The following is a 72089-nucleotide window of genomic DNA, read 5'->3' on the forward strand; positions in this document are numbered from 1 at the left end:
ACATTTACAATAAAGTTCCTTGGGCTCGTTGTCTAAGCCTTTTTAATTTCACAAGCTCCATAGATTTCATATTTCAAACTACTGAGAAAATACATGACCTCCTACTGAAAGAACAATAACATATATTTCAACAGAGAAGAAACACAGTGAATCATGTCGATTCTATTAAATTTAAAAGGAGTATTTATAGAGATAATAGTGGCTTGCTACTCGAGATCCTGAACTCTATCTCTCTCAAAATATTCTCTTCTCGATCTCTTTTGTATCCCTTCTAAGTATTTACACAAAACATACTATCTCCTAATAGATCAAGATAGAATGGACACCTCTCCACCTCTCCTAAAACTAAATCCGACCTTATCTAAACACATGTTATTACTACATTTCCCTATTGGGAAGAATAGTAACTTGCCTAAAATAACCTAACAACGTAATTATCAAGGTCCTTCCTATAATTAGGGGACATGGAATTAAAACAAAATACGAATTGTAATTTCATACAAATTTACAAATCGAGGGAATTTCCTTTCCCTTGGAAAATTTACATGACCTCTTTGGGTCTTGTCAGAATAAGCTACCTTGAGATGGATTCTCTTACATCAAACTGTCAAAGTTAAAAATTTCCATGACCTCCTAGTTATGAGCATTCAAAATTTTCACCCCTCCTAGGTCCCATACAAAATGTTGTTGTTTCCAATGTATTGAGATGTGATAGTACTCCATTCTTGGACCTAACTTTCTAGGATCATAAACTTCATGTTGCAGTTCACTACATGCATTACTGAGATAATATTGTACAATTGGTTGTACATTTCTTCTAGTCATCATATTATTTTGTTTGTACCTTCCGATGGAAACCCTTTGCATCAAAATCCACATCTTGATTTCACCTCCTAGCCTTGCTTTGGATTAAAAACAATTATCATCTTCTTCCATCTCTATTGAAATGGTGAATTTTCATCATCTTCCTTACTAATCTCTCCTCCAAGGATTTTTATTCTAGTAACAATTTTAATGTGTGATAACATTTTAGGAGATATTCAATTAAGAGTTTCTCTTCATCTCCATTATTCTTCCGAGGACTACCTCTATAGGTTAATTTTTCCTTGCTTACTTGCACAACAAGTTCTTTAGAATTTCATTCCTTAGTTGTGCATGATCTTCAATTTGGTTTCCTAAGTAATACAAACTCATTTCCTTGCTCCTCATAATGTTGTTTTAATTATGTTACTCCATTCCCATGAAAGATATCACAATATGTCCTACTTCGATGCCTTGAAAATACATTCCTTTACTATCCTTTGTACTTGTAACAATTTCAAATGGATTTTCAATACATAAAAGACTTGCAATTATGCACAAATTATCAGTCTCAAAATCACAAGGTCTTATTGCCTTATTTGATGCCTCAACCATATAATTTCTATTTCTATCCTCAAAGCAATCCAAGAGACACTTAATAAGCTTATTTTAAATAGGCTTTGAGTGAAAATACTCAATCAACTCAATTTATACATTATATTCCATGAGCATTTAACTTTAATTTCACACAATGCCCATCTCATCTATTTGTATAGATTCTACCTTTGAAGCACTGTTATTTCCTTTTTCCCCAATAAAAAACTTTGAAAAAATTTTCCACATGAAAGTCTGTAATAAGTGTCCTTTCTTCTCAACTACACATTCTTCTTGAATATTTTCTATACACGCTTTGTTTCACAACTGAGAATTATCACAAAAATATTCACCAGTGCCCTCTATGTGGTCTTCACATATCATTCCTTTGTCTATTTCATGGTTGTTTACACAAGTTATCTTGGTTTTGGTTGTTGCAACAACATATTTCTCTATATATTCAGAGAATTTTTCATTCTTGATTTGACCTTGTTGATCTACTCCCTTCACTAGGGAAACTTCATCTTCATATTGTTGTTGATGTATATGGTCCTCCCTCTTGTTTCCCTAACAAGACCATGTTGCTTCCTCTTCTTCTTCTATGATAGATTGCAATGTCTTCCTGTCTTTAACACTTTGAAGAGATACCATCTCATCCCCCTTTGTTATTATGATAATTTCTCATGGTTTTCCATCCATATTACTCTCATAAATTGCAAGTTTTAATATGAAAACTATAAGGCTCTCTAGCCTCATTGAAGATATTTTCACTCCAATCTCCAAATTAATCTAAATCCCCTTATAAATTCAATATCTTCTCATGGTATTCTCTTTGGTCAAGAGTTGCAAAATTCTTATGTAAGCCTGTTCACTCATATGATTCTCTTTCATATTTCTTCTTACATTTTTTAGCCACACCCTCTTCCAACTCCAATTTAATGTGTTGAATCTGCACCTTCCAACTCAGAACTCTTCCTTATATGGGACTTAATTATCCATACGTATAAGTAAAATCAAATGGATATAGAGTTGCAAATCCCATGTAAGTTTCACTCCTTGCCAACCACTCTACTTCACCTTCATTGAGTGGCAGCTGAAATTCTTCCAGCAACTCAGTTTCTTCATTTCACTTTATGAGCATTATATTTGGACAATATTCCATGCCTACCTCGTTCTCTATCATAGATTATCATCTGGACCTATGCAGTTGTCTGTATCCATTAGAGACAATTTTACATTTTCATCTTTCTTTGTGACAACTTGAGTTGTTTGTCTTCCTTCATGGCCTTCATGACCTACATACGAACATAGTTGGGTAGGTTTAAAAATGTGAAGCATTCTCTCCTCTACTGATGGTTCTAACATCATTTATTTTTGTAGACTCTTCTCATAGTCCATGATACTTTTAGCTGGTCTCCTCTCCTCTCTTCCATCATATTTACCAAGTTCAAAACCATGAACTATTGCAGCACTAGACTTAACAACTCTCAGCTCTATTAATAAACTTCTAAGAAAGTACTTCATCCCCTTCACCATTTATTTGGGGGGATTATTCTTAAAGATCTTCCCTCTAATACGAAATTTATACCTTTTTTTCTTCCTTTACTCTCCCTTGTGGCATCTTGCTTGCTATAATGAGCCATTCTTTTAACTTATCCATCTCCCTACAAAACTCTTCTTAACTCGTTTTCCTCTTCATGCAATTTCCTTTGGCATATTTATTTATTATACTATTACATTCAATTAATCCTTAATCATGACCATCAAGAGTCATTTCTTCCACCTTCCTCATGATCTTCTCCTTGTTCCTCATGAGATCCAACATATCACTACAACAAGTCCTACCTCACATGTTGCATGAACACCTCACCTCAACCTAGTTATTAGTGTTGCCCTAGTTCCCTACTCTTCACCCTCTTAAGCAATCATTTCTCCTTTTGGGTTTTTGCATGATACTCACTCCTTGAGAAATATTCTGGTTGTCTTCTCCTTGAGTACTTCCTTTGCCCCCTTCCTCTTTCCAACCTTTGTTGTAATTATTCATATGCAACCTATCTACTGCAAGGGTTCCTTTATACCATAGCTTGGAGGACATGTAAGGATATATTTTTTTCAAAATTGTCACAACTTCTCCGAGGGTGAGGGTTACTCTGCTATCGACTTCTCCCTCCAATCTAAGAGATACACACTCTTCTCCCTCTGGCATGGCTTCTCTTGTTGTATTAGCTGCTACATGCACTTATAAAATATAGAAAAATGAAAAATGAGATTACCAAATAGGGTTATTCTACCTATAAGACATTTATATCTGAAGTCTCCTCTCATTCTATTTAGAGCCTTACTCACTTTTACTTGGTTCCATTATATAAAGTCCCTCCAATTTTCTGACAACAATCTCCTTTCTATCAACCAAGCTTTCTTGAACATCCACTAATTATAAAATTCCCTTCAACACAAAAATTTCTCAATTCATCCTGAAAGAGTGTTATTGGTGCTCTGATACCACTTGATGAGGAAAAAATGAAGTAGCAGATTCCTTTTGGTTGATACTAAATTCCTCGAATAATGAACCCTAAAATCAAACGTAAAATTCAAACCTCACATAAAGAAGCTCTTTGTAATATTTATACCAAATATTTAAATATAATCAATCTAATTAAACCTGATGAGGGTTATAAATTTAAACTTGTGGCTCTTGATGCACTAGGTTGGAGGTTAGTGGTAACACAATTGTTAGAGGTTAGGGTTTTTCTATATCTATCAAAATACCCAAGGCCAGACTCCTTCATGACTGACTATTGGTGAGGCCATACCAAGCTCGTTTGTTGTGGTTGGGGGTTTGTCAGGGCTATCACTAGGTTGGGTGTCAACCCTATCTCACCTCTAGCCAAGTTTCTTCATGGCCCAAATGGCCTTATATAAACTTAGCTCAATGTAGTGATTACCTTGTTATGGATTAATCTCTCATGATTTCCAACTTTACTATTATTATTCGGTACAAAGATCCATGCTTGTTCCATTGAATAGTTCCATTGTTTCTGCTTAATGTTATGATCAATTCCAAGTTCCATTTCCATGGCTCAACCCAATTTCAATCCTCTCAGTCACAATATTTGACCTTGTTCATCCTTGCCTAAATCTCCCTATATGTCCCTCCCCGTCTCAATATATGACTTGTAACTTTGTTAGAGGACTAGTTCTCAATCACTATTCAAAATGCACAAACTTGACTCTTCAACCCTTGATTACAAGCTTTGTCTCGACTCAACTCCACTAGTTCTCAGCCCTGATTGTCAAACCCTTACTCTACAACTCATAGACTCAATTATAGTGAGATACTGGCATAGATATTAATGTTATAATTCCTCATCCTCAACTCACTACACCAGGGATTGGACCTGTACTACTATCACAAGGTTTACCAATAAGCCACACATTAAACTAAAACACACACATAGGATTAATTACATTTGACACAAAGATGATTTCCCATTCATATTTATAAAAAAATGTGTACAGAGAAGGCTTTATAAACTAAGCCTTGATTATTTGTTTAGAACAAAATATTTACATCTAGGTTCCTTGGGTTCTGTTAGGTTCCTATACCAATAGGGATCATAATTTTGATTGACTAAGTTTAAGCCTTGTAATATTGTACATACATTTGCTTTCTGCAAATGTTTTCCATATTAAAAAATTAAAAAATGTAAAGAGGGTATGTCCTAAAAGAATAATCAAAGGGCAAAAAGAATGGAAACGGTCAAAAAAAAATTTGAAATATATGAACCCCAAAAGACAAAAAGATACCATGAAAGTGTGAAAGTCAAAATGCCACTACTATTTACTTTTTATGCATAGTAAATGATTGTGTGCAGCTTGTTGCTTATGCCACAATCCATGATAGTCAAAAAATTTTAACTTGGCTATTTCATGTTTTGAATTTTATGTTTATAGGTAGTGAATAAATCCGACCAAACAGTGTAATGTGTTGGAAATAATACTGAGAAGGGGGGTGAATCAATATTATCAGGTCAATTATTTTTCATTTCACAATAAGATTTGTATACGCTACTTTAGTTAGTGAAAACTACATATGTACGCAACTACAGTTAAGGAAACCAGCGTATAACCAACAAACTTGTAATTTAAATTATTCTTCAAATGTTGATCATTAATCTGTGCATCAAACCATATAAATAGTTACCAAGAATAGTAAAACAGAACAGGCAGTCACACATACGGACACAAGATATATGGTGGAAACCCAATGTGGGTGAAAACCACCTGCTGCAATTCGTCTCTATCTTCTTTTAATTAGAAACTTCTTTTTACAATGATTTTGTACTGGTGCAGTCTTATACCAGTATGCAGGCTGCTACCTGCAGAAGGCTACAACATTCTCTCGTTCTCCAACTTCTTCTAGAAGGGAGCTACAACCCCCTAAGCTCTTGTACTAGCTAAAGTATTAGTACGTAGGTGCTGACCTACAGAAGGCTACAACCTTCTCTTTTCTTTCAGGGACCACGTTTCATAAATTTTCAGACTTGATCCATGGATAACATCAATCAAATATCAAGTATACCTACATCAACCAATCTCCTTTCCACAAAACTGAATCAAATAGTCACTTCTCTAAATGTTGTACCCAGAAAACAGTAACAGTAACCAGACACCAATTTTTAACCTAGAAAACTACAGCAATAACCAGAAGTAGCTAAAACATATTTCAACAGACATATGCTAATTCAACATGTACAACATGCGTGCATACGCTTCTGAACTAAGGCCAACCTGCGTATATGCTATTTTTATTTACATAACCATTGTGTATATGCACCTTTGCTTCATTGAACCTGTGTATAGATCTATAAAAGATAATTTATCCTTTTCACTTATTCATACATCAGTTGTACCCAGGTTATCAGATTTATAGATCAAGTCATGCGCCGAAAATGACAAATCAAAATCACACAAAGATACTACTATTCAAGCCTTAAGATCTTGATCCATCAATAGTACTTATCGTTCTTCTTGCACTCAGTGTAGGTTTTAATCCTGTACAGAAATTACCTGCATACGAATTCTTAAACAAAGAAAATAAACAATGCGAGAGCATAACCCATAAAACACATATGCACAGAGATTTTTCCCTGGATCCCAAAACCGGGACTACCAGCTTGATTTTTCATTATGTTCCTTTCAATGTTACAATACATATTTATACATGCCGAAGCATCCAATACCATGGACCGAATCCATCGCGTCCAATACCATGGACCGAAAACCATCGCGTCCAAAAAACATGTGCGAAAATCATGCACAAAACCATAGGTGGGTCCGCCCAACCTAACATATGGTCCAAAACCAAAATTTTCCGGGGCGCTGCCCCGGACCCCATAAAGTGGGGTTACGAGTGCCCTTCAAACCCCCTATTAACTACGTGGAAAGAATATAACACAACCCAACAATCTCCCACTTGTTTTCTTTCCACAGGGGGCCACATGAGGGCTTAGTGATTTTTTTTCAGCCCTGAGATTCCCATTTCTTCTCTACACCAAGAGAACTTCTCAGAGCTCACAGATTTTGTCAATGCATCTGCAGTATTCTTCAAAGTGTCCACCTTTACCAGCAACACTTTTCTGTCTTCTATCATATCCCTCACAAAGTGATATTGAACATCAATGTGCTTTGTCTTTGAATGATAAGCATGGTTCTTTGCCAAGAAAATTGCACTTTGGCTGTCACAGTCTATTCTTATAGCTCCCTGTACTAACCCCATACTTGAACACAATCTCTGCAACCAAACTGCTTCCTTTCTTGCATGAGTGGCTGCCATGTATTCTGCCTCTGTAGTTGATAGTGCCACTACAGATTGTTTCTTACTCATCCAACTGACTGCGCCTCCAAATAGGTTAAACACATACCCACTTGTAGATCTTCTCTGATCCATATCTTCAGCCCAGTCTGCATCAACAAAGCCATGAATATCTAACACTCTGTCCAATCCTGGTCTTCCTTGGTAGCACAAACCATAATCACTAGTGCCACGCAAATACCTGAAAACCTGCTTCACTGTTGTCCAGTGCTCCTTCCCAGGTTTTGACATAAACCTGCTCAATACTCCCACTGCATGTGCAATGTCTGGTCTAGTACAGACCATTGCATACATCAGGCTACCCACTGCACTTGCATATGGAAAACGAGACATGTCCTCTTCCTCTTCTTGTGTCTTGGGACACTGTTCAGCAGATAACCTCACACCTACAGGAATAGGAACCTTCACCGGTTTACTATCCTGCATATTAAACCTCTGCAGTATTGTCTCGACATACTTCCTCTGGTTTAACCAGAGCTTCCTCTTTGACCGATCTCTTTTAATTTCCATGCCCAAAATATAGTTTGCAGCACCAAGATCTTTCATGTCGAATTTGGAGGACAATTGGGTCTTCAAATCCTGGATAATTTCTTTGTCATTTCCAACTAGCAACATATCATCCACATATAAGACCAGATAAATAACACGGTCACCAATTAATTTAAAATACACACAATGATCTGCTTTGCTTCTGGTGAAGCCAAGTCCCCGTATAAATGTATCAAATTTCTAATACCACATCGTTGGTGACTGTTTTAACCCATACAGAGACTTCTTTAACTTGCATACCAGTTCTTTCTTACCCTTCACCGCAAAGCCTTCAGGTTGCTTCATGTAGATTTCCTCTTCCAAATCCCCGTGAAGAAATGCTATCTTCACATCCATCTGTTCTATCTCAAAATCAAAAGCAGCAGCAACAGATAAAAGTAATCTAATAGAAGTTACCTTGGCAACAGGAGAAAAAATATCACCAAAATCAATTCCCGACACCTAGGAATAACCTTTTTCTACCAACCGAGCTTTGTATTTCTCCACCTTTCCTTCCACATTTGTCTTCTTCTTGAACACCCATTTGCTGCCAATGGGTTTCCTTCCAGCCAGCAACTCCACCAGATCCCAAGCCTCATTTTTGTGCAAAGATGCCATTTCATCAACCATGGCCTCTTTCCAGACTTTTCCATCCTCTGAATCCACAGCTTCCTTCACAGTTCTGGGATCATCATCAGTAACAGACAAAGCAAAAGCAGATGGACTATACCTTTCTGGTTTCCTTCTTTCTCGAACTGATCTTCTCACAGCCATAGTTTGTGGCTCTTCATCTTCTGATTCCTCCTCTGCTTTAGAGTCTGATTCTTCCTCCTTTGGCTCAAACTCTATCTTCTCAGGTTCCTTTGGTTGGACTTCATGTTGAATAACATCTTTTACCTCTCTAAACACCACATGTCAGCTGTACACAACCTTCCGTGTGACTGGGTTCCAAAGCTTATAACCCTTTAAACCATCCTTATACCCAATAAAGGTGCACTTTTCAGATTTACTATCCAACTTGGTTCATTTCTCCTTTGGAACATGTACATATGCATCACATCCAAATACCCTCAGATGTGAAAGAGAGGGTTTCTTACCAGTCCATACTTCTTGTGGAGTCTTATCCTCCAACGCTGATGAAGGTGACCTATTGACCAGGTAACATACAGTATCCACCGCCTCTGCCCAGAATTCTTGTCCTAACCCAGCACCACTGAGCATGCTTCTTGCCCTTTCCATCAATGTCTTGTTCATTCTTTTTGTGACTCCATTTTGCTGAGGTGTATATGGAGTAGTCTTCTGTCGTGCTATACCACACTTCTTACAGAATTCTTCAAATTCCTTGCTGCAAAATTCTCCACCATTATCTGTCCTCAACACCTTTATCTTCTTCTCTGTCTGATTTTCCACCAGAGCCTTAAATTCTTTAAACCTGTCAAAGACTTCAGATTTCTTCTTAAGGAAATATATCCATGTATTCCTTGAGAAGTCATCTATAAATGATACATAGTACACAGACTTACCCAGTGATGGAACCTTCACAGGTCCAAACACATCACTGTGCACAAGCTCTAATATCTGTTTCGTCCTCTTACCACCAGAGGGGAAACTCACCCGATTTTGCTTCCCATACACACAATTTTCACAGAAATCAAAATCCAGAGAGCTATCATTCATACCTTCTACCATACCTTTACCATGAAGTATTCGAAGGCCCTTCTCTCCAATATGTCCAAGCCTTTGATGCCACAACATGGTCTTCTCTCCAGAGACCACTAGATTTTCTACTCCATTTTCAGGAACCATAGAACTATTGCACCCATCAACAACAGTGCTACCTTGCAGCTTGTACAGAGTTCCAATTCGAACTCCCCGCATCAATATCAGTGCTCCTCGAATCATCTTGCAGGTATCTTTCTCGAACACCGTCTTTACAACTGCATCATCCAACTTGCTTACAGAAATCAGATTTCTGGCCAATGCAGGAATATGTAGAACACCCAGAAGTGTTCTAACCCTTCCACCTTGCAACTTCAACTTTACTTTTCCCCGACCAATGATTCTAGCCTTCCTATCATCTCCTAAGAAGACATCACCACCATTGTATTTCTCATACTCGCAGAACCACTCTCTATGGGGAGTGAAGTGAAAGGATGCACCTGAGTCAATCAACCATGCCTCATGATCTACATGTGTACTTGAAGAAGCCATGTACACATCCCCACCTTCATCTGAGGTGGTTTTCGCCTCTGCAGAAGGAGCATCATCAGATCCCTTTCCTTTATCAGGAACTTTAGATTTACAATCCCTTCTGAAGTGCCCTTCCTTTCCGCATTTCCAGCACACCACCTTTGTAGGTTTTCCTAGAGATTTAGATCTTCCTCTAGATTTAGATCTCCCACTCGATGACTTATTTTTGTTTCTGTTCTGGGACCGTCCTCGTACAGACAAGGCATCACCATTCTGGTTGTCCATATTTTTCCGTCTCATCTCCTGCGTCAGCAAGGCTGAGACTATTTCATCAAACTGCAAAGAAGTTGCATTGCTACCTATTGCAATAACCAGACTATCCCACAAATCTGGTAGAGAACACAACAGACTGATGCACTTATCTTCATCTGAAATTTTAATATCAACAGATAATAACTGACTTACCACAGTATTAAACGCATTCAGATGCTCTGTCACCGAGTCTCCATCATTCATCCTCAAGTTATACAGCTTTTTCCGCAGGAACAGTTTATTCACCAGAGACTTAGATTGGTACAAAGTCCCTAACTTGACCCACAAAGCCTTTGCCGTAGCTTCCCCTGATACATTCAGCAATACTGAATCTAAGACACACAATCGTATTGTGCTCTTTGCCTTCTGATCCAACTTCTTCCATTCTTCATCGGTCACTCCCGATGGTTTAGTACCCGGATCTACCGCGATCCACTAATCTTTATCCACCAAAAGATCCTCCATCTTGAGTTTCCACAACTCAAAATTCTGACCATTGAACTTCTCAATCTCTATCTTTCCACTGCTCACCATCTTCTTTCACCACCAGAATCGATCTCGCAAATCTCCCACTGAACAGGGTCTACCACAGGCCCGAGCGAAACCCCTCAGCAACAAAGGCATCCCCTTGAAGCCAAAACAGCTCTGATACCAAATGTAGGTTTTAACCCTGTACAGAAATTACCTGCATACGAATTCTTAAACAAAGAAAATAAACAATGCGAGAGCATAACCCATAAAACACATATGCACAGAGATTTTTCCCTGGATCCCAAAACCAGGACTACCAGCTTGATTTTTCATTATGTTCCTTTCAACGTTACAATACATATTTATACATGCTGAAGCATCCAATACCATGGACCGAATCCATCGCGTCCAATAACATGGACCGAAAACCATTGCGTCCAAAAAACATGTGCGAAAATCATGCACAAAACCATAGGTGGGTCCGCCCAACCTAACATATGGTCCAAAACCAAAATTTTCTGGGGCGCTGCCCCGGACCCCATAAAGTGGGGTTATGAGTGCCCTTCAAACCCCTTATTAACTACGTGGAAAGAATATAACACAACCCAACACTCAGGTACCTCAGATCCAGCTATGCACCATAACCTAATGACCAATATTCCAGATCTAGCTCTTCATAAGATATTCAATGCTTGAGTCATTGCTTTTGACCATGGACCAAAAATAAATTTTCCCACATGTACGCGCTTTTTCGTCCATGAAAGTGCGTGCATACGCGTACGCGACTTCGTCAAAGGGAACCTATGTATACCACTTTTTCTTTCATTCTGAGAGCCGGAACAGTGATCTACCATCTGGGTGAGTTGCCATCAAGGACAACACCTGTGTCATAATGCCAAAAATATGCCCCTTTGGACTTGATGGCAACCCCAAGTCACTCAATGTCATTCTCCCACTTTGACATCAAGGGCAAAGGGTTATGCTCCCCATGAGTTCATGCTGAAAACTCTACTCTGCTGTGCTATCCATGTTCCCCCTGACTGCAGGCAAGGTCTGCAAGAATATGTTCTACAAGAAGATACATAACTTTATACATCATAAATGACCTTCCTACCACCAAAGACTCATGCATACATCCATCTCCCAACCAAGTGGGGATTGACTTATCCACCAAACCAAGTGGGGATACACCAAAAGTTTACACAAGATAAAACAAGAACATTACACTATCCATCCCAGCCATAGTCGGGAAATCAAAGAAGGTTGTTACATGACCTTGATAAGAAAAGAAATACATGACATAGAGACGAAATATCTACAACTAGACTATGATAGTTATCAACAACTATCATCAGTAGCATCTATCAATCATCATTTAGACCAGCAACCATGTTCTCCTTCTGCACCTGTTCCCCCTGAAATCAAAACACTGTGAACTTGAACCAAGATCTTCTAGGATAATGCCAACAATACACTATTAGAAGAATATGTATGCTCCCCCTGAACCTGTGCTAGATGGTCTTAGTCAGACCCATATCAGCCTCCTTTCACCCTGAGCCTGGTCCACTGTTTGTCTTCAAACCAACATATACACGACTGTATCCACATAAACCGGCGTATGTACACAGATTCTCCTCATTAAACTTGCGTACAACCACTTTTCTTTGAAACAAACAAGTTTCAACAGCAAGATGATGCATCAACTGCTCCTAGCTTCTGTCTGAGGTATTCAAATGTCTCCCTAGGCAGTGGTTTGGTGAGTATATCAGCAACATGTTTCTTAGAGGGAACATACTCCAATTTGACCTTTTCTTCAAGCACTTGTTCTCGGAGAAAATGATATTTGATAGGTATGTGCTTGGTCCTTGAATGCATGACTGGATTTTTTGAAATATTGATTGCACTTGTATTATCACATAAAATGGAGATAGGTGGAGTACAAGTGATTTGAAAATCTTGAAAAATTATCATCATCCAAAGGAGTTGTGTGCAGCAAGATGCAGCAGCCACAAATTCTGCTTCAGCTGTAGATAAAACAATTGAACTTTGTTTCTTGCTGAACCAAGATACTAATCTAGAACCCATAAAGAATGCACCACCACTAGTGCTTTTTCTGTCATCCACGCTTCCTACCCAATCTACATCTGTATATGCATGAAGTGTGAGATCTGTATCTTTAGGATACCATAATCCATAGTTTTGTGTCCCTTGAAGATATTTGAAAATTCTTTTAACCACCTGAAGGTGTGCTTCTTTCGGATTTGCCTGGAATCTTCCAACTATTCCTACTACATGCATGATGTCTAGTCAAGTACCTGTTAGATAGAGCAGACTACCAATCATGGATCTATAGGTTGGTTGATGAAATGCTGCTGAATCATCATTTGCCCTGAGGCTACATCCTATTACCATAGGGGTACATACTGGTTTCAAGTCTTCCATGCCATATTTCTTCAAGATCTCCTTGACGTACTTGGTTTGTGACAAAAAGATATCGTCTTTATTTTGTTGGACTTGTAAAACAAGAAAATATGTCAGTTCACCAAGTAAGGACATTTCAAATTCTTTCTGCATCACCAAAGAAAAATTTTGACTCATGGCTTCTTCGTTGCTACCAAAGATGATATCATCAACATATACAACAAGTATTAGCAATTTATCGTTATCAATTTTTACATATAGATTGTTATCTGTTGATCCTTTTGAAAAACCTTATTGATGGAGATATTTGTCTGGACGATAATACCAAGCCCTTGGAGCCTATTTAAGACCATAGAGTGCCTTCTTAAGTATGCATACAAGTTTTGGATCATTTCCAAGAATGAATCCATCTGGTTGCTCAATATACACTTCTTCTTCCAAGTCTCCATTTAAAAAGGCAAATTTCACATTCATTTGAAAAACTTTGAACTTTTGAAAGCTAGAAAGAGCAAGGAACATTCTTATGGCTTCAAGTCTAGCAATAGGTCCAAAAGTTTCTTCAAAGCCTATACCCTCTTGTTGAGCATACCCTTTACAAACAAGTCTGACCTTGTTCCTAATAACAGCTCCATTTTTATTTAGCTTGTTTTTGAATATCCATTTCGTACCTATGACATTCTTATCATTTGGTCTAGGAACCAAATCCCAAGTGTTATTCTTTTCAATCTGCTCAAGTTCTTCATTCATGGCCTTGATCCAGCATTCATCTTTACATGCTTCAGTTACATTTTGTGGTTCAGTGGAGGAGAGCAATGCTAGATAGCTTGAAGCTTCTGAAATAGTTCTTCTTGTTTGTACACATGCCTCTTTCTGCCCCAAAATTTGAGTTTCTGGATGATTCTTCTAAACGTACCTGCATGGAGTCTTTTCTTCTATATCCTTATCTGGTCTTCTGGTGCCTCATGGGTTTCTTCTTCATCATAAGTCTGATTTGATGTTGAAGGATAGTCCTCATCATGTTCGAAATCTTGGGATTTTACCTGCCTAGGAATGTTTCCTTCTTCGTCAATCACTGCATCAATACTTTCAACAATTTTTCCAAGTCTTTTATTGTAACACTTATATCCTTTGTTGTGGGGAGAGTAACCAAGGAGAATGCCTTCATCTTCTCTAGGTTCAAATTTGCAAAGGTTTTCATCAGTCCTTTTGATATAACATTTGATTCCACAAATTTTGAAGTATTTAACCGTGGGAGTCTTACCATACCAAAGTTCATGAGGAGTTTGAGTGTTGTTCACCCGAATGTTTGTCTTGTTGAGAATAGTAACCACAGAAAATGTAGCTTCACCCCATAATGTTGTGGGTGTTCCAGACTCATCAAGCATAGCCCAAGCCATTTGTTGAGCCATTTTATTCATCCTTTCCACTACTCCATTTTGCTGAGGAGTCCTTGCAGTAGAGAATTCCCTTCTTATTCCATGTTCTTCACAAAAATCAAAAAATTCATCCGAGTAAATTCCCCTCCTCTATCAGACCTGAGGCATTTCATTCTGCGATCTTATTATTTTTCAACCAAAGCTTTGAATGCTTTGAACTTTTTGAAAGCTTCATCATTATGCTTCAGAAGTCCTATCCAACACATCCTTGAAAAGTTGTCAATGAACAATATGAAGTATTCTTCTCCTCGAGGTGACCTCTTCCTAGTTGGACCACATACATCAGTATGGACAAGTTCAAGTGGCCTACTAGATAATCCTTCCTTCTCAGGGAAATTAGTTCTGGTTTGCTTACCACACTGACACGATTTACATATTGTATTGTCAAGAATTCTGATGTTAGGGAGATCACGAACCGCCTGATATTCGCATGCTTTCCTTATCTGAGAGAAGCTTAGATGCCCCAATCTTTTGTGCCACATTCTTTCTTAGATAACATCATTGTTGTCCTCCTTTGAATATGTATAAATTATTTGGAGTTCTTATGCCTTTGATCACTGTTTCTCCTGTATCAAGCTCACGAACAATACATCCATTTGATCGAAATATTACCTCATTTCCTTGATCACACATTTGACTGACACTCAATAGATTATGTTTTAAGCCATCAACATACATAACATTTCCAGCTTTGACTTTTTCTCTCAAAATAATAGAACGTTTACCTTTTATGAATGCAGGGGTGTCATTTCCAAATGGGACCTTCTTTTCCTTTTGAAAGGCACTATATGACTTAAGTTTTTCTTTATCACCTATCATATGTTTTGAGCAACCACTGTTGATGTACCAATGATTTTCTTTTCCTTCCACATATAAGTCTATGCCACATCTTTCTGGCTGCGGTTCTTTCTTCCTCCATGTTTTGGGACTCAATGAATCTTTCTCCTTCTGAGTTGCTTGCCGAAACCTACTCCTGCATTCAGAATCTTCATGACCGAAGTTGTTACAAATAGAACATTCTATTTCCTTTCCAAGAGCAAAAAAGTTATTGTAGGTTCTTTTCATGATTCCAATCACACTCCTTTGATTTCATGCTTCTCTGGTCATGATGGTCTTGTAGGAAACACATTGAGCTACATTGTGTACAAAGTTATGACAAGACAAACATTGCCCTTTGAAGAAATTTCTGCGATTATCAAACCTTCCATCCAGGTGATTGTAGTTTCCATAGCCATTCGTTCTTGAGGCAAATTGAGAATGATTTACCTGCAGTTGGTTGTAGCTTCTGTTCATCCTTGAAGTAGATTGCCCTCGATTTACTTGGTGATCTTTGTTCATTCTTGAAGTAAATTGTCCTTGATTTACCTGAAGATCTGCATTGTGCCCCTTATTATCAACCTGTTCACTCCTCCTGGCTACTTCAAGATAAATTTTGGAAGTAGATGACTTCTATTCTTGAGATGCTTCTTCAGTATACCCATGACCTTTCTTGATTAGAGGAGAACGCTGCACTTTGATAATCTCATCTAATGTTTCAGATCCTTTAGCAAATCTAAGATTAAGAGCTTTTGATTTATCAATATCTTTTCTAAGTCCCACAATTTCACATTCTAACTTTCCATTGTGTTTTTCCCTTTAGCAAGTTGGAATGTCAGAGTATCTATAATCATATTCTTTTCTTCTAAACAAATTTTAAGTTTAGAAATTTCTTCATAAAGACCTTCTTCATCTATAGCATCCAAGAAATCATCATCTTCAAAAGCCATCAAAAGTCTATAATCATTACCTTGTTTATCTTCATCACTATTTGAAAATCCATCACTGTCTTCATGTGTATAATAACTCTTCTTACTTACATTCTATTTTCTATTCCATCTAATTGGTTCCTTACCTTTGTCAAGCTTATCTTTATGAGGACACTTGGCTACATAGTGATCGACTCTTCCGCAAGAAAAGAATTTAAAAGGTATCTTACCTTTGAATCTTCCAAAACCCCGTTGAAGGTTCTTGACAAAGCTTGATTCTTCCTCTCCTTCTGACATATGTCCTGACTCATTGTATTCTCCTTTTCCTAAGGCTTTGAATGTATATTCTCTCATGTTTGATGGTCCCCCTTTTCTCATTTTGAAAGCAGTCAGGATTTCGTGCAGCGGTGACATGGTAATGCTTTGAAGATTCTGCTTTTCCTCTATGGCTGAAACTTTTGATTCAAACTTATAAGACAAAGATCTTAGAACCTTCTCAACCAGAGTAACTTCCTTTTTCTCTTCACCCAAGTTTTTCATACAATTAACAATCTCATCTATACATAAGAAATAATTAACCACACTTTCATCATTGTGCATTCTGAGATTTTCATATTGAATTCTGAGAGTTTGTAGTTTTGCATGTTTTACCTGATCATCTCCTTCATAGCTCAAAATGATCTTGTCCCATATTTCTTTTGTGGTTTTGAGTTGCATAACCTTGACAAATTATAATTGAGATAAACTCCCTAATAGATTATTGACAACCTTTGCATTTGATTTGTATTGATTCTTACCAGCCATATCTGTAGGAGTTGAAGACGGAAATGTGTATCCTATTTCCATGATATCCCAAACTTCTGTACCAAGAGATTGAAGATAGGCTATGATTCTTACCTTCCAATAGACGAAGTTGCTTCCATCAAAAATTGGTGTCCTGATAGATGCCTCCTTTTCGTAGTTGCTCATGATGATAGATCTTCCTTCAAGCGATCAAGCTTCTTCTAAAGGACCTACTCCGATACCAATTGTTGGAAGTAATACTAAGAGGAGGGGTGAATTAGTATTATCAGGTCAATTATTTTTCATTTCACAATCATATTTGTATATGCCACTTCAATTAGTGAAAACTACTTATGTACGCAACTACAGTTAAGGAAACTAGCATATAACCAACAGAATTGTAATTTAAATTATTCTTTAGATGTTGATCATAAATCTATGCATCAAACCCTATAAACAGTAACCAAGAACAGTAAAAAAAAACAGGCAGTCACACATAAGGACACAAGATATAAGGTGGAAACCCAATATAGGTGAAAACCACCTGCTGCAATTAGTCTCTATCTTCTTTTAATTAGAAACTTATTTTTACAATGATTCTGTACTGGTGCAGTCTTATACCAGTATGCAGGCTACAACCTTCTCTCGTTCTCCAGCTTCTTCTAGAAGGGAGCTACAACCCCCTTAGCTCTTGTACTAGCTGAGGTACTAGTACATAGGTGCTGACCTACAGAAGGCTACAACCTTCTCTTTTCTTTCAAGGACCATTTTCATAAATTTTCAGACTGGATCCATGGATAACATCAATCAAATATCAAGTATACCTGCATCAACCAATCTCCTTTCCACAAAACTGAATCAAATAGTCACTTCTCTGAATGTTGTACCCAGAAAACAGTAACAGTAACCAGACACCAATTCTGAACCCAGAACACTATAGCAATAACCAGAAGTAGCTAAAATATATTTCAAGAGATGTATGCTACTTCAATATGTACAACATGTGTGCATACACTTCTAAACTAAGGCCAACCTACGTATCACTATTTTGATTTACATAATCAGGTTGTATACGCGCCTTTGCTTTGCTAAACCTGTGTACAGAACTATAAAAGATAATTTATCCTTTTCACTTATTTAGACATCAGTTGTACCCAGATTATCAGATTTATAGATCAAGTCAAGGGTTGAAAATAACATATCAAAGTCACATAAAAATACTACTATTCAAGCCTTAAGATCTTCATCCACAATAGTACTTATCCTTCTTCTTGCGCTCAGGTTCCTCAGATCCAGCTATGCACCATAACCCAATGACCAGTATTCCAGATCTATCTCTTCATAAGATATTCAATGCTTTAGTCAATGCTTTTGACCATGGACCAAAAATAAGTTTTCCCACACGTACGCACTTTTTCATCCATGAAAGTGCATGCATACACATACGTGACTTTTGGTCGGCAATCCCACGTGTATACACGACTTCGTCAAAGGGAACCTGCATATACCACTTTTTCTTTCATTCTGAGAGCCTAAAGAGTGATTTTCCATCTGAGGGAGTTGCCATCAAGGACAACACCTATGTCATAGTGCCATACCTACGTCATAATGCCAACATAATGTTCGTAGATCATTAGATAGGTAGAGTGAATAAAAGGAGGTCATCAGTTTAATCTGAGCCCTTAGAGGATATAGTGTTAGACTTAGATAGTTTATTTTGTAAAGAAAAGAAAATATTGATAAGGGTTTTCTAGCCTAAATGCACCCAAATAAAGTGAAGAAAAAATGGTAGGATGAGTAAGTGGGTCAATAGTAGAAAGGTTGCAGAAATGTCATGTAACTGATACAAAAAGTACTTGTGTCATTATTCGAAATGCATCATTTAAATATGCATAAGTGGTAAGAAAAACAAAGGAAATGGTTCAAAATTTGGTTTACTTAACATCCCCTCATTCATTTTAACCCCCATGACACTCACTAACTCCCCTTCCATAAGAAAAATATTAATACCTATAGTTCTTAAGTCAAAAAAGCTTAGAGCATTTCTCTGACTTCTGGTGGGACTGGACCCTTGGCTTGTTGACTTAAGAAGGAAAGGTGTTAAATTTCATCATAATTCATTCATTCCCCTGACAAAACCCCTTTTCCTAAGGTTAAGTTCTTTTGCCTAGGAAAACCCCTTTATAAACATGTTTTATGTACAAAAAATCCACCAAATACATTTATCCTAAGTACTAGGTATATGGAAAATACACAACATTTTGTACACCTAGGCACAATGCCCCTTCTACTCATTTCACTTCATATTAACCAATTTAATTAAATATCTAAAATTCTTGAAAAATCCACTACCCCGTATATATTTAAACCCCTTATATAGAATAGCCCCACCCGTTAGTTTATTTATAAACTATGTTACTACCCCTTATCCTAAAAAAACTTCACAAACCCACACTCAGTCCTTATTCCTGTGTTAAAATGTCCTCGATGAGATTAAGCTCTAAATTAATCTCATACCGCCAATGATTAAGTCCTCGGGCCCCCCATAAAATCACATCATTCAACCCCGCACAACTCCCATCTCCCGATAATCATCGACCATCCCTCCTCCGCATCCAATGCCCCACAATCATATCGGGCTAGCACAACGTTTGCCCTTTACCAACCTGATAAGGAAATTTCCCCCCTAGCCCCCAATGCTACATGTCAAGTGCTGAATGGAATCGGGCGACCCCTCCCGAATACCACCCGCACTACAAAAGCTATGCGATGGCTCTCCGAAAACCACTGCCCCTTTTTAACCGAAAACTGTCACCGTTCATCACATAGTGAAACTCACCAAAATTAACCGTTTTCCCTATAAAAGCCTGTTTACCCCTCTTTCCAATATTTTCATGCATTTTGCCTTTGAGAGATGAAATAATCATTGCAAACACCCAACTTGCTCACAAACCTCTGCAATCGCTCCACAGAAGTTTCAGATAGTCCAGCTCATTCATCAGTCTATCATAGTACCGTACGAACATCTGCAGCCACATTCAACCACCATTTACAGTCAATTCCACCCAATTCTAGGTATTTAATTGTGGAATTCTAGCTCCATTGTCAAATTCTAAGTCAATTCACCCTCCTTGACACTATCAATTAAGTAAAAGGATCAAATTTACTTAAATTTTAAACACTATGAGCCATAAACCACTGCAAAACCTTTGTTGCCCTAAAAACTCTAAATCACTCCCCCACACTCAAATCCACAAGAACTGAGTATGGCTGCCCCAATTGCAATGGATGTGAGACCCATCACTACACCTCATTTAGACCTGGATCACCTTCCTTTGGCAGATAAAGAATTCCAAATAAAATATACCACTGTCCTAGAACCCCTACTCAAAATACATTGCCAAAGTAGGGACAAGTTCCTGAACCCTACTGATGAAATTGGCCTTTGGGAGTCAAATTTGCCCAAGTACCAGTTCCCACAAGTCCACATTTTTCCTGAAACTGTGCATATGTGCTATGCTTGCTACATCCCCAGTCACAAAACTGTCATGTCTCATGACTAGAAGGTCCTTTTCACCATCACTGTTGAGTCTATAAATGAAATGCTACATCTCCAACCAGGACCAAGCCTAACCCCACTTTCAATTCGATACTTGTTGGACATGTATCCCAAACTTAGCTTTGCAAAGTTGGCCCAACTATTGCAAATCTTCATCATAGAACAGAAACACATCCCTAAGGACTCCCCTCCATATGTATCAGACATTTTCTCTCCATGGGGCCAGAATATTGGGGCCATGATATCTTCTGTTTTAGGTTATTCCACCAATGAGTACATTAATGAAATAATCCTTGCCTTCATGTCCATCAACACTCCAGGGCAGCCTCTTGCTGTCATTTATGACTATGCCCAATATATAGCTGATAGGATGCATGAGAAATTCCTTAGAATGACAATGAAAGGGTTTTTAAGTACTCCTCAATTTTATACCATATGTTCTTATACTATTAACCAGAGAAGTTCCCATTCACCCTTCAAAAGTTGGACACCAAGGGTTAGCTTATGTCAGTCATTTTTTAGACCCCATTGATCCATCAATACCGGTATCCATAATCTTACTCTAATTTCATTGATTTATTTGTACATCCAGTCATGACATGTTGACTGGAAACCCTCCTCCTAGAATCAGTCTAGAAATAAAAAGTGTCCTTCAATTGTCTAAGTAGACCAAAGTTGGTGACTAGTACCTTTACTAGAATCATACAAAAATCAGGATTTATGGTTGCATGTTGGCATAATACAAGCTACCAAGATACCTCCCAATGAGGTTTTTTGCATTAGAATACTATAAGAAAATTATCAGTGCAGATGAAATAAACTTTTTCAATGCCAAGAAGAAGGCCAATTTCAAAATAAAAGACCAACTAGGCCCCTTCATATGCAAATCTCGAGAGGCTGCTAAGAGGTAGACTTGATATTACAGAATATGAAGTTCCAAATATGTTTTGTTTGGAGATATGATGCTTTGGAAGTCATCACAAAGAAGAGACAAAAGTTCAAGCTAGGACCTTTCATTCACCATCCCATACTCGAGATAGAAGCTTATGCAAATAAAAAAAATGGGTGGAGGGTACCCTAGTAGACCAGGACAACACCAGATTAGATGTTGAGAATGCTCTTATTGATTTAGAAAAGCAGCTTGATGACAGCTCTTTTCTGTAGGTACTATGAGAACCAGAGACTACTATGAGGACACCTCCGGTCATGTAAACTCCTCAGAATGAGGAAAAGATACCAAAAAGAAAAAGAGAAGGGGCTTCCACTTTAGGAATGGCCACCTCTGATCTGCAGCAAGAATCAAACAAGAGGCAAGGGCTAAATCGAGCCTCTCAGCAAGAGTTTACTGAAGACTCAGTCGAAGTCACTAATACAGGATCAGAAAGAAGTAGGCGTGCCACTCCATCTGGAGGCATGCAAGAGCCTTCCACATCAAAAATTCAAATGTTGTAAAGGCAGCTCAGTTTTGAAGTGTCTTCTTTCAGAATTACAGCTGACAAAGACCAAGATATCAAGCAAAGGTATAAAGAAATCAAGGCTAGAAATGAGAGGCTTAACGCCCAAACATATGCACAATATGTGAAGTTTACTCCTACCAATCAAACAAAGCTAATGTTAGCCTTTGACATTAAATATGGGAACCTGCAGATGACCTTTCTGAACCCTATAGCCCACCAGCCAAAGACATCATCGGATTTCAAAAGGGTAGATTTCGAAGTGTTGGCAAGGGATATTCATCCCATAGACCAGATTGAGATACAAAAATAGGATGGAGAGATGATATATTCCACCTTCAAAGGTAAAGAAATAGCTTCCCATCAGCTACAAAACTCCTTGACCAACATCTCAACACAATTCCAGTTGGAGAGGGCCTCCTCACAGGCCAAGGGCACAAGGATCAAGTCCTTAGAGGACTTAGTAATTGAATTGGGACATGAACCCAAGGATATAAAAGCTACAGAACAACTTATCAAAAAGAAGAATGATGACATAGTTGCATTGAAGAAACAAATAAAAATACCTCAGTTACAACATCCCCAAACACTGGAAGTCCTAGAAGCCCAGCAGGGGCATGAAGAACTAATGGACTTGGTCTTGAAATTGAATGACCAACTTAAAGAAACTGAAAATGAATTGGATACTTTGATCCAATTAAAATAGGCAGATGTGGCCACCTCTTCAACAAATGTTATCCCCATAGTCTCCACAGTAGTGCCATCCACACTAGCAGCATCTTTGGCACCTACAACTCCACTTGCAACAAACTTTCCTGCAACAACAGAGTCTACACCAGCAGCAGGTGCATCGTGAGAGAAAGCAACAGAACTTATTAAAGCCATGCAAGAGATGTCTATCCAGGCTACTGAAATCAACAAGTTAGGAGAAAAGGTTGCAAGTTTGGAAACATACTACAAACTTTCCCAACTGAAGTAGAAATAAGAAACACAAAGGGCCCAGATAATGGGTGAGAGGATCGAAATCCTAGAGAAGGATATAACACCTGAGAAACCACTTGGACAAAGAAAATAAATGCCATGGGCCAATATCATTGACTCTATCAGTGATATTTGGCCATCAATCAAAGTAATTTTTGAACAAATAGAGTTCGTAAAGATAGTTACAGAATCTATCCAAAAAGTGAAGGAAGAGTTGGGAAATAAGGTACAGGATGCAAATAGACTCATCCACTTCCTCAACATTGAGAACATATATGAGCTCTAGGAGCTGAATATAGAAGATAGGACTACTGCCATTTCAGAAATAAGGAAGGTCCTTTCCAAAAAGAGCCTTATGCTTAATTTGGAAGAAAAGTTCCACAATATGCAGGTAGCCATTGGTAAGTTCATGGCTAAGTTCCAAATTTTGAGGGAAGAAGGTCTCCCTAGTCCTATGGTTATAAATGGCAAGTTCATGACACAGTTGGACTATGGTGATAGACTCAGAAAATTGGCTAAGGAACAAGCCAATTCTTCGTCCATAAAAGCCCTACCAATAGGAAAAGCGTTACATGACACCTTTGAAAGCTTGTTTTTCCTTGAGCATGAGTTAAAACATTTGTTCCTCACCAAGACAAATTTTGCAAAGTATATTGAGGATGATGAAGTCTATAGGAGAATGGTAAATGTTAAATTACCAGATGCAGAATGGTGGGAGAAATGATAGATTTACTGTGATAAATTTACCTGAGCAAAAATTTACTATACAATACAAATGAAGGCAACCAGGTAGAAACAAGTCAAAAGAGGGTAGCAGGGTCAAAGAGTATCAGAGTTAAAGAGCGTCAGTTAAATGACAAAAGTAAAGAAGAGTCCAGCGTGAAACTCCACAACTGCAAGCCAAATTCAAAGGCTAACACTTCAATAATAAAGGCCAGTAGAACCATAATAAAAGGGATAGCGTGAAATAGTTCATTAGTTGTCTCTATCCTCTTGCAAGAAGATATTTGTATTTCCTAGAATAAATCTCAAGTTGTTTTGAGATATTTTGTAATAATTTTTTGTATAAATACTTCAAAATTCGAAGTATGTAGGGTGGATTCTTAGACATTTCTATAGTTTTCTTGATCAAAGACTGTAATCCATTGTATCACTGTTTGACCAACAAGCTGGATTACTGAATATATCAAAGACATTTCATTGGATTCATGTGTAGTGCGAAATACAGACAAGTATCTTCTTTTGTGTTGTCACTTTCCTTTAAAAGTTTTTCCATAATCTTAAATGTATCTAAAATGTAAATGCTTTAATATGGAATGATATCTCAGAACTTTCTTCACTGCATTTTGTTTTGACTATTAGGCATTTTGTATGTTTTCTGGTAAAATCATCCAAGTTAAGGAATTCTTGATTACTCCTTAGTTCAGGTAGTTTCCTGCTGGTCTATAGTAAAGGATTCTTAACCACCCTTAGCTCATGATCACCCTCTATTCCTCCTTTTAGTTCTAGTTTGAGGATTCTTAAGTGCCCTCTCACCCTGGTTAAGATCATTTCACCTATTCGACCTGAAAACCTGTGTTTCACTCTTCTAGCTTGCCTATTGAAGATTCTCTTTAATGATTTAATCCCAGTTCTACTGCCCTTCCTTGACTCCATATCCCAATAGCCAGAGACAACATTATATCCATCTATGTAAGGATTCCACCATCCAACTTCCAATACAAATCAAAAAACCCTTGAACTTTAAGAACTAACCTAAAATCTGAGCAAATAAAGCTAAAACATAAAGAGAGAGCCCTTTCTGAGTCATAGGTTGGCTAGAGCCTATACTTAAAATATTGGTTTGTAGCTACCTTGGTCTTTTCCTTCTAATAAATTCTAGGAAAAAATTCTGAGTGATAACATAGTGATGACCATATTGGGGACTAACCCTCAGTCCTAATAAATCCTCAATAAATTTTTAGTTCTGTATTTTGAGCTTCTTAAAGTTATTTATTAGAAGTTATTTCTCAGAAAAAGAAAGCGATTAAAAAATCTATGAAATTCTGGATTTGAGGAGAAATCATTATACTAGGGCTAACCCAGATCCAAACCCTCCCCTAGTATTTGATAATCCCAACCTGATCTCAAGAAAATCCAAAACAGAAGAAAGTTCAGCTAGTCACACACCCTGAGTTAAAGTTAATTCATGCCCTGATGAATGGTTGTTTTTAGAAGATCTTCCCTTTCATGAGCAATTCAATTTGTAATTATTTAAATCAAAGTCTAAAAGTGAAATTTGTGACACTATCATAGATCCCGAGTTTATTGCATACCTTGAAGTGAAAAAAGCCAACAAATCAATTGATGAGTACCTTCTAAATTCACCACTATCATCCCTTAGTACTCCCAAGATCCCTAAGCTTTCTGAACAATTATCCACTACTCTTAGTTCACCATTATTCCCTTCAAGTTCTGAAGCCCATTCCCCACCTCGATTTATACCCTCACTCCCTTACCAACCTATCATATCCCAGGTACAACCTACTAGTCCAAGTTTATCCTCCACTACTGTATCATCTTCCAGTGTTTCAACCCCACATCTTGGCCCTTCCCATCCTATAGCCATTGAAAATAGATATGCTCCCCTTGTCTTACCTACTCCAATTGGTGCCATTCCTGTAGACTACCAGAGTAAAATCATCCAATTTGATGGCATAGGACACTACACTTCACATCACCATGTTAACAAAATGACAGAATACTTTGAACTTCATGAAATTGATATTGTCGATGTCCAAATCGGATTATTTGCTTAGAATTTACCTAGTGATGTTAGGGAATGGTTTAGATCACTACCTGATAATAGTATTGATAGTTTAGAGGTATTTCAACAACAATTTTTTAATAGATGGCAAAGGAAAAAGAACCCTCTACAGATCCTTTCAGAATATGAAGATATTAGGAGAGGACCCAACGAGACTGTTCAAGATTATTGCACCAGATTTAACAATATATACAATGCAATTCCAGTTAATCTTAGACCCCCACCTGACTTATCTTTCATACAGTTCCTTGATCGTTTTGACACATACATGGCATCCCAGCTTAGGGAAAGAAACCCCCCAACCCTAGAAGATATGCAAAGTGTAGTTGTAAGTGTAGAGGCTAATTTATTAGCTAAAAAATCTAGAGTTAGGAATGAAAAGAGAGGCTCAGCTAAAGATGAGCCTTCACCCTCTAACATTAAAATAGATAGCTTAGAAAAATGCATGGAAAAGTTAATGGATAGAATAGAGAATATAGAGAGAAAACCCGAGTGGGATAATGAACAGACACCTCCAGTTAGAAACCTGAACTTTAGGAACAACCAAAATCAAAACCAAAACAAAAACACTGGGAAAAATGGACCTCTTTAGAATATTAGGCCTCCTTCCCAAGAAAATTATGCAGAAACATCCCATATTGAAGACCCAGAGTAAGACACACAGATTAACCTGATGGGATTAGATGATGAAGGTGCTATTTTTCTGACCCAAGATGATCAGGAATTGCATATGTTGCAGCAATTGCAAATCCAGTTTGGAGAGTAATTTGATTATAAACAAAGTTATGACTCTTCCATCTTTGAAGTACATAAGCAGTATAACCTAAGGAGTAAAAAGAATTATGATATCCCTAACCAGACCAAGAGAACAGTTCCAAATCAACCCAAGAAGATCAAAGAAGCCCCGATTTCTAAAATCCTCCAGATTCTCCCTAGACAAAACCAGAATCCTTCTAGCCCTACCATTGTAGATATAACTCTTAATCAACCTTCTGATGATCAACCCTCTACTTCAATTCCCCCTAAGGAACCAGTGGACACACCTCAAAACACTAGATTGGAAAATTCACAAAAAGAGGTCCCCAATAAAGGAAAAAAAGACCATCCCACTCAAATCCCTACTTTCAAAAGTCCAAACCCTCAAACAGAGAAAGCCCCTTTGTCTTTTAATCTAGGAGTAGAGGTAGCTAAGCTAAAGATTTCAGTCCCTTTGACAGAGTTAATCAAGAATGAAACCTACAAAACACAGATAAACTAGACCCTGAACCTTGCTAAAAATGAGGATTCTATTAACCTGTTTGATGACCAACCTGAACTTATATTTGGTCCAGATGTTAATGGCAAACCACTAGAAGGAGGAATACCACGATTCAAAATTAGCCTTGGAATCCATGACAAAATTCTTCATAATGCAATGTTGGATTTTGAGGCCTCCCACAACTTAATTCCTGAATTAGTAATGGAAAAATTGAACGTAGACATTACAAGGCCTTGCAAGGACTTATTTTCATTTGAATCAAGTAAAGTAAAGTGTCTAGGGTTGATTAAAGACCTCTGTGTCACCTTAGTTCAATATCCTGCCAAGAGCATCCTTATGGATATTGTGGATGCTGACATCCCCATGAAGTATGGAATGATGATATTCAGATCATGGGGAGCCAAACTTCAAGGGTCTTTACAACTTGATATATCATATGCAAAATTTCTATTTTTGGGCAACCCAAGAAGTTGTACCGAGAAACTTTAATGAAATACATGGTAAGTAGCCAGGATCGACCTCAAAACATTCCTATCTACTCTGTACATTCAGACATTGATTCTTTTATCCTGTATAATACTAATCAAACTCAGGAAACTCTTTTAGGTAGTGTTGATACAGAACCAAAAGAAATTACAGTTTCAAAACAAGAGGAAAGTGTCCAAACTTTAGAACATTCCACTAAACAAGGTAGTCAAGATGAGGAAAAGTTGGTGGAGACAGATGATGCTAATTATGAACATGAGATATTGTGGCATCTTTAGTTTGATGGGTCAGTCAATAAGTTTGGAGCAGGGGCAGGAGTTTGCATATACAATCTAGAGAATGATCACTCAGAAGGCCATGCATAAAGACTAAATTTTAAATGTACTAACAATATGGTTGAGTATAAAGCACTAATTTTAGATCTTAAATTAGTTAGGAACCTAGGAGCTATAAGCGTTTCTGTGAAGGGAGACTCTGAACTAGTTATAAAACAAATTAATGTTGTATATATGACAAAAGACCCTAGATTAAGTTGTTACAGAGGAACCATTGTAGAAATATTAAACACTTTCTTAGAAATCGAGGTTTCTGTAATTCTTAGAAAACATAATATGTAGGCTCATAGTTTAGGAATGTTTGGAAGCACCGTGCAAGCTACCCTTTCAGCCTAACTATCAGTACATTGTGGAAGTTAGGCACAGACCTACAGTTCTAGATAATTTAAATAACTGGCAAATATTTTCTGATGAGAAACAGATAAATAACTTTTTAATCTCAGAACAGGAATTTGTAAATAGCAATATAGATATTGATACATCAATAGATCCTAATACTAAAGATAAAATAGAGATAAATGAGATAAAAGGTGAAGATATAGATGGATTTCATCCCACTAAATTTACAATATCAAATGTAGAAAACCTAGATCAAGTTGAGATTGATGAAATAATTAACGAAGACACTAAAGTAATCAATCTCAAACACAAATTCTTACCTAAGGGATAACCCCTTTGGAAGACTTGTTTCATTCAAATGATGTTCCTAGAAAGCCTAAAATTGAACCTTTAAAAATTGATATGGAGGAGTGTAATATTGGCACTGACGAAAAACAAAAACTGATCAATATTTCCAAACCATTGCCTCCCACTGAAAGAATAAAATACATTGAGTTATTAAAAGATTTTCAGGATGTCTTTGCTTGGAGTTATGAGGACCTCAAATCCTATGACACCAGCAACATATAACACATATTCCCTAGAAAAGAAAGTAAAAAACCTTTAAGACAAAAACTTAGAAGGATAAGTCTTGTCCTATTAGCTTCAATTGAAAAGGAAATCTAGAGAATGTATGATGCTAAGATAATTTCACAAATCAGATTTTCTGATTGAGTTTCAAATCTAGTGCCAACTAGGAAGAAAATTGGTGATATTAGACTCTGTGTGGACCTTAGGAACCTCAACAAGGTATCAGTCAAAGACAATTACCCTCTCCCCAAAATGGATCATATTTTGCAAAGGGTAGTTGGATCAACTAGAATCTCATTATTGGATGGGTTTTCTGGTCACAATCATATCTTAGTTCATCCTGATGACCAAGCCAAGACTGCCTTCACTACTCCTTATGGCACATTCATGTATGTGAAAATGCCTTTTCGACTAATGAATGCAAGAGCCACTTTCCAAAGGGTTGTGGATATAGCCTTTGCTAAAGAAATTCATGATTTCCTTGTAATATATCTACATGACATTACTCTATTTTCAAAATCTGATAATCAACATTTGGATCATCTAAGCAGGTTTTTATTAAATGCAGGAAATATGGAATTTCTTTAAACCCTAAGAAGTCTTTCTTTGGGTTAGAAGAAAAAACGTTACTAGGTCATATAATCTCAAAATATGGTATCCGAATAGACCCTTCAAGAATAGAAGCCATCTTATAGATACAACATCCAAGGAACATTAGGGAATTACAATCTTTCTTAGGGAGAATTAACTTTCTTAGAAGATTTATTTCTAATCTAGTAGAATTAATTAGATCACTGAACAATATGTTGAAAAAAGATTTGACCATAAATTGGACTATTGAGACCAAGAAATCCTTTGAAGACATTAAACTAGCCTTCACTAGAACACCAGTTTTGATTAGTCCAAAATTTGATAGAGATTTCATCTTATTTTCCTTTGCTCTTGAGTACACAATTGCTGCAGTTTTACTATAGAAAAATGACCATGGATATGAACAACATATTTCCTTCTTTAGCAAATCCTTGAGAGATTCCCCCTTAAAATATAACATAATGGAAAAACAGGCCTTTTCTTTGGTCAAAGATATCAAGGATTTTAGGGTGTACATTTTATATTCTCATATAGTAGCCTATGTTCCTAATTCAGTAGTCAAATACATCCTAACTCAGGGTGGTCCAGATGGAAAGAGGCGAAAATGGATTGCTATTGTTCTAGAATATGACACAGAAATCAAACCCACTAAGTTAATCAAGGGCCAAGGTTTAGCCAAGCTCATGGCTGAATCAAATTGTCAGGCCCTGGATATAAACTTTATGCACAGATAGATAATGAAGAGGAGATGGAAACTCCACTAATCAGCCAATCCTTTATTGAATCACCATGGTATGCTGATATCATTTATGTTTTACTAAATTTACAAGCTCCTCCTCAATTATCTAAGACAAAAAGTAAATTTTTGAAGATGAAATCCTTAAAATTTTGTATATTAGACAATGCTTTGTTTTGGAGAAATCATGAAGGTATTCTTCTAAACTATTTATTAACAGATGAATCTGACAAATTATCGCAAGAGTTTCATGCAGGTGACTGTGGAGGACACCATTATTAGAAAACCACTGCTCATCCAATTCTTAGAGTCGGTTTCTACTGGCCTACCTTGTTTTCTGATGTAAATAAATATTTGACCCCCTACCACAAATGTCAAATTTTTGAGGGAAAAGAAAAGCTTCTACCTTTACCCCTCAAGCAAATCTCTGCTGAAACACCTTGTCAACAATGGGGTTTATACTTCATTGGTGAAATTCACCCACCTTCCTCTACCCAACACAAATGCATCCTGAGTGCCACAGACTATTTCACAAAGTAGATAGAGGCCATACCTTCAAGGCAAGCCACTGACACTATTATCATATCCTTCCTTGAAACCAACATTATATCAAGATTTGGATGTCCAACTAAGCTCATTACTGATAATGCAGCAACCTTTAAATCCAAAAGAATGATAGATTTTTTGCAACAAGTATCATATAACCCTAGGCCATTCGACAACCTATTATCCTCAAGGAAATGGACTGGAAAAATCCTCAAACAAAAGTCAGGTAAACATCATTAAAAAGTTGTTAGAGGAAAATAAGAAAACATGTAACAAAAAGTTTGTCAATTCCTTTTGGGCAGACAAGCTAACCACAAAGAAAACAATTGGTACCTCTCCCTACCAACTAGTTTATGGGATGGAAGTTGTCTTTCCATCCTCCTTGGGAACACCAGTGATGAAGTTCCTTCAAGAGTTGCAGGTTGAACCAAATAGTATCCAAAGAAGAATCAACCAAACAATACATCTTCATCAAACTAGGGAGGAAGTATATATCAGATCTTAGGCTTTGCAGGAAAGGATTAAAATGATTTTTGACAAGAGAACCAAGGCTGATGATTTCTACCTTGGTGACAAAGTCCTAAAATGGGATTCAAGGAGGGAAGATGAAGGTAAACGTGGGAAATTTGGTTTCCTATGGAAAGGACCATATGTCATTTATGCTTTCAGAGGTAATAATGTTTTCTTCCTAAGAGAAATGGATGGTACAAAAGCAGAAGGTGGACCGATGAATGGTAAAATGCTCAAACACTATTTTGAACATAACTACTGATTTTTACTTTCCATTGTACATATTCATTTTTTTTCAAAATTTTTTAGTTTGGATTGGATGGTGGTCTTTGAAGTTGAAGCCCGAAGAGAAGGCCCTAAGCTTTAAGGACTACAGTCATAAGTATCAATAATGTAGAGGCATAGAGGATAATTTTGCAAGGTAACATCAACAACAATTCAAAGGCTACTAATTTACAAAGTTCTTGACATTTCACCAGGAAATTCCATCCCCAAGTGGAGCCACTATTAGGTTCCTATACCAATAGGAATCATAATTTTGATTGACTAAGGTTAAGCCTTGTAATATTGTACATACCTTTGCTTTCTGCAAATTTTTTCCATATTAAAAAATAAAAAAATGTAAAGAGGGTATGTCTTAAAAGAATAATCAAAGGGCAAAAAGAAAGGAAAAGAACACAAAAAAATGAAATATATGAACCCCAAAAGACAAAAAGAGACCATGAAAGTGTGCAAGTCAAAATGCCCCTTCTATTTACTTTTATGCATAATAAATGATTGTGTGCATCTTGTTTCTTATGCCACAATCCGTGATAGTCAAAATGTTTAAACTTGCCTATTTCATGTTTTGAATTTTATGTTTATAGGTAGTGAATAAATCTGACCAAACAATGTAATCTTCGCAGATCATTAGATAGGTAGAGTGAATAAAAGGCACTCATCAGTTTAATCTAAGCCTTTGGAGGATATAGTGTTAGAATTGGACAGTTTATTTTGTGAAGAAAATAAAAGATTGATAAGGGTTTTCTAGCCCAAATGCACCCAAATAAAGTGAAGAAAAAATGGTAGGATGAGTAAGCGGGTAAGTAGTAGAAAGGTTGCAGAAATGTCATGTAATTGATACAAAAAGTACTTGTGTCATTGTTCCAAATGCATCATTTGTAAATGCATAAGTGGTAAACAAAACAAAGGCAATGGTTCACAATTTGGCTTACTTACTAACTCAGTAACCCCTATTCCATAAGAAATATATTAATACCTATAGTTTTTATGTCAGAAAGGCTCAGAGAATTTCTCTGAATTTGGGTGGGACCAGACCCTCAGCTTGATGACTTAAGAAGGAAAGGTGTTAACTTTAATCATAATTCATTCATTCCCCTCACAAAACCCATTTTCCTAAGGTTAAGTTCTTTTTCCTAGGAAAACCCCTTTATCAACATGTTTTATGTGCAAAAAATCCACCAAATACATTTATCCTAAGTACTAGGTATATGGAAAATACACAACATTTCAGACACCTAGGTACAATACCCCTTCCAATCATTTCACTTCATATTAAATTTTTTAATTAAATATCTAAAATTCCCAAAAAACACACTACCCCGTATATATTTAATCCCCTTATATAAAATAGCCCCACCCCTTAGTTTATTTATAAACTATGTTATCACCCCTTATCCCGAAAAAACTTTAAAAACCTGCACTAAATCCTCAATCCTGTGTTAAAAATTCCCCGATGAGATTAAGCTCTGAATTAATCTCATACCATCGATTATTAAGTCCCCGGGCCCCCCATCAAATCACATCATTCAAGCCCACACAATGCCTACCTCTTGATCACCACTGATTGTCCCTCCTCCACATCCAATGCCCCACAAGCATATCGGGTCGGCTCGACGTCTACCCTTTACCCGCCCGATAAGGCAGTTTTCCCCCTGGCCCTCGACGCTATGTGTCAAGCGTTGAATGGAATCAGGAAACCCCTCCTCAATACCACCTGCACCACAAAAGCAGTGTGATGGCTATCCCAAAACCACTACCCCCTTTTAACTGAAAATAGTCGTTGTTCATCACATAGTGAAACCCACCAAAATTAACTGTTTTCCCTATAAAAGCCTGTTTACCCCTCTTTTCACTCTTTTCACGCATTTTTCCTTTAAGAGCTTAGATAATCATTGTAACCACTACAAACAGCCCAATTGCTCACAAACCTGTGTCATCGCTCCATAGAAGCTGTAGATAGTCCAGCTCATTCATTAGTCCATACCAGTACCGTACGAACCTCTGCAGCCGCCTTCAACCACCATTTATAGTCAATTCTGCCCAATTCCAAATATTTAACGGTGGAATTCTAGCTCCATTGTCAAATTCCAAGTCAATTCACCCTCTTTGACACTGTTAATTAAGTAAAAAGATCAAATTTATTAAATTTTAAACACTATGAGCCATAAACCACTGCAAAACATCCATTGCCCTAAAAACTCTAAATCACTCCCCCACACTCAAATCCATAAGAACTGAGTATGGCTGCCCCAATTGCAATGGATGTGAGGCCCATCACTACCCCTCATTTAGAACTGAATCACCTTCCTTTGGTGGATAAAGATTTCCAAATAAAAGATACCACTGTCCTAGAACACCTCCTCAAAACACATTGCCAATGTAGGGAAAAGTTCTTGAACCATGCTGATGAAATTGGCCTTTGAGAGTCAAATTTCACCAACTACCAGTTCCCCCAAGTCCACATTTTTCCTATAATTGTGCATATGTGCTATGCTTGCTACGTCCCCAGTCACAAAACTATCATGTCTCATGACTAGAAGGTCCTTTTCACCATCACTGATGAGTCTATAAATGAAATGCTGTAGCTCCAACCAGGACCAAGCCTAACCACACTTTCAATTGGAGACCTGTTGGACTTGTATCCCAAACCTAGCTCTACATAGTTGGCCCAACTATTCCAAACCTTCATCGGAGAAGAGAAACACATTCCTAAGGACTCCCCTCCATATGTATCAGTCATTTTCTCTCCATGGGGCCAAAATATTATGGCCATGATATCTTTTGTTTTAGGTTACTCGACCAGTGAGTACATTTATGAAATAATCCTTGCCTTCATGTCCATCTACACTCCAAGGCAGCCTCCTACTGTCATTTACGACAATGCCCAATTTATATTTGATAGGATGCATGAGAAATACCTTAGAATTAACAATGAAAGGGTTTTTAAGTACTCCTCAGTTTTATACTATATTTTCTTATATTATCAATCAGATAAGTTCCCATTCACCCTTCAAAAGTTGGACACCAAGGGTCGACCAAGGTCAGTCATTTTTTGGACCCCATTGATCGACCAATACCAGTCTCCGCACTCTTACTATGATTTCCTTGATTTATTTGTACATATAGTCATGAAAATGTTGATTGGAAACCCTCCTCCTAGTATTAGTCCAGAAATAAAAAACATCCTTCAATTGTCTAAGCAGACCAAAGTTGGTGACTAGTACCTTTGTATGAATCATACAAAAACCAGGATTTATGGTTGCATGATGGCACCATACAAGCTACTAAGATACCTCCCAATGAGTTTTTTTGCATTAGAATACTATAGGCAACCTATTAATGCTAAGGAAATAAACTTTGTCAATGCCAAGAAGAAGGCCAAATTGAAAATAAAATACCAACTAGGCCCCTTCATATGCAAGTCTAGAGAGGCTCGCCAAGAGGAAAACTTGATGTTACAGATTAGAAGTTCCAAAGAATTTTTTTATGGAGATATGATCCTTTGGAATTCATCACAAAGAAGAGACAAAAGGTCAAGCTAGGACATTTCATTCACTGTCCCATACCTTAGATAAAAGCTTATGAAAATCAGACATAATGGGTGGAGGGTACCCTAATAGACTAGGACAACACCAGAATAGATGTTGAGAATGCTCTTATTGATTTAGAAAAGTATCTTGATGACAGCTCTTTTCTGTAGGTACTAGGAGAACCAGAGACTACTATGAGCACCCCTTCGGTCATGCAAACTCTTCAGAATGAGGAGAAGATCTCAGAAAGAAATAGAGAAGGGGCTTCCACTTCAGGAATGGCTACCTTTGATTTGCAGCAAGAATCAAATAGGAGGCAAAGGCTAAATCCAGCCTCTGAGCAAGAGTTTACTGAAGACTCAGCCAAAGTCACTAATACAGGAGCAGAAAGAAGTGGACCTTCCACTCCATCTGCAGGCATGCAAGAGCCTTCCACATCAAAAACTTAGATGTTGGAAAGGCAACTTAGTTTTGAAGTGTCTTCTTTCAGAATGACGACTGACAAAGACCAAGATATCAAGGAAGGGTATAAAGAAATCAAGGCTAGAAATGAGAGGCTTAAGGCCCAAACATATGCACAATGTCTGAATTGGACTCCTACCAATCAAACAAAGCTAATGCCAACCTTTGACATTAAATAGGGGAACCTGCAGATGACCTTTTTGAAGCCTATAGCCGAATAGCCAAAGATAGCATCAGATTTCAAAAGGGCAGATTTCGAAGTGTTGGCAAGGGATATTCATCCCATAGACAAGATTGAGCTACACAAACAGGCTAGAGAGATGATATAATCCACCTTGAAAGGTAAAGCCATAGCTTCCCATCAGCTACAAAACTCCTTGAACAACATCTCAACACAATTCCAGTTGGCGAAGGCCTCCTCACAGGCGAAGGGCACAAGGATCAAGTCCTTAGAGGACTTAGTAATTGAATTGGGACATGATCTCAAGGGTATAAAATATACATAACAACTTATCAAAAGGAAGAACGATGACATAGCTGCATTGAAGAAACAACTAAAAATACTTCAGCTACAACATCCCCAAACACTGGAAGTCCGAGAAGCCCAACATAGGCATGAAGAACTAATGTACTTGGTCTTGAAATTGAATGACCAACTTAAAGAAACTGAAAATGAATTGGATGATTTGATCCAATTAAAATAGGCAGATGCAGCCACCTCTTCAACAAATGTTATCCCCATAGTCTCCACAGCAGTGCCATCCACACTAGCAGCATCTTTGGCACCTACAGCTCCACTTGCAATAGCCTTGCCAGCAACAACATATTCTACACCAACAGCAGGTGCATCAGGAGAGAAAGAAACAAAACTTGTCAAAGCCATGGAAGAGATGTCTATCCAGGCTATTGAAATCAACAAGTTAAGAGAAAAGGTTGCAAGTTTGGAAACATATTCAGACTTGCCCAACTAAAGTAGAAAGAAGAAACACAAAGGGCCCAAAGAATGGGTGAGAGGATCAAAATCCTAGAGAAGGATTTAACACTGGAGAAACCACTTGGACAAACCAAAGAAATGTTGTGGGCCAATATCATTGACTCTGTCAATGATATTTGGCCATCAATCCAAGTAATTTTTGAACAAACAGAGTTCGTAAAGATAGCTATAGAAGCTATCCATAAAGTAAAGGAAGAGTTGGGAAATAACGAGAGGATGCAAATAGACTCGTCCACTTCCTCAACAACAAGAATAAATATGAGCTCCAGGAGCTAAATATAGAAGATGGGACTATTGCCATTTCAGAAATAAGGAAGGTCCTTTCCAAAAAGAACCTTATGCTTAATTTGCGAGAAAAGTGCCACAATATGCAGGTAGCCATTGATAGTTTCATGGCTAAGTTCCAAATTTTGAGGGAAAAAGGTTTCCCTAGTCCTATGGTTATAAACGACAAGCTCATGACACAACTGGACTATGGTGATAGACTCAGAAAATTGGCTAAGGAACAAGCCAGTTCTTCATCCATAAAATCCCTGCCAACAGGAAAAGTCTTATATGACACCTTTGATATCGTGTTTTTCCTTAAGCGTGAGGTAAAACATTTGTTCCTCACCAAGACAAATTTTGCAAAGTATACTGAGGATGATGAAATATACACGAGAATCGTAAATGTGAAATTATGAGATGGAGAATGGTGGGAGAAAATGACAAATTTACTGTAATAAATTTACTGCAGAAATTTACTACACAGTACAAATGAAGGAAGCTTGGTAAAAACAGGTGAAAACAAGGCAGCAGGGTCAAAGAGTATCAGAGTTAAAGAGTATAGGTTGAATGATAAAAGTAAAGAAGACTCCAGCGTGAAACTCCATAATTGCAAACCAGATTAAAAGGCTAACACTTCAACAATAAAGGACAACACAACCATAATAAAAGGGACAGCATGAAATACTTCATTAGCTATCTCTATGTTCTTGCAAGAAGATATTTGTATTTCCTAGAATAAATCTCAAGTTGTTTTGAGATATTTTGTAATGATCTTTTGTATAAATACTTCAAAATTCGAAGTATGTAGGGTGGATTCTTAGACATTTCTATAGATTTATTGATCAAAGACTGTAAGCCATTGTATCCCTATTGGGCCAACAAGCTGGATTATTGAATAAAGCAAAGACATTTCACTGGATTCATGTGTAGGGTGAAATACAAACAAGTATAAATTCTTTTGTGTTGTCACTTTCCTTTAAAAAAATTTCCATAATCTTAAATGTATCTGAAATCTAAATTCTTTAATATGGAATGATATCTTAGAACTTGCTTCACTGCACTCTATTTTGACTATTAGGCATTTTGTATGTTTTTTGCTAAAATTATCTAAGTTAAGGAATTCTTGATTACTCCTTAGTTCAGGTAGTTTCCCTTTGGTTTATAATAAAGGATTTTTAACTGCCCTTTGCTCATGATAACCCTCTGTTGCTCCTTTTAGTCTTGGTTTGAGGATTCTTAAGTTCCCTCTCACCCTTGTTATGATCATTTCACCCATTCGACTTAAAAACCTACCCTTCACTCTGCTAACTTGCCCATTGAACATTCCCTTTAATGATTTAATTACAGTTCTGCTGCCCTTCTTTGACTCCATAGCCCAATAGCCAGAGACATCATTCAATCCATCTGTGTAAGGATTCCACCATCCAACCTCCAATACAAATCCAAAAACCCTTGAACTTTAAGAACTAGCCTAAAATCCTAGCAAACAAAGCTAAAACATAAAGATAGAGCGCTCTCTGAGTTACCTCAGTCTAGTTACCTCGGTCTTTTCCTTCTTCTGATAACTTCTAGGGAAAAATTCTGAGTGATAATAGGTTTGATGTCCAAGCCTTCTACATTTCATGAGCTCCTTGGGTTTCACCTATTAGACTACCAATCAAATACATGACCTCCTACTTTGTTGAATGTGTTGGACCGACCAAAATTCAATGGGTCTCCCTGATCTGTGGTTCCAATTAGACCTTACACCATTTGGGATAGGATCCCCTTCAATAATATGTCTTGGTTTCTTATAGCCTTAAAGGTATGCCTTCGCTCTAATTGTCAACAGGAGAGAGGAATGCAAATGTGGCTTCAAAAAGCAAGGGGGTGTGCCTGGTGAGTGTTTGATTGTTTGTGTGTCAAATTTATTTTACTATGGAGGGGGAGGAGAAGTGAGACTCTAAGAGAGAAGTAATAGTGTTACCCTCGTAGAGACACACATAAACAAAAATAATTCATTCAACATAAGGTGAAATATTCCATAGATATGTGACGGTCATTGTAACCAATGAAACAAGGAATATTTTTCTAATATCTAGCACCACAGTCCATGAGGATGTGACAATGATAATAAAAATTACAGCACATTCTCAATATCATAAGTACAAAAATAACTAAAATAGTTCAACTACTTTAGCACAGATGAAAGAAAAAATGAATTACAAACATTCAGAAAATAGTTTTACAAGTATCCATCATCCATGCATGAAGAACGTGATGATAATGTGGCTTCTGATATTAACTAAAAGTTCCAAGACACATGAATACAATGAACTTCACTAGCTCCAATAGTGGAGCATTGGAGCCAAGGTGAAAATTCCTTTTCTCATATAATGAGGGTGTATATATAACCAATGAGGAGGTGATGCTTGACCTTCCTTGTGACTCTTAATCTAACCTCATGAATATTTGAGTTCCTATGACTTTTCAACTTTACTTGACTCTTCATATCCCATACATGTCCTTTGGACTTCCACTTTAAAATGTATTTATGAAACATAATTTACATCATCCACAATATGGTTTGGCATATGACAACTAATGACATGACATTGCTGACATGGACTTATTAATGATATGGAAATGTTAAGACATTGTTGCTTCTGCTAGTGATGTGTTTGATTGAGAGTGATGTTCTATCCACCTCCCTATGACTTGACAGTAAGGAGTCTTCAATGGTGTCATGTCTTGAGTTGTGGTCGCAAAATGCTGCCCCTTTTCTTTTCCTTGTTTGATCAGCTTGCATACTTAGCTACAAAGATTCCTTTCAACATGTTTCCCTTCTTCATCTCCTTCTCCAACATATTTCCATGCCATGATAAGGTACATGCATCTGCAATTCACTCACAACTAGACAACATCAGTCTGACAAAAACCCCTAGCCTAATATAGTGCACGTTGATCCATTGACTAAGCCAAAGCTGGGTGGTAAGATAGGGGAAGGCTTAGTGATTATGTAATTGTGTATTTGAAGCAGTCAAGGTTGAGCCTTGAGCCTTGGGATTGCCCAATGTGTAGTCCAGGCTGTGCTGAGGGAGGAAACTCCACAATTTTGAAGGTCATTGTGATAAGATGGGGGGATGGGCACCGAATCAACCCATTGCACAGTTATGGGAGACAAAGGATGATGTTCCATTACACAATTACATAGATCAAGGGCTCAAGGGTAGAGCTTAAGGCTAGGGATTGTGCAATGCATAGTTGAGGCCATTCTGGGAAGATGGATTGTGTAATTATGGGATGCAAGGTTCGGGCTTGAGGACTAAAACTACATAGTGCAACAACCTTGGGAAGCAGGAACTACCGTTGCGTATATTCAATAGCAAATGTCACAACTATAGGTTTGACACTGCACAATGCGTAGTTTAGGAAAGCCATATGACTTCGGGTTGGTTGGTCGGAAAGTTTTCATAAATTTACTAAGTGCGGGATTAGGGAGGCTGATGTGAACAACGCTAAGACTTTGACTATGATCACACACTTAGAATACTAGATGAAAGAAAAACATAGATCATCTAGGACACATGAACAAAAAACCTCCCTCAGTGTGACAACTATCGATAGCTTACGACAAGTGCGATGCTAAAGATACAATTTGCGACAAACGTGATGATAATTGTGTGACAGATCTTAAAACTTGGGAAATGAGTATAAAAAATGTTTATATCATTAGATTAAATCATGTACACAAATATGACCCCTTGAAACCACCAAAATAGGCTTATACACATTGTGCGACAACTAACATGCAAGAAGACGACATTTTACCTATCTTGCAAAAGGAACTGAAACTCTTCAAGAAACAACATGGAATGACTTTCAATATTTTCGACAACAATATACATGACCAAGGAAGGCTCTAAAATTGAGTGTAGGAAAAAATTTTGGAGGTTGTTGTAGTAGCAATAACATATTGATATCAAATTAGCATATATTTTGGCAGATAACGAACACACTTAATCATGTTGATTGTATTAAATTTACAAGGATTATCGACAAAGAGAATAGTGGCTCGCTACTCAAACTCTTAAACTCAGTCTCTCTAGAAATATTCTCTTCTTTCCCTCGTTTCTAGCCCTTCCAAATATTTACACAAAACAAAGTATCTCTTAATAGACAAAGAGAGAATGGACACCTATACACTCCTAAAACTAACTCCTACCTTATGTAGACATGTGTTATTGCTATTAATGCCCACTTGGGTAGAGTAACAATATGCCTAAAATAACCTAACAACCTAATTATCCAGGTCATTCTTATATGCATGACACATGCAATTACAACAATATGATAATTCTAATTTTATACAAATTTACAAAATGAGAGAATTTATTTCCCTTTAGGTTTGGTCAAACTGAGCTTTGTGGAGATGGATTCTCGTGCATCAGGGTAGAACATATTATAGCATATGTGAATCTTTAAAATAGTCACCATCATATGTGACAATAACCACAAGAATTCTAACTGAATTTGACAAAATGTTTTTGAAATTGGGCCAAAAGAAATTTATAATATTTATTTGTTATTCTTATTATAATTTATATAGAGAAAACACAAGAAAATAATCATAACGCATTCTAGAGTCGAATTTATGTAATTTTTTAAAGAATCGCCAGTAGATAGATCAAAATATTACCTAATATTATCTCTTCACAAATTCAACATTCCCTAAGACTGATTTATACACTCTATCAAGAAGAAAAAGAAGTTGATTTATCTACAATTTTCATTAATAGTAGTGTCATATAAATAAACTAAATTAAATACTTCAATAAAACTATTTCAAAAAATATTCACATAGAATCTACTAAGTGAAAAACAAAATCACTCTTTATAAGATGATTGATATTCCCTATAAAGTTTAATACAACATATACAATAGATCTATAGAATGTTAGGTTTGTAGCAACCAATAAATGGGTTATGTGGAAAACACTATTGGAAATTTCTTGCAACTATCGTGGATCTAATAATACTCTATATCTAGAAACTATGAACCATGTACTTACAATTTTATGTGGGCATCCATATTAATGTAAGGGCTCTATATGTAAAAGTTTATTTTGACCAAGATCAAAATATTTGAAATATTGAAAAATTAAAATGTACAAGCATTCGTCTAAAACACCTAATGGATCTCTATGAACATTCATAGGATCAACAACAACACATAGGATGTACAACAACACTTACATGATGCATGGAAACACCTATTAAATTTACAATAACATCTACAAGGTCCATGGAAACACTTACAGGATGCTAAATAACACCTACAAGATCTACAATAATGCCTACAATATTGATTGAAGTGTTATATATTTAAGAAATACAAGGTTACTTTCTACAATAAACCATGTTTGGCAAAACTATATATTTTGAATTATATTAGACCAAATTTTACATGTGTTTTGTAATAGCAACATGCTAGTTCTATATCACCCATACATCTATGGTAAATTACTTGTAAATATCAATCTAAAGTTTAGGTGCTCTGATATTTTTGGTGTGGGTATCGACATCTTTATAAATATTCTTCTATCAAAAATCACATTATTATTGATAATAATTTTATGAAATAACTAAATATTTTTTTTGGTGTACAATGATTATAAAATAAACTTATATGAAAATTTATAAGTCATATAGAGATAATTATATTCCATATGCAAATAAAGTCATGGCTAAAATCATTTTATATTCTTATTTAAGAATAACCATGAGAAACTAATAAAAAATAAAATCTCCATGCATCATTCATACATAAGACATGAAAGCATAAATTATTAATCATGATTTAATGAACTATTTCCTTAGAATCTCTGTCTCATCAAAAGCTAATAAATTCTTAAAAATAGATAACCATTTTCACATTATTTTTAGTCCCATCCACATATGTATAAACTCAAGAAGAAGGATTTTAGCCAAAATTGGACTTTACAATGATTTCAATTATGGCTAGAGACGGAAACTCGTGAAGCTTTTCTAAATAGTATTATTTAGAAAGACTATTACAAAATATGATTGAATATTTTTATTTTTAAAATGTCCCTCCCATGCATATATATATATATATATATATATAAACAAAAAATACACGAAACTGATTTACTTATTATTACATAACACTTATGTGCGGTTGTAAGCGTACCTAGTAAGCTAACATTAAGCATAGTTATAACAAGTTCCTTTGTAAATAGCTCCCCCAGTCAATCCATGATACCACCATGGTCAAATATTGGGAATTAGAATGATCATTGTTTGATTGATACCATTTTTAGTAAGGATTTATTATTAACTGCAAGTTTGGCATAATGTCAGGTGCTCCTTTTCTTATCTTTTGTAACAGTAGAGTGAGAACCTTTTTTTTTGCGACATCGTAGCTAAGTCTCTCTCTTCACTTGAGCTTGAAAAATTATGGAACTAATTGCAAAAATCACTCTCAATAACTTAGAACCTTTCCCATGGTAATTTTGCGCGTCAAAATAGAATTATCATCTCAAAATACAGGCTTATTGTTGCATGCATAAAAGATGGATGCCGTCTTCTTTCTCCAGTTCAAAAGAACGGCCACTCCTTCCCATTCGAACTCCCTTCCCCTTTTGAGTTAAAATATTAGTTAATTATAGATTAGTATTAGTTAATCATACTAATATTAACATAATAATTTATAGAATTTGGAACATGTGTATAATTTTGTAGGCTGAAGATTGGGGATTCTTCACGATTGATTTTAAGCTATGGCTGATGTTCATATTTATAAATCAAATATATAACATAAAATTAAAATTTTAAGTGTGTACAAGGTATATGAATTTAGGAATAAGTTTTGTGGTAGACTACCTTTCCATTTCTTCATTCATACTATAATGACCCGTATAGATACTGGAGTTTTAAAAGTGGAGATCCGTGGAGATTGGAGTTGAACGTGGTGTTCGTAAATTTTTTTTACATCAAGCTTACACATATACGTCAAGACTTTTTCTAAAACCAACATATGTATGTGTGAAATGTGAAAAATTTAAAACATTATATATGCTCTTATATTTATTATGAAACATATATAATTATATGTTGGAATTTTGAAAAGTATATTTTAAAAAGGAGCAGGAATTTAGAAAAGGGTATTTTAAAAGGAAGAAGGTCATTATTACTAAATTTTAAAGAGTAATAATTAAAGTTTTATTTTTAAGTGGAGTTTTTTTGTGTTTTTGGGTGTGAATTTGATTGAAAATGGAGACAATAGTTACAGATATGGAGAAGTTGAGCGGGGCTAATTTTTCCCTATGGAAATCACAGATGGAGGATATATTGATTTTAAAGGATCAATATTTTCCGATTGAGGGCACAACAAAGAACCCCTCATTGATGATAAATGAAGAGTGTAATAAGCTAGATAGAAAGACGATTACAACAATCCGCTAATATTTAGCAAAGAATATTTATTTCAATGTGTCTGGAGAAAAGACATCTGAAGGATTATGGAAGAAACTCCATGATCTATATGAGAAGAACATAGCATCAAACAAAGTGTTCTTGATGAAGAAGCTTTATAATCTCAAAATGAAGGAGGTTGCTTCAGTTGTCGAGCACTTAAATGCATTTAATATTATTACTAATCAACTTTCCTCTGTCAAAATCATTTTAGATGATGAAATTATAGCTATTTTTCTAATGTGTTCTATGCCAGATAGTTAGGAAAATTTAATTGCAGCTATGAGCACTTCAACAACTACAGGGACCTTGAAGTTTGATGATGTCAGTAGCAATTTAATGAATAAGGAACTGCGATGCAAGTCAATTTCGAAAAACCAAGTGGAGAAGCTCTAGCTCTAACTGATCGTGGTAGGAGAATCGATTGAGGCTGACAAGGGCGATCAAGATCGAGAGGCTGATCAAAATCAAGGAGAGGAAGGAGCATCTTCTTTCATTGTGGCAAACCCGGCACATGAAGAAAGAATGTCGATTCTGGAAGAAAGGACAAAAGGATCAGAGACCGTCTAGTACAAATCACAAGTCATCCAGCACAAATGAAGGTGAGACTACTGTTGTAGCCACAGATGGTGATGTGTTGTTTACTGTCTTAGTAGAAGATGCATGTGTATATACATCTAGTAGTAGCTTTGATTGGATCCTTGACTCTGGGGCATCTCACCATGTTACCCCATGCAAAGATAATTTTGTTTCATATAATCTTGGTGATTATTGTAGAGTGCATTTGGGGAATAATCATTTTTGCAGTATTGTTGGAGTTGGAGATGTCCAGATCAAGATGAAAGATGGACAAGATATATTGTTGAAATAGGTCATGCATGTACCAAAAATGCGCATAAGTTTAATCTCTATGGGATGACTGGATGATGAAGGCTATTCGACAAGCTTTGGAAAAGGAGGCTAGAAAATTAGCAAAGGTGCATTGGTTGTGGCCAAAGGATCCAAGACAGTAACATTATACACATTGAAGACAATGATAGGAAAATCAGATTTGGCTATTATCACAAAAGAAGGAAATTCAACAGATCTGTGGCATAAGCGTTTGGGTCACATGAGCACTAAGGGCTTGAAAATCTTTATTGGCAAAAATTTATTGCCAGGTTTGAAATCCTACAATCTTGATCTTTGTGAGCATTGTATATATGGTAGACAAAGAAGGGTTTCATTCCTTAGAGGTAGCCATGACAGAAAGAAAAAAGTGTTAGAATTGGTACAGTGGGATGTGTTTGAGCCTATTAACATCAAATCATTAGGAGGAGCATCATATTTTGTAACATTTATAGATGATGCATCGAGGAAAGTTTGGGCATATCCTATGAAAAATAAAAGTGAAGTGTTTGGAATATTTCAAAAATTCCATGTTGTTGTTGAAAGAGAGACTAACAAATTGCTGAAGTGTTTAAGAACACACAATGGTGGAGAATATTGCTCAAATGCATTTAAGGAATATTTTAACAGTTTTGGCATAAAGCATGAGAATATTGTGCCTGGTACTCATCAACAAAATGGTGTCGCAGAAGGATGAATCACACCATTATGGAAAAGGTGCGAAGTATGTTGTCCAATTCCGGTTTGGAGAAGAATTTTTGGGCTGAAGCAGTCAGGACCACTTGCTACCTCATAAATAGATCTCCAAATATAGCCTTGGATGGAAGTATCCCTGAAGAAGTTTGGACTGGAAAGAATTTGAATTATTCTCACTTGAAAATCTTTGGATGTGAAGCATTCGTACATATTCCCAAGAAAAATAGAACTAAGCTAGATGATAAATCTATGAAATGCATTTTTTTGGGATATGCGGATGAAGATCTTGGTTATCGTCTATGGGATCCGGTCAAAAATAAAATTATTAGAAGCATGGATGTTATATTTCATGAGTCGGAATTGTTCAATAGGAGGTGAGTTGGAGGTTAAGAAGGTTATTGACAGGTTTGAAGAGCAGCAGGAAAACATACAACCAATACAAGAAAATGAACAGCAAATTCAGGAGCATGAAGAACAACAAGTGGAAAATAATGAACAACAAGAAGAAGGAATCTTGCAGGAACCTTTACAGGAGATTCAACCTGATAATGCACCACCACAGTTGGTTCGCAGATCTTCTAGGCCTCATAAGCCTTCACAAAGGTATCCTCCTTCAAACTATATTTTGTTTTTTTCTGAATTTAGACTAATTCTATTGAGTAAAATATAGTACAATCAAGAGAAACAAGAGACCGGCAGACCGGAAATGATGAAACCATCAACCTCGGTCCCGAAGAAAAAGAGAATCAATCTCGGAGCTACATCAAATAACTTGAGAGCAAAGACTGACTAACTGACTTTTACCCCACAAGGGCAGAAACTTCAACACAATGTTTTTTCCCTTTCTTTTTATTGACTTTTGTCCAGCCATCATGGGGAGTATGAGCTAAAACAACTTGAAGACTGGAATTCTCTATCTTCGGGATCTCCTTTTCTGATTCAGAGGAGGAAGTCTCATGGGCGCGTTTCTGGGAGATTGCTGTGACAGAGGTGTGCCCCTGAGTATCTGTGGATGGATCCATCGGCTGAGGTGCCTGGTCTGGTTCTGAATCGCTTTCCTCATCCTCCGAGCTTGGGGAGTCAGAGCTCCTTACTGGCGGCAGAGAATAGGGGGTCCAATGCTTGGGTTTGGATTTCGCAAAGTTTCCTTTTTTCGTTCTTGCAGTCAGCGATGGGCAGGAGTTCTGCAAGTGCCCTGTTAGGTGACAGTGACGGCATCGGAAGGCAGTGTTTTCGTAATCTAGGATCTGGGTCCAAAGAGTGTCATTGATCTTGAGATTGATTTGCTCTGGCAGTCCCTTACTTAAATCTAGCTCCACACATATTCTAGCATATGTATAGAGACCTTGTTGTTCCCTACAGTAATCTCCCATTAAAAAGCTGCCCAAGGTGTTGCCTATTTTCCTGTATACTGCTATGTGCCACAGGTGTACTGGAAAATTTGGAAGTCTGATCCAGACAGGGGCTTTAGTGATGACTGCAGAAGCTGGGTCAAAATCTGGGAACCATGGAGTTAATTCAAACTATATTTTGTTGACTGATGAAGGTGAACCTAATTGTTTTAGAGAAGCTTGTAAAGTTGAGCACAGTAAAGAAGGGAAGAAAGCAATGGAAGAAGAAATGAATTCTTTGCAAGAAAATAAAACTTGGGAGTTGGTAAACCTCACAAAAGGTAGAAAGGCTCTACGAAACAAATGGGTATACATGATTAAGCATGAAGGTGACGAAAAGAAGGAGAGATATAAAGCAAGACTAGTGGTAGAAGGTTTTGCCCAAAAAGAAGGTATTGACTTCCCTAAAATTCTCTCACTTGTTGTTAAAATGTCATCCATTAGAGTCATTCTTGCTCTAGCTACTACTTTAGACCTAGAATGTGAATAGTTAGATGTAAAAACTGCTTTCATTCATGGTGAATTGGAGGAAGAAATTTATATGGAGTAGCGAGGAGGCTTCATAGGAAAAGGCAAAGAAGGCCTTGTTTGTAGGTTGAGGAAGAGTCTCTATGGGTTGAAACAGGCACCTCGAAAATGGTACAAGAAATTTGATTCATTCATGTTGGAACATGGTTTTCAAAGGTTGAAAGATGACCATTGTGTCTATATCAAGAGGTATGATCAAGGAAAGTATATCGTATTATTGTTATATGTGGATGACATGTTGATTGTTGGGCATGATAAGAATAAGATCAGTAGGTTGAAGAAATATTTGGGTAGAAAATTTGCAATGAATGATTTGGGACTAGCACAACAGATATTGGGCATGCAGATTATGCATGACAAGAAAAGCAAAAGGTTGTGGCTATCACAAGAAAAATATATCAAGAAGGTGCTTGAAAGGTTTAATATGAAGGATGCCAAGCCAGTTGGTACACCACTTGCAGCCCACTTCAAGCTGAGTATTGAATTATGTCTTAGTAATGACAAAGAGAAAGAAGAGATGAGAAGAATTTCTTATGCTTCAGCAGTTGGCAACTTAATGTATGCCATGGTATGCACATGACCAGACATTGAATATTCAGTGGGAATAGTGAGCAGGTTCCTTACCAATCCAGGAAAACAACATTGGCAAGCAGTAAAATGGATTTTAATGTATCTCAAGGGTACTAGTCATTATTGTTTATGTTTTGGTCATGATGAGACTGTGCTTGAAGGATTTACAGATGCAGATATGGCTGGAGATATGGGTACTAGGAAGTCCACTGCAAGTTATTTGTATACATTTGCAGGTGCAGCAATATCTTGGGTGTCAAGGCTACAAAGAATAGTAGCCCTCTCTACAACAGAAGCAGACTACATAGCTGCAACAAAAGCTTGTAAAGAGATGTTGTGGATGCAATGATTCCTAGGAGAAATAGGAATAAAGAAGGAGAAGTATGTGTTATATTGTGATAGTTAGAGTGCTATCCACTTGGCGAAAAACCCAGCATTTCATTCAAAAACCAAGCACATTGACTTAAGGTGCCATTGGATCCAGCATGTGTTGGAGGAAGAACAGTTATCCTTGGAAAAGATCCATACAGATAGGAACCATGCTGATATGCTCACTAAGATTCTACCACGAAATAAACATGAGTTATGTAGAGGCATGGTAGGACTCGGTGTGACTTGATGACTCTTATTTGGCTTCAAGTGGAAGAATGTTAAGTGTGAAGTCAAATTCACAGAGGATTCTAGATCTCCAGGATTCTAGATATTTCTACACTTCCATTAGTTTCTAGAATCACATGCAGGATTCTAGATCCTCCTACACCGCCAGTGGTTTCTAGATCATTCCAGATCTCCATCTGAATCACACACTGGATTCTAGATCCTTCTTCTGCCTCTATAAATTTGTAATTTCTCTGGCCAAGGAAAGCAAGCCAAGGCCCAAGCCTCTTATGTAATTCAAAGTGATTTCTATTCTCTAGTGATTGCTTTATCTATTCCGCTGTTTGTGACTAAGTAATCTTGTTGTTTCTTCATTTTTCTGTCTTTGTGAATTATTCTTTGCTATTGCCATCTATGTCTCTGAGTATAAATCCATTGTGTGTTATGTATGCTCTAGCCTAACAGTGGCCAAATTTCCAACATACAAACACTAGTATATTAATATATCTATAATTTATAGTCTATATTATGAGCAAGCATAAGAGAAAAGGGCGTTATGAGGAGGTGACATTGCATCTCAAATTTTACCTAGCAACTCCATTCTCACATAATATAGTTAGATAGGGAAAGAAGTAAAATAATTTTAGTGGTAAGATAACATGAATAATTTTCTCTAATTCTTTCATCTATATTTATGATTATGTATGTGGTGGTCAATCTCATATCTACATGTCTATATTTATGATTATTTATGTGGTAGTGACTTTCATATCTTCATGACTATATTTGGTTGTTGTCATGTTTTCCGAGGAAGAGCACATTTCATCAAGCAGATTTAGTTTTTACCCTTTAGTTTGTGACAAGGAATTTCTCCAAATATTATTACAATAATTTTTATGACTAAAAACCTCAGGAATTTGTGATACTTCTATTTTTTTAATAAACATTATAGATGTTTTTAAACATAATGACTAATTATTCATTGGAAATTTGTTCATGTGGATTTCTTCCTTTCTAGTACCCTGGAATTTGAGCTTTTCATTAGTTTCATATATTTTTTCGAGCATGTTAACATTTCCTAAGGTATTTCCAACCTAAGAAGGTAGTCCATGTTTCCCAACTCTTTGGGAAAACACCTTGATTTATTTCTACATGTATGGATATCCTTACATATTGAGGATTCTTGATAGAGATCACCTTTTCACACATTGTGAGATATTCTATAGGGTTGAACCCTACACGAGGACATCATACTATCCACTTTAGGGTCTAGAATCCTATTATTGACTTCGAGGGTCACTTAACTTCATTTTTGGAGCTTGTTTACCAAATATATAAATATTTTCCTCCGTTTAATACTTTTTGTTGTAACTTTGAGAGTTATAGGTGATTTTTCTACTTATTGTAACCTTTATCACTTAATCATGAGATCATTCACCTTTAGAGGCTGCAGATTTGTTTGATTCTTACTTGGATTACCTTGTGAAGGATTCATCCTTTTTTAGGTTGTTAGAGACCAAACACTCCACAGTAGAATCATATATTTCTTTCCTTTTTTAGGAATAATCTTCTTGTCTTGGGTTATTTTTCACCTTGATTATTGTACATGCAACTTGACCATTTTACTTTATTATTTTTTAAGAGTAATTAGTGGCAATAGAATTGTTCTTCGATTTTATGAAGATATCACACGAAATAAAATTATTTTACTGCAAGGGAAGATGAGCATCATGTTAGTTTAAGATAAAGCTAATACAAATGAATTTGGATATATGTATAGATTTCTAGAGAATAAATGCAATGTATAAACGTCAGTAGAATAAATGCAAAGAATAAGTAAAATTCATCCATAAGATAGTATAAGGCAATAGGCTCTCTTTCACGCAACATCATGCAATAGTAAACTCAAATGACAAGAAAAGTTTACAAAAACAAAGAAGTTTATGAATAATAATGGTCCTTATTTTATGATTCTCAATTTAAAGACTAAAAAGATTAATTAAAAACAATGTAGATAGGTCCATATCATATTAATAAAAGATATAATAACTGATTAGTAAAAATGAGAAAAATTGCTAAATAAGATCAATGAACATATACTCAAGCGACATAAGGAAAGACATATTTATTTCAATATTTCAATAGCGGCATGTTTCACTAATTATATATATATTCAAAACATACATATATATATATATATATATTATTTTTAATTCTTACTCAGTTCAAATATGTTAATGTTGAGATATAAGAGTTTTTGAAACACGGGGTTTCAGTCAATGAATCTTTGATCTATCACGTGTGTTCGTGGCATATTAAGAAATACCCCTAATTTGATTACATAAAAATACCTCTAAAAATCACATTATTTAACCCCTTACCAATACAAACCCAATATGCCTTCCCAATTTAAAAAACCCCTACTTCCACTAGATATCGTGGGTATCCATTTTTTCATCAACATTTTTTATACCCCTTTATATTTTTTCACTGATTTTGAGCTCCATTTTTTATACCTACCAATATAAAAAACCTTTACACCTTATATATTCCCTAATATATTATGCCATTTTTTCCTCAATATATATCCTCCAATATAACCCCACATGATATGGTATTGTTTCCACAATAAAACTTCGTCAAAGTTAATAAAAACTACAAATATCAAATTACACTGATAAAAATGAAGATAGGAATACTTCACTAGTATAGTATATCCCATAAAACTATGAAGAGATTTCCTAATAATCAAGCATAAAGTTCTGCGTATAAAAATTACATAACTACATCCAAGATATCAAATATTCTAAATACATTTAATCACGGGATCATTCTCTAGCCTTACATAAAATTTTATGTAATAGAGACTAGTAACACTCAATAAATAAGTCAGTATGTAATGAAAATCATACCACTCAAACATACTGACTTTGAAAATCATATTGTAAACATGATTCGAATTTCCATGATGCCTCAAATATCAGGCATCAATTGATACGGTGCATTTTAGCTCAAAGTACCAAGACAAAAAATATACTCTCTAATTCGTTGAGTTTTAGACACGAAGCTATAAGAATATGGGTACAATTTATGCCGTAATATAACGATTCTGTTTTTGAGTTTTAGATAAGAAGCTATAAGAATATGCGTACAATTTTATGTCGTAGTTTAATCATAATGGTTTTTTTGCTTTCAAAGTTATGGAAATTCTTGTTATATTTTAAAAAAATGTAGTAGGGATTTTTATAAATCTAAGTAAAAGTTATTAAATTTCATAATTTTAAGTACACTGGAAGTTTTTGATGGTGCTAAATCTATTTCCACTATCAAAAATGTGATTCAAACACTACTTCTATAAAACCTTTTGAAATTTCTTTGCACTGATCCAAATCTTGGCCATCCACACAATTCCTCCACCTCCATAGACAACTCCTAAATTTATTTATCCAATAACATTGTGTAGGAAATGATTGCCACATAATCATATTGCAAGTAACCAACTCTAGCATGTTCATTGCCCAACATTTAAATTAACATCATTCCACTCAATACTTGATCCACGATATCAATCAAACGTTCATCATTATACAAGTTCATGCTGAAATACCTATCGGATATTGTTGTAAAAATTATGATGAACACGAAGAGCTACATTCAAACTACAAGATTATTTGTATCTACCATAAAATTCTCTATCTACAACCATACTACAAGCTCATTGACAACTACTATGTACTTGAAGGCGAAGTGCTACATTCGAATTACAAAATTATTTTAATCTACTATAAAATTCATTATCTACAACCATACTACAAGCTCATTGGCAAATATATGTACTCGAAAGCCTATAGGTATACCAACCACAATTTTCCTATATGTTCATCAAACTTATATACTTATAGGTATACCACACCATAGGTTCTTAGATGTGTTTTTAGACATTAACATATATATATATATATATATATATATATATATTTCTAGATTTAAATATTTTCTAAATGAGCAGGATTCAATACAAGATTCTTAGTTCAAATCATTTTAATATTTTATAATAACTCTTTCAATAACGACCTGAAGGGGATCAAAAGAAAATGAGGATAGCTTAGTGGAGCCAAGGTTTTCATCACATATGATCTCAATTGTGAAGGCCACTAGGTGTTGTTACATTACTTTTGATATTATATCATACTTTAAATGCATTATTAATGTTGTCTAGCATATTTTAGCATGAATTCTTCTCATTTGTTTATCAATCCAATCGATTTTCGAATTTCATTTCAAATTTAGTTAGTTAAACTCAACTTAGAAGAAAAAAAAATTGATTCTCATCAAATCCATAACTTGAATGAAAATAGTTGAATCAAAATCTAGTTCAAGGAGGTAACCACATGGATATGAAGAAAAGTAATCACCAAGTATAGTAACATGTTGAATAATGCTAACTTTAATGTCAAAGTCAATAGGGACCCAAAAAAAAAAAGCATAACCACAAGGTAGGTTCTTAGCATAAGGAATAAGAACAATCAATTGTAGGAACACGATAAAATGTAAGGCACAAAAAGAAGAGAAAAAGGGAAAACTCTAATAATTTTCAGTAAACTTAAAATTTCAAAGGATCAAAATTCATAAAAAGGTCCAAAACCTAAAATTTATTTATAATGTGAAATCCTTAAAAATCCAATTTTTTTGAGCATTTTCCATCCATTAATGGAAATATATTTTGGTGTTAAGCGTTGGTCTTTCTATCACGTCCTCAGCAAGTCAATGATTTTACAATGGAAGGATTCACTACATTTTCCAATATCCAAATATGGAGTGGCCCTTGGTCACAACTACTTGTTGCAAGGTGCTCAAGGTTTATTACCTTATGGATAATCACCCCTCAGAATATCTCCATATAGGAATTATAATAAAAAGTTTATGTTTGAAGAATTTTTGATATGCGAGTATATTCCACCAATGGTCACGCCCCTACCAAGGTGGTGATGACATACAACACTTGAGGGCCTAGGTGAGTGATGTATTAATATAGCAAAAAACACTTAAGTGATTCTATAAATCCTTGTCATAGCCACAGTTCACAAGGAGCTTAAATTTTACCAGCTGAGTGCCCTCATCATAACAAAACATTATTATAATAGAGAAAATTAATTACTTTGGCGAATTTCAAATATGTTGGTATAAATTGTTCCTTGATATAGTGGTTAGTATAAAGGATCCTAGTTCAATTTATAATGGATTAGATTCCTATACATATTGGTAACAATAGGTTTTTGTGGTGTGAATAAGTTTAATAAAATGAAAATCGCAATATCCCACTGCCTCGAATCTATTAATAGACATAAAATTCAGTGGCAATTTAAAACAATATTCTCCATCGTCCATACTCCAAAATCCTATTTTGGGTAAGGTTTTCTAGTGTTAAATTATATATATGTTTCCTAAAAGTGTGAGATAAAAGGAAAAATTTGAGGTTCATCATCCTCAACCTAGTTAGAGCACTTGGTTGCTGAGGTATATAGTCATAATGCATGGCACCTAAGGTTCTAGAGCCCTTAAAATTTCTAGATCCTTTAAAACCTTGATATATATTATTTGAAAGCTACAAATAACAAAAGATACATTGATATATGATGAAGAAATTATACATTAGAAGGATTTAAAAACTTTGTTTTTGTAATATTTTTTAAATATACTAATATAAAAGCTCCTCGACTGATTTTTTTGGCATGTGATGTGGAAATAATTGCAGAAGCACTAATTTTTTTAAAAGGTTAGATTGAAGGGAGCTCCTATACACTAAAGCATAATCAAGGTATTGCACTAACAATATAAGTTATCTGGCAGAAGGCATACTTAGAGAGGAGTTTAGTTAAATCTATGGGTTGTGGTAGTTATGGTCAAAATGTGACATGCAGTTATTGGATATGAAAATTCAAATTATTGAAAACTTGAATTAAAGGAAGTTTCATTTTGTTTATATGTGGGTTGATGCAAGCATAAAATAAGAATATATTACATTAGTAAAAGCCAAGATGAAAGTGAGAAGTTCAAGTATAGTTTATCAAAATAGAGTACGCAACTTCAAAAATTAGGATCTGAAATAAGTTCTAGGATCAATGAAAATATTTGATGAGGTTATGGTAAAAATTGAGAAGGCAAAAGATATTTCATGAACGGGATACAAATCTTTGAAGAATGAAATTTTGTTATGAGGTAACTATAGATATTTAAAAAACAAGTGTACTAAAGAAAAATATATTTATAGATAATATTTCAAAGAGGATTGATGTCTCCTATATGTTTGTGCATACAAACTTGACATATATATGGGATTGGTGTCTAGTGTAGGATGGTGCCTATGAAGATTGTAATAATAGATTGGTACCTACAAATAACTATCAATTAAAAATAGTCTTTTGGTTTTCTCCTGGAAGGATTTACATGTCATTGATTTGTTTCATGTTCTACTCATGATAATGGTATTTCATGGTTCTTGAATGTCTTTAAAAAGTAAAAATTGGAATATACTAGTTCACCCCACTAATATGTTTGTGAGTCCAACTATTAGTATTATATAAGGTTCATTCACAAGAAATTAATCCATTTGAAGGTAGATTTTAGAGGGACAAAGTGCCATTCAAGGTTATTCTTTATCAAACATAGCCCCACTTTATGATGGGAAAAAATATTCTTTCTAGAATATATGGATGAGGACCTATATGATTTCCCATGTTGCTAATATTTAGCTTTCTGTAATGCCCTCCACCCATATCTATCCAAGTAATCGGCCAACTGGGGTAAACATGTGGTGAAGAGTTACTATGATATGATTCAACTCCCGATGTATCAGTTAAGGAAGTGGAACCAATGGAACATAGACAAACTATTCTTCTACACCTACAACAAAACCCGAAGGAGCCATCCAACCCATCCAAGTGACCAGACCTTGAGACAAACTAACATTTTTTTGCATTAAAGCCTCATTCATACCCTTTACATGGGCATGCATGCGACTAGCAACCTCTAGTCACTCTCATAACATGGCATTCCTACAACCGGGGATTGTTCTAGGTAGTTATGTGCAAACGACTCGAGCTTTTGTGCAACATTTTTAGGGTGAGAATTCGGGCCACTACCTAGAACTCCATGAAAATTCCAAAACACATAAGTAACATCAAATCAATGATACAAATGAAAATACTTGAACATATGCTTGACTCGACCCCTACTAGCCATGATAGGAATTTCGTCAAACATGTCACAAATATGCATTTTACATGTTTAACCAAAGGATCTAAGAAAAGCGGCATCAAACTCATCTGAGAATCACTAAGAAGGATTTTTTTCCTCATCAAAATAACTACATTACCATCTGTTAAGACATATATTCATTGTACATTCAATGATTAACCAGAACATGATGAGATCCATACATTTTCACTGTCATAAAACTCACTCATAACCAATATATAACCAACAGAAATATCAAGGATATAATAGCCATATGAGCCACATATAAAAAATTATATTTACCCATAAAGTACCAAGGAGGAAGAGAGCTCTTATTGATGATTGTGTAAGCTGACCAGGTATGGGACATCCACGAACCACCAAACCATAGATTAGCCTGAACCAAATATTTCTCTTATCCAATCACCCCTGTGCCATATTCCAATCATGAATGTGGGATATCATAGAACAAATCAATCAAAACCATCCAGGACTTTCAAAGGCCAAACCACCTCAGCCCTCAACCATTGATTCCACCTCACGTTCGGACATCACTAACCATCACAAGATTGGTCTCTACCCAAGTTGCCTATGGCTCTAGGGTGTTTCTTCCAACCAGGGTTTCGAGGAGTAGGAAATCAACCGATAGCTTCCACCGAGCTTCTAGAGCATTTATCCAACAGGGGCTTCCAAGAATACTAACTCAACCCAGCAAGGGCTTCCATAGAATTTTTCCAACAAAGGCTTCCAGGAGTAGTAACACAACCCAAGCTATTATAGGGCTTCGAGAGCGCTTGTCCAACCAAGGCTTCTAGGAACTAATAACTCAACCCACATTCAAAGGCTCAAGAAAACCAATAAAAACACAAAAGTAAAACCACAACACAATGGCTATCTAGGAAATGGCAAGGCTAGAAAAAACCACTCTCAATCTAGGAAATCCTTCATGGCAATGACAGATCATGACCAAGAAACCACATGCTTATGACACACATGACAGAACTGGTAAGGAAATCCTACATGAAAGTTAGTACCTACAAGAAACAATTGCTATACTTGTTGATCCTAATTCCGTCTTCCTCTTTCCTACTTTTCCTTTTCCTTCCTTCTCCAAATCCAATGTATTGCAAACTACTCCAAGAGTGCTCCAAGAAAACTCCAAGTGTCCAAGAGTATGAGAGAGATAGAATGAGAGCCAAAATTGAACTGGAAAAATTCTAATAAAAAACCTATCAATTGATCCTCATAAGCCTTTTTATTAATGAGGCCTTTATTTTCTTTATTTTCCATTATTTTCCTTGATTATCCTCCTCACATGAAACCTGAGACCATTCACCTTCATTTTCACCTATTTTCCATTATTTTCTTAAATAAATGCCAAATAATACTTCTTTGCCTTTCCAAATCCTTTTCCATTGCCTTTTCCAAATTCCTTTAGCCATAATAAACAAAATGAACACCCACTAGAATGTTTTTCCCACCATTCAACTTGGAATACATGTCCCATGACCTTGGTCTTATATTTTTTACATTTATTTTTAACTAGGGTTTTTACAAAACCCTCCTTTTTGCGATCACACCATACTCAGTGTTCAATGACACCTACAACCAACAAGACAACAGACAACCAAAACATATTGCCCATGGAGCTTTATAACACAACTCGTTGCAATATTTGCAATGACATTCTGTTGAAAACATGACAACCATACCATTTACTAGAGCTTTATAACACAAATCATTATGGTATTTACGATAACAACCACATATACACTCATACACATTTCCTTCAACCAACAAATAATAATATTGTCTATGGAACTTTATAAATCCAGCTTGATATAATGTTTACAATAATATACAAATAAACACATATACCCATATGCTCAACCAACAAATAAAAGGATACAATATCTGTATCAAAAACAAGGGAATCCATAAGATCACATCTCCACCTTCAAAGTAATACCAAGATCCACCTCCTTCTCAGAAATCCCAAAATCCATTGTCAAAGTCAAAGTTGCATCCAATTTAGAACCCTACAATCCTATGCTATTTTTCCTCTTAGTGAACAGTTATTAGCTCATTATTCCAGGGCACACTCCCAATGTGCATATAATTCCATATGGAAATGGTAATGACCAAAAAAAATCCAACCTCGACCTTTGCTTCTCTACTACATAGTCCCTCGGGCAATCCGATCACTCCCTTTCATGTAGTCACACACCTTTCAAGCTCTGTTGGCACCCCGATCCCGGGCATTCCATCCCTTGGACAGGTTTCCTCACATAGGAACGTAAAAAACCCAAGGCATATTCCTATCTCCAAACCATCATATCAGTTATAGCATGCTCATGAAGATCAATGGACACTATTGGTACCAATGGCCCTACTCCTGAAGTGTTTTCGCAACATATTGTTGCATGTTCCAATTCCTTTCACTGCTAACGCCGCTAATTCTTGTAGTTGGCTTCAACCATCCCAAACCAGGCATTGCATGATTTCTTCTACCAAGCACATAATTTCAATTAGATCCAAAATAAATTTAAATAAACTCAAATAATACCTCATCGGTAGCCTATCAATATGGTACATCTCCAATTCTTTTCACTTCCTATCACAACATGTCAAATTAGTGTTTTTATTAAATCATCATGTACAAAGATATCACATCTTTTTATTTTAAAACTCAGCCATCATAGATTACGAATCATAAATCATAAGTCATAGATCACATGCATAATCAAAACTAAAATAGAACATTAACACTTGTCCTTCAATCGGTCCTTTCCGTATGCACACTAGATTGGTTGCCACACCTCAAAAACAACAAGTGCAATCCCTTCAACCACGTACACATACACACAATTTAAAACACACACAATACATACAGCCACACTTGGCAAACAACACATCACATAAACCTACAGCCAGTGTATGACACAACAAAATACAAACACATATACGTGGGGTACAACAGAACACAACACGTATACATACACATAGTACAACACAACAAATACACATTTCATGATACCATGACTGCACAATGCACATACATAGTATCACAAGCCCACAAAATGGCATGTACGACATGCACAAAATACCACATGTACACCAATATCATATCTACAACATTTACATAGCACCACCTGTACACAACACCACCATCACACCATGTACACACACCACATGTACACGACACCATTTGCACAACGTGTACACAACACCGCATTTACCCCGCTACACCTATACAATGTGTACACGACACCACATGCATGACATGTACATGACCCAACATGTACAAATCGCCACATGCACAACATCCTCACAAAAGAACCTGCACAAAACACCACATGTACAATCACGCACACAAAATGATATGTACATAACACCACATGTACAAAATGCACAGAACACCATATGTACAAATCACCCCATATACAACATGTACATGGCACCATCTCTACCCAACACCACATGTGGAATATACACACAACACCATATATACAATAGGCACACAACACCATATGTAGAATTACTGAATATAAAATATACACAACATATACATAATAGTGGCACCGTACATCCAAAACCACATTGTCTCTACCAAGCAACCTTGCTTCTAGTGTCTTATCCATGCTTCTCCCAGCATGCAGCAAATCACTCTACTTTAATTCCATTGATGTATTCCTCAACATAGCTTGTCCATGTAATAAACATAGATATAGTATAAACACATAATATAAACTCATATCCACATAATAACCTCATAAATTTTTCAGGGCTACTCTTCCCCCTTGATTCCTCATAAGGCCAAGAACCTCTTCATGTCATTCACATGCATATGAAATCATTCCTCCGCAAGAATGATACCTGAAAACCTTGTTGGACAGTGACATAGATACATAGATGCATACATACGTATAAAAATTAGCATAAATAAATCATTATCCTATTAGAAAACGACATACATACATACATACATATATACATACACATATTAGCATTAAACAATCATAATTTTTTATGACCCTGTTAGACAATGACATACATACGTACATACATATATACATATAAATAATAGAATTAAACAATCATAATTTCTGACCAACATGTCATACAATGACATACATACATACATGTATACATATATGTAGACATCATCACAACCATAATCATAACATAATTTCTAGGTATCATAAGGTATAGGTTAAGAGAAGTTCCTTTATCCATGTAACACATGCACAACATCGAGAAAACTAGTTCCCCTCATAGCTAATACATATGACACCGTAAGTCCATTTACCTTACCTTCACTAATTACCTTTCTCATCATTGTACTTCCATTGTCCATTTAGAGAAACAAACTGAACCAATGTAACTGATTGTGATATTCTTATCTGCAACTACCCTTACTCATCCACCAATCTCCATTGGGGTCTTACATTACCTACTAGGTTTCATTTATCTCACCCTGAGCTCTTGTTGTAGTAGTTGCAACACCCTCCAGACTTTTCGCCCATTGTAGAATTCTTTGGTTTTGATAAGATAGAATATTTGAAAAAATGTTAAGTTAGGATATGGACATAACAATAGTGAATAAAATGTTAGTAAAAGAAAATATCTTGACAATAATTTCCATATCAAAGAAAATGTTAGGTTAGATGTCCTAAAAAATAAAGACAAAAATAAAATGTTAGGTTAGAAAGAAAATAAAACAAATAAACTCTGAATGTGAGCAAGTGCAAATGCCACTACTCTATTTCTGCAAAATAATGGTTGTCTATAGCTTCCTTTAAATGCCACAACCCATGACAATCAAATAGTTTAATCTTGACCGCTTCATGCTTTAAATTTGATCTTATAGTTAGAGAATAAAGATCTAGCAAAACTGTTTAATCTTGGCAGGTCAGTAATTAGGTAGAGAATCATAAGGTGCTCATCAATTTAGTCTGAGCCCTTTGAGCTTATAAGGGTAGATTTAGATAGTTTGTTTTTGTAAAATAAAAATAAAGGAAGAGGGTTTTCTAGCTTAAATGCACCCATTAAGTGAAGGAAAATGATAGGATAAGCAAAGGGTAAGTAGAGAAAGGTTGTAGAAGTTTGATTATTCATTGGACTAAATGTACATTTATCATGTTTCACCATATGTTTTTATGTCCATGATTCAATTACACAAAGCAAATGAAGGACTACTTTACTAATTTCATCCCCATTCATTCCTATATTTACTAATTTCCCCTTTTCCCACATTCATACATTCAAAATCATTCATTTTCCATAAAAATCCCTTTTCCCAAGGTCAAAACCCTTTTTACCTAGGAAAAGTAAAAATCCCATGTAAAATTCCTTTTTCACATGTAAAATCCTTTTTTACATGAAAAACCCACAAAATGTGTATTACCCTAAGTATTATGCATATATGAAAAGCAAATAATCCCATGACAAAGCAATATACTTAGTATTTTCCCCTTTCTGCCTATAATTCCCCTTTCCGCTCATATTGCTTATATTTTCCCTTTTCCACCTAAATACACCCTTTTCGCATGTATTTTCACTTTTTCGCTCATATTTTCATATTAACACTAACTTAAGTATTAAACCCCTAAAATCCCTTTTCTCGTATATTATTAACTCCTTTAGTAAAATATCCCGAAAACCCTTAGTTTTATAATAAAACTATGTATTTTAATATCTCATCGCAATATTGTCGCATCGCAAGCCTGTCATATGCATGCTCTTTTCCCCGATTGCAATATGCAATCAACAAAGGTCCCAGACCTGACCAAATATATATTATAACTCATTACCATATCGCATCTGCCCTTATCGCAAGTCCCACTAATAGAATAACCCTCCACCATTGTGATCTCTGATCGCGATGTGCAACAGACCTGATCGCATATCATATATCATTTATTCCCATGTTGCGTCCAATGCCTATCACATGCCTTTGTGATGGGACATCCCCTGCTAAACTGCAATTGTGATATGCGATTAGCCTGGACTTGATATCATTTTACACCAACATTAATAAAATTTCAAATCCGTCATATGTGTTTTGAATAGAATTTCTTTCTTAAATCGTTTTTTATGATTTTAACGAAGAAATAACTAAACCTTCGTTTAACCATAAAAACACCGCTAACCTAGGTTTTAAGCCATAATTAAGCCATTACCGCCATATTTAATCATTCGTACCCTCCGTACTACTCCTGTGCTCCGCTACTGTCCATTCTAATCCATCCAAATCCAACGGCCGTCGGCGATTTCAGGTACACTCTCTATATGGGCATTACCCACCTAAGAAGTGGTTTTCCACTAACTTCCCTTGCTACGTGTCAAGCTCAGATCATTTCGGGTGACCCTTCCCAAAACTACCCGCGCTTCATAAGTAGTGCAATGAAACCCACTTTCTACAAAATGACAAAACAGTCAATGTTCACTTCGCGCCGTATTTTAAAAGGAAAACTGTTTTTCCCATTTAAACGCCAAAATGGCCATTTTCCTTTGTTTCACCTGTTTTATATAGTGAAGCCTCCATAAGCCTATGCGACCATATAAACCATCATTTAACCTTCCAAAATGCTATGGACTCCTTCCAATAGCCTTTCAAGCTCAAAAAGTCATTGATGTCCTCCTCTGTCACCTTTGTTTTTCTTAATAATTTCTTTGTTTTGCAGGTAAAGCTTTTGTTCCCAGCTTACAAAGAAAATACTACACATAGTTTGAAGACAAATATGAAGATCATATGACCATAATTTGCCATGTAACATAAATTTCAAAAGGATTTACTATTGAAAAACATAGTTAAAACCTGAAAAGCACTGTAAAGATAAAAAGAAACAATAAAGGTTACTCAGCAGGGTTAAAGGAGATTTACAAAGTTTAAATGGTATTAGATGAAATATTGAACTAAAGGAATCAACCAACGCAAAGGATACAAATGATTTAGCAGTTTAAAGGAAAAATATCATACAAACAAAGCAAGCACAACCTGAATAAAAGGGATAGCAAGAAGCAGTTTAATAGTTGCCCCTCTCTTCTTGCATGAAGATCTTTTCCTTTCCTAGAATAAATCTTAATCAGTTTTAGGATATTGCTTAGTTTTATTATTGTATAAATAACTCCCTTCTCGAGATGTTATAGGTTCAGAGTTCAAGATTCATAGTTCATTGCTTGTAAATTATTGATTGTTAGTACTACTTTGAACCTAGAAGCCGCCTTTGAATGAAGCTTTTGCAGACACTTGATGTACTCAGTCTTTCTAGAACCTTAATACAAAGTAGAGGATTCTGAACCTAGTTTTACATATTTTTATGTTATCCTTTAATTTGTTCCATTTATCAATAATTGTGTTTTTCTTCATATGCTTATGACTTATAGAGATATCTAGGTAGGAATAATTGTGTCTCAATTACTTCCTATAAGCTCTTGAAGTGATCATCTATTAAGAGAATGGATTAATGAACTGTCTGTTTAGCTAATCCCTTCTAATCAATAAATTATCAGCATCTTGTGTAAGTATTAAGTATACTGCCTTGAACCTTTGGAACGTAGTTTAGAAGGTTTTCCAACTTATGATTGTTCTGTTTTACAATCTGGAAACTGTGATAATCATATTTTGTGTTGTCTTCAACTCACCACTATTTTTAATCTATATCACTATGTAATGCTTTATAGCAGCCCTTTATTGAAGTGTTTCTACATCTGTCTTCATTTATTGGTATTCAAAAAACTTAAACCAAAAACCACGAAACAATTATTTTAGATGCTCTGGCATTGGTAGTTGACCTACTACTATCTCAGAGGAACAACATCAGACTAGCGTCGTTGCTGGGGAATTTGAATTTCATTAAAATTTCCCTTGGGATAATGATATTCATTTATTATTTTCCTTTAAAGGTGATTAAAGGTTTAGAAAGTTTAAAATCATTTACCATGGCAACTCCGCACTCCCAAGCTAGCACCTTATAAACATACCAGATCTCGTTCAAAAGCTGAAATAGTTAAACCTCTATCAGATCCTGGAAGGCTTCTGAGAAAAGCTAGTTCTAAAAGGGGACACCACCGATCATCTTCTTCTTCCTCTTCATTCCTACAGTCTGAAGAAGTAGAATCATTTGACCCCTATAGTAATATCCAATCTAATCCTGATTACTCCCATTTATCACCTAGGATTGTTGAACTTCTAAATAGAGGAGTTGATTTTAGGTCAGCCTACCTTATTCATTCATTAGAATATCATCCAATACCCACACTGCCACTAGGATCACCTAAAACTGAATCTGAGTTGGGTGTTGATCTACCAGAATATAAACTCACAGATTTTATATCCCCTACCACCTATCCATTTCCTTCCATTTTTGACCGACCTAAAGCTTCTTCTTCTAAACAATCTGAGGATACTTTCTCTATATATACTAATCCTCTCTTTGAAACAAAAGAAGGTATTCCTTTACAGGTCCCAAATCTAGTTCTTAAGAATTTTTTAAAGTCTTTTAGGAGATCTCCTCCTCCTTCACCTCCAAGTAGTTTATCAACCCCTAAATCACCATCTTCTTCCTCTACTTCTTCTTCTTCATCCTCTACATCCACACAAACACCTCATACTCCACTTGGACAACCTCATACACCTCAAGCATCTCATATACCTCAAGCACATCATACACCACCTGCTGTCATGGCTTTCTGACCTACTGTATAGGCTAGATATGTTGCCTTAGTCTTACCTAATAACCTTGATGCATTCCCAACTGGATAATTAAAATACCTTCCTACTTACAGTGGAGAAACTGGTCCCCCGGCTGAATACCATCTTCAAGCTTTCCTAGACTTTGTAAACAACATGAATATTGAACAAGAAAATGTTTATATGAGATTGTTTGTACAGTCACTTGAAGGAAATGTGAGGATTTGGTTTAGATAGTTACCAGCAACTACCACTAGAAATTGGGAAGAGATTACAAACATATTTAAAAATCAATGGGGTGTGAAAAAGGATCCTCTTTACTTCCTCACATAATTTGAAGAGCTTAAAAGGAAATTTGGTGAACCAGTATAAAATTTTATAAAAAGATTCAATAAACTCTATCACAAAATGTCTACTAATTGTAAGCCTCCAGTAACAGCAGCTAAGTCCAGATTTTCTAAATCTTTTGATGATGACTTTGTTGTTATGCTATGAGAGATAATGTCAAGAACTCTTGAAGATATGCAAACAAACACTATAGAAGTAGAAGAAAGTAGGGCAGCCTCCACTTCTTTAAAACTTAAGGAAGAAAAGGCCCAAAGAAAACTCAAATATGTTCAAGAAGCCTCTAGTTCCTCTGAGGCTAAATCAGAAGACTCAAAAATAGATTAAATAACATCTCTTCTTACAAACCTATCAAATAGGATTTCAAATATTGAGACCCAACCTAGAACAATACAAAAAATAGTTACGAGACCTCAAAACCATAATCAAGGTCAGTACAAAAGAAATACAATTCTTCAAAGACCTAGCAATGATCAATAGGTTCCTACTCCTCTACTAATAGATGACCAACAACCTGATGATAATACTATGACAATTACTGAAGATATTAATAGTATGGTTTCTTCTTCCAATCAAATAGTCATCAGTCCTCTCTCATAATAGAATTAGGTTCAAGAAGATCAAGAATATTCACAAGTCTCTAAATATCATGCTTTCTCTGAATTTTTAATTGCAGAATTAAATAAGAGGTATGATCTTAGGCCTAGTCCTAGTCCTGGGAGACCTCCAAAGGAAACTCCATTAAATGAACCAGATACCAAAACTAATGAAGCACAAACAACTCTTATTCAACCTTTAGATCAGTCAACTAATACTACCCAAGCTGGTAAAAACATGTTGACTACATTTAATGTTGAAAAAGAATTAGAGAGGGTTAAGATCCCAATTCCACTGTCAGAGCTTTCTAAAAACCCTGGTTACAAAAGTCAAGTCACAAAATGGATTCAAAATTCCTAGATTGATGCTAAAGGCGATGTCACAAGTCTACAAGATGAAAAACTAGTAGTAGTTTTTGGCCCTAGTTCAAACATGATAAATGAGATAGTGTCTCCTTTCTATGTAACTCTTAAAACAAATGACTTCATGTTCTATAATTGTATGCTTGATTCAGGAGCATCACACAGCCTTATGCCAAAATCTATCATGGAACATTTGAAACTCGACATAACTAGATCCTACCATGACCTATACACCTTTGATTCTCAAAGGGTGCCCTGTTTAGGATTTATCAAGGATCTAATGGTTACTCTTGCCCAAATCCCAATTAAAAGTGTGTTACGTGATATTGCTGTCACAGATATCCCTCCCAAGTTTGGAATGCTCCTTTCTAGGTCTTGATGTGCCAAATTAGGGGGAACTCTACAGATGCATATGTCATATGTTACTATTCTTGTTTATGGAGGAGCAATTAAGAATATATAGACAGATAAGATTTATACATACTATTTGTAAAACTGACCAACCGTGGAACCATCCAATTTATGCAATAGATCAATACTTTTGTTGTTTTCAACTCACTTCAAACCAACATAAAACTCAATTCAAATTTGAAGAGGTAGTTGAAAGTCCTAAACCAAACCAAACTGATATTTGGAAACTATTCCTTGATGGCTCTTGCACGAAAGATGGGGTGGGAGCTGGAGTAGTTTTAATTTCACTTGAAAAAGAAAACATAACCCAATCATGTAAATTAGATTTTGAAGTTACCAATAATGTTGTTGAATATGAAGCCTTTATTTTAGGATTACAACTAGCCAAAAGCTTAAACGTTCAAAACTTAAGTGTTTTTACTGATTCAGAGCTTATTGTTAAGCAAGTGAGAAATTCTTGCCAGACCAAGCACCCAAGACTTAGGTCATACTGAAATGAAGTATGGGATTCAGTTGAAAACATTTTTGATGTTTTTAATTTGACTCATATTCCAAGAGATCAGAATATTCATGCAGATGCCTTAGCTGTCTCTGCTAGCTCTTTTGAAATTCCTGATCATACTGATGTACTCTATCAGATACAAGTCAAATATAGGCCATCTATCCCAGATAATCTGAAACATTGGCAAATATTTGAAGATGATGAACATTTGAAATCATTTCTGTAGGTAATAGCTGATTTTTCACTTCTACAAATTGATGAAGATAGAATTGAAATAAATGAAAATGTAGATGGAAATGATACTTCAGATTTTAAAACCCAGATTACCAATCATGACATTATTCAATTATCCAACAATTTTATTCCGAAAGGACTCATTCCTTTAGAAAAATTGTTTGATCAAAATGATGTCCTCCGAAACCCTCAGTCCATTTCTTCAAAAGATGACATAGAAGAGATTAATATTGGAACTGATCAAGATATCAAAAATATCAAATTATGAGCATCTCTAGACCTTCAGATCATAGCTCAGTATCTTAAGTTACTGCAAAACTATAGGGATGTTTTTGCTTGGACTTATGCTGATCTAAAGACCTATGATACTTCATTAATACAGCATAAGATTCCTTTGAAGCCAGAAGCAAAACCTTATCAACAGAAACTTAGAAGGATAAATCCAGCCTTCCTACCAACTATAGAAAAGGAGATTAATAAAATTCTAGATGCTCAGATCATCCTCCCTCTTATATATTCTAATTGGGTTGCAAATCTAGTTCCTGTTAGAAAGAAAAATGAAGAAATAAGACGTTGTATGGATTTTAGAAATCTAAACAAAGCATCATTAAAAGATAATTATCCTTTTCCCAAAATGGATCAGTTACCTCAAATGGTTTCAAGAGCACAAATACTTTCTATGCTTGATGGTTTTTCAGGTTACAATCAGGTGAATGTTGATAGAGCAGACAGAGAGAAGACAACCTCTACTACATCCTCGGGTACATTCATGTATGCTAGGATGCCATTTGGCTTAATCAATGCTGGAGCATCTTTTTAGAGAGCTATGGACATAGCTTTTATGGGTCAGATAAATAAATTTGTGGTTATTTATCTTGATGACATAACTGTTTTTTCTAAATATGACCAGAAACATTTAAAGCACTTGATGAAGATTTTTGACAGGTGTAGAAAATTTGGAATATCATTGAACCCTAAGAAGTCCTTGTTTGGTGTCAAATAAGGAAAACTGTTGGGCCATGTAATTTCAAAGGAGGGAGTAGTAATTGATCCTAAATGAGTATATGCCATTGAATCATTGACCTTGCCTATAAACAAGAAGGAGATTCAAGCCTTTTTAGCCAAGATTAATTTTTTAAGGAGGTTTATTCCAAATTATGCAGAGATTGTAAAATATATAATTGACATGCTCCAAAAGGGCCATGAAGTCAAATGGATTCCCACTTCTAGGCATGCATTTGAACAAATAAAAAAGACTACCTCTGAAGCTCCCACCTTAGCTAGCCCTAATTATACTAAGCCATTTAGTATTTTCTCTTTTGCCTCTGAAACAACCCTTGTTGTTGTTCTATTATAGAAAAATGAAGATTCCCATGACCAACCCATAGCCTTTTTTAGCAAGGTTATGAGAGATGCTGAGCTTAAGTATGGCATAATTGAGAAGCAAGCCTATGCTCTCATTCAAGCCCTGAAGTCATTCAGGATGTATGTTTTACATTCACGTATTACTGCTTATGTCCCTAATAGTGATGTGAAAATTGTCCTAACGCAACCAGACACTGATGAGAAAAGAGGTAGATGGATCACTCAAATTTTGGAGTTTGATCTAACTATCAAGACTACCAAGCTAGTAAAAGGTCAAGGATTAGCTAAGCTTCTAGCTGAATCCAACTGCAAAGTACTTGGAATCAATTCTGTTTTAGAAATTCAAGGGAAGAATACACAAGAACCTTCCCTTCATCCTTAAGGGAAGAATCCACTAGAACCTTCCTTCCTTGCAAAAGGGGAGAATCCACAAGAACCTTCCTTCCCTCCTAAAGGAGAGAATCCACAAGAACCTCTACCTTCAGAGCAGAATAGTCATATACACATTGATGAAAAATTCTTGTTGTCTAACTGGTATCAACATATCGTAAATTTCTTGATTCATTTTGAGTGTCCAGCATCATTCTCCAAAACCCTGTGTAAAACCCTTAAGTTGAAATCAGTCAAGTACTACATTATAAATGCAAATTTATACTAAAAAGATCCACTAAATATTTTTTTATTATGTTTAACAGAATCAAAAACTGAAGGAATCATTGATGAGTTTCCTACATGATTTTGTGGGGGAGATTATGCTTGCAGAGCAACAGAATACAAAATTCTGAGGGGAGGATTTTATTGGCCCACGTTGTTCTTACAAGTAGGGGAAAAGTTTAGAGGTTGTGTTACTTGTCAAATGTTTGTTGGTAAACAAAAATTAGCAACTCTTCCACTCGTTCCATCAACAGTTTTAGAACCTTTTTCTCAATGGGGATTAGATTTTATTGGAGAGATTCACCCCACTTCAACTAATCAACATAGATGGATCCTCACTGCAACAAAATACTTTACTAAATGGGTGAAAATAGTTCCAGTCAAAAATGCTACTGATTCAGTAGTAATTAAGTTTATTGAGGAGAATATCTTATCTAGATTTGGTTGCCCAACTCAGATTGTCACTAATAATGCAACACCCTTTTCAATTGTTAAATTGGTTAACTTATGCCAGAAATATCAGATTCTGTTACATCATTCAAATCCATACTACCATCAAGGTAATGGCCTTGCAGAATCATCCAACAAAAGCCTGGTAAAGGTAATCAAAAATACCCTAGCTGATCATAAGAAAAGCTGGGATTCACATTTGATTTATGGGGTATGGGCAAACAAAATTACTCTAAAGAGATCAACTAGAAAATCTCCTTTTCAGTTAGTCTATGGGAAAGATGCAATCTTCCCTACCAATTTGGCCTTCCCTATTTTGAAATTCCTACAAGATTCAACAGATGAACCTGATGATTTTTCAAGAAGGATAAATCAGATTATTGAACTTAATGAAAACAGAGATGAAGTTCAATAAAAATTGATGAAATATCAGAATAAGATGAAGACCATGTTTGACAGAAGATCCTGGGAAAGGGACTTTAAGTAATGTGATCTAGTTGTAAGATGGGATGCCAAGAGAGAAGAGAAAGGGAAGCAGGGAAAATTTGACAATCTATGGTTCGAGCCTTTAGCAATTGTTGAAGCAAAGGGTAACAATACTTTTGTGCTACAGAATCTTGAGGGGCTATATTACACTTATCCTGTAAAGGGAAGGTTTCTCAAACACTACAATCAGTACAAATAAATTGAAGTAGCTTTCATTGCAAACACTCCAGTTTTCTTTACTTTTCAAGATGTCAGTGTGATTTTTCTCACAGCAAGGACTCCATAGCCCGAGGAGAAGGTACATGGATCTGCAAGTTCTCTGCATTCTACAAGAGAAATCAGTCCCCAGTTGGAGCCAATGTTGTAGCATTTTTTGGTTTTGATAAGATAGAATATTTGAAAAAATGTTAAGTTAGGATATGTACATAACAATAGTGAATAAAATGTTAGTAAAATAAAATATCTTGATAATAATGTCCATATCAAAGAAAATGTTAGGTTAGATGTCCTAAAAAATAAGGACAAGAAGAAATAAACTCTGAAAGTGAGCAAGTCTAAATGCCACTACCCTGTTTCTGCAAAATAATGGTTGTGTGCAGCTTGTTTTAAATGCCGCAACCCATGACAGTCAAATAGTCTAATCTGGACTGCTTCATGCTTTAAATTTCATGTTATAGTTAGAGAATAAAGATCTGGCCAAACTGTTTAATCTTGGCAGATCAGTATTTAGGTAAAGAATCATAAGGTGCTCATCAGTTTAATCTGAGCCCTTGGAGGTTATAAGGGTAGATTTAGATAGTTTGTTTTTGTAAAATAAAAAGAAATTAAAAGGGTTTTCTAGCTTAAATGCAACCAGTAAGTGAAGAAAAATGATAGGATAAGCAAAGGGTAAGTAGAGAAAGGTTGCAAAAGTTTGATTATTCATTGGAATAAATGTACATTTATCATGTTTCACCATATGGTTTTATGTACATTATTCAATTACACAAAGCAAATGAAGGACTACTTTACTAATTTCATCCCCATTCATTCCTATATTTACTAATTTCCCCTTTCCCCACCTTCATACATTCAAAATCATTCATTTTCCATAAAAATCCCTTTCCCCAAGGTCAAAACCCTTTTTACCTAGGAAAAGTAAAAATCCCATGTAAAATTGCCTTTTCCCATGTAAAATCCTTTTTTACATGAAAAACCCACAAAATATGTTTTACCCTAAGTATTATGCATATATGAAAAGAAAATAATCCCATGATAAAGCATTATACTTAGTATTTTCCCCTTTTCGCCTATAATTCCCTTTTCCACTCATATTGCTTATATTTTCCCTTTTCTGCCTAAATACACCATTTTCACGTGTATTTTCACTTTTCCACTCATATTTTCATATTAACACTAACTTAAGTATTAATCTCCTAAAATCCCTTTTCCCATATATTATTAACTCCTTTAATAAAATATCCCAAAAACCGTTAGTTTTATAATAAAACTACGTATTTTAATATCTCATCGCAATATTCTCACATCAAAAGCCTGTCATATGCATGCTCTTTTTCCCAATTGCAATATCTGATCAAGAAATGACTCGAACACAACAAAATATATATTATAACTCATTGCCATATCGCATCCGCCCTTATTGCAAGTCCCACTAATAGAATAACGTGCGACAGACCCGATCACATATCATATATCGTTTATTCCCATGTCGCGTCGGCGCCTATCGCATGCCTTTGCGATGGGC

This window comes from Pinus tabuliformis, chromosome 5_1 (assembly GCF_031772625.1).
Source record: "Pinus tabuliformis cultivar Carrire ecotype Pingquan chromosome 5_1, CPIR1, whole genome shotgun sequence".
Classification (NCBI taxonomy): domain Eukaryota; kingdom Viridiplantae; phylum Streptophyta; class Pinopsida; order Pinales; family Pinaceae; genus Pinus; species Pinus tabuliformis.